At 41.2% G+C, this 61,337-nt stretch overlaps 4 protein-coding genes and 2 long non-coding RNA genes across 7 annotated transcripts; 4 read left to right on the top strand and 2 right to left on the bottom strand.

Annotated features, from left to right (window-relative positions):
- The first annotated feature begins 17,218 nt into the window (after positions 1-17,218).
- LOC115181882 (uncharacterized) lies at positions 17,219-24,982 on the top strand. The gene is made up of 8 exons (XM_029743824.1): positions 17,219-17,355; positions 17,433-17,575; positions 17,669-17,805; positions 17,891-17,984; positions 18,124-18,462; positions 18,553-18,736; positions 18,977-19,101; positions 24,830-24,982. The coding sequence occupies exons 3-8, from the start codon at positions 17,765-17,767 to the stop codon at positions 24,980-24,982; spliced, it is 936 nt and encodes a 311-aa protein (XP_029599684.1). The 5' UTR covers positions 17,219-17,355; positions 17,433-17,575; positions 17,669-17,764.
- An 8,938-nt stretch (positions 24,983-33,920) lies between these two features.
- LOC115191966 (adhesion G-protein coupled receptor F1-like) lies at positions 33,921-37,223 on the bottom strand. The gene is made up of 7 exons (XM_029750035.1): positions 37,020-37,223; positions 36,687-36,857; positions 35,160-36,515; positions 34,920-34,961; positions 34,761-34,811; positions 34,468-34,525; positions 33,921-34,362 (listed from the first exon to the last, which is right to left on the bottom strand). Exons 2-7 carry the CDS (start codon positions 36,690-36,692, stop codon positions 34,295-34,297), a joined length of 1,581 nt encoding a protein of 526 aa, XP_029605895.1. The 5' UTR covers positions 36,693-36,857; positions 37,020-37,223; the 3' UTR covers positions 33,921-34,294.
- A 1,858-nt stretch (positions 37,224-39,081) lies between these two features.
- Positions 39,082-50,067, bottom strand: LOC115191955 (uncharacterized). Of its 2 annotated transcripts, XM_029750025.1 has the most exons (13): positions 49,902-50,062; positions 49,151-49,254; positions 48,761-48,809; positions 48,278-48,445; positions 47,935-48,102; positions 47,764-47,799; positions 47,514-47,672; positions 47,211-47,363; positions 47,069-47,104; positions 40,720-40,776; positions 40,534-40,587; positions 40,359-40,453; positions 39,082-39,361 (listed from the first exon to the last, which is right to left on the bottom strand). In XM_029750025.1, exons 2-13 carry the CDS (start codon positions 49,250-49,252, stop codon positions 39,341-39,343), a joined length of 1,098 nt encoding a protein of 365 aa, XP_029605885.1. In that variant the 5' UTR covers positions 49,253-49,254; positions 49,902-50,062; the 3' UTR covers positions 39,082-39,340. The 2 variants fall into 2 exon arrangements, with proteins under 2 accessions (XP_029605885.1, XP_029605876.1); XM_029750016.1 differs by lacking the exon at positions 39,082-39,361 and having other exon boundaries at positions 39,867-40,453; positions 49,902-50,067.
- A 4,722-nt stretch (positions 50,068-54,789) lies between these two features.
- LOC115191946 (uncharacterized) lies at positions 54,790-55,634 on the top strand. The gene is made up of 4 exons (XR_003877804.1): positions 54,790-54,819; positions 54,908-54,957; positions 55,073-55,134; positions 55,532-55,634. It is a non-coding gene; the product is annotated as an uncharacterized LOC115191946 (long non-coding RNA).
- A 350-nt stretch (positions 55,635-55,984) lies between these two features.
- Positions 55,985-56,464, top strand: LOC115191949 (uncharacterized). The gene is made up of 2 exons (XR_003877808.1): positions 55,985-56,180; positions 56,343-56,464. It is a non-coding gene; the product is annotated as an uncharacterized LOC115191949 (long non-coding RNA).
- Positions 56,465-56,913: 449 nt separating this feature from the next.
- On the top strand, positions 56,914-59,289 carry LOC115180736 (adhesion G-protein coupled receptor F1-like; the record flags this gene model as incomplete). Its single annotated transcript, XM_029743169.1, is given in 5 exon segments — positions 56,914-57,770; positions 57,772-58,042; positions 58,240-58,440; positions 58,675-58,732; positions 58,849-59,289. Coding segments are annotated over 3 exon segments (1,182 nt in total), but the record flags the coding sequence as incomplete, so codon positions are not given.
- Positions 59,290-61,337: the final 2,048 nt, after the last annotated feature.

Here is a 61,337-nt window from a genome sequence, read left to right as displayed (position 1 = left end):
TGTCTTATCCAGTGTTCTAGAATTCTCACATCTCTCGCTCGCTGTCTCTCCTCTACTGGAGGACCTGTGCCCTAGGATTCTTCAGGGCTACCTGGCCTGACGACTCCTAGCTGTCCCTGTCCCCAGTCCACCTTGTCGTGCTGCGGATCCAGTTTCTGCTGTTCTGCCTGAGGCTATGGAACCCCGACCTGTTCAGCGGACGTGCTAACTTGTCCCAGACTTGCTGTTTCGAACCTCTGTCTCCCTCTCCCTCTCAACCACAACTGCTGTCTCGACCGCTGAATGCTCAGCTATGAAAAGCCAACTGACATTTAATCCTGAGGTGTTTCCCTGTTGCACCCTCTATAACCACTGTGATTGTTGGTTGACCATGCTGGTAATCTATGAATGTTTGAACATCTTGAAGAACGATCTGGTCTTAACGGCCATGTACTCTCCACCCAGCACAGCCAGAAGAGGACAGGCCACCCGTCAGAGCATGGTTCCTTTCTAGGTTTCTTCCTAGGTTTCTGCCTTTCTAGGGAGTTTTTCCTAGCCACTGTGCATCTATATCTGCATTGCTTTCTCTTTGGGGTTTTAGTCTGGTTTCTGTATAAGCACTCTGCTGATGTAAAATGGTCTTTAGAAAAATACATGTGATTGATTCATTGATTGATTAAAAAGTATGCTTTTGAGATGGCTATCAAGGTGATATTTCCAGTAGGGGCTAAATCATTTTGTTGAAAGTTACCTGAACTAAGATTCCAAACACAATATGGATTCCTAAACTCCAGACCACATTTACCCCACACACAGAGACACGTACAACGATCTCCCTCGCTCTCCATTTGGCAAATCTGACCATAACTCTATCCTCCTGATTCCTGCTTACAAGCAAAATCTAAAGCAGGAAGTACCAGTGACTCGCTCAATACGGAAGAGGTCAGATGACAGAGACGCTAAGCTACAGGACTGTTTTGCTAGCACAGACTAGAATGTGTTCCCGGGATACTTCCGTTGGCATTGAGGAGAACACCACATCAGTCACTGGCTTCATCAATAAGTGCATCGATGACGTTGTCCCCACAGTGACCGTACGTACATACCCCAACCAGAAGCCATGGATTACATGCAACATCCGCAGTGAGCTAAAGGGTAGAGCTGGCGCTTTCATGGAGCGGGACTCTAACCCAGAAGCTTATAAGAAATTCCGCTATGCCGACGAACCATCAAACAGGCAATGCGTCAATGCTGGACAAAGATTGAATTGTACTACACCGGCTCCGATGAGGGTCGGCTGTGGCAGGTCGTGCAAACTATTACGGACCACAAAGGGAACAAAGCCACAAGCTACTCAGTGACACAAGCCTACCAGATGAGCTAAATTACTTCCATGCTCGCTTCGAGGCAAGCAACACTGAAGCAGGCATGATAGCATCAGCTGTACCTGATGACTTTGTGATCACGGTCTCCGTAGCCGATGTGAGTAAGACCTTTAAATAGGTCAACATTCACAAGGCTGCGGAGCCAGAAGGATTACAAGGGCGTGTCATTAGAGCGTGCGCAGACCAACTGGCAAGTGTCTTCACTGACATTTTCAACCTCTCCCTGACCGAGTCTGTAATAATGACATGTTTCCAGTAGACCACCATAGTCTTTGTGCCCAAGAATGTGAAGGTAACCTGCCTAAATGACTACCACCCAGTAGCACTCACGTCTGTAGCCATGAAGTGCTTTGAAAGGCTGGTCATGGCTCACATCAACACCATCATCCCGGAAACCCTAGACCCACTCCAATTCGCATACCACCCCAACAGTTCCACAGATGACGCAATCTCAATCGCACTCCACACTGCCCTTTCCCAGATGGAGAAAAGGAACATCTATGTGAGAATGTTGTTAATTGACTACAGCTCAGTGTTCAACATCATAGTGCCCACAAAACGCATCACTAAACTAAGGACCCTGGGACTAAACAACTGCCTCTGCAACTGGATCCTGGATTCCTGACAGGCCACCCCCAGATGGTAAGGGTTGGCAACAATTCCTCTGCCACGCTGATCCTCAACACCGGGGCCCCTCAGGAGTGCGTGCTTAGTCACCTCCTGACCTCTCTGTTCACCTATGACTGCGTGGCCCAAACAACTCCAACACCATTGTTAATTTTGATGACGACACAACAGTGGTAGGCCTGATCACTGACAGTGATGAGACATCCCATAGGGAGGAGGTCAGAGACCTGGCATTGTGGTGCCAGGACAACAACCTCTCCCTCAATGTGAGCAAGACAAAGAAGATGATCGTGGACTACAGGAAAAGCAGGACAGACATGCCCCAGTTAACATTGGGCTGTAGTGGAGCGGGCTGATAGTTTGAAGTCCCTTGGTGTCACTAACAAACTATCATGGTCCAAACACACCAAGACAGGCGTGAAGAGGGCACAACAACACCTTATCCCCCTCAGGAGACTGAAAAGATTTGGCATGGGTCCCCAGATCATCAAAAGCTCTGGTATGGCAACTGCTCAGTATCCAACCATAAGGCGCTACAGAGAGTAGTGCGTATGGCCCAATACATCACTGGGGCCAAGCTTACTGCCAAACAGGACCTATATGCTAGGCGGTGTTGTCACTGACTCCAGTCACCCAAGTCATAGACTGTTCTCTCTGCTATCGCACAGCAAGCGGTGCTGGAGTGCCAAGTCTAGGTCCAAAAGGCTCCTTAACAGCTTCTGTTGGTGATTCTCTGATCCACCTCTATGCAGACGATACCATTCTGTATACTTCTGTCCCTTCTTTGGACACTGTGTTAACTAACCTCCAGACGAGCTTCAATGCCATACAACTCTCCTTCCGTGGCCTCCAACTGCTCTTAAATGCAAGTAAAACTAAATGCATGCTCTTCAACCAATCGCTGCCCACACCTGTCCACCCGTCCAGCATCACTACTCTGGACGGTTCTGACTTAGAATATGTGGACAACTACAAATACCTAGGTGTCTGGTTAGACTGTAAACTCTCCTTCCAGACTCACATTAAGCATCTCCAATACAAAATTAAATCTAGAATCGGCTTCCTATTTCTCAACAAAGCATCCTTCACTCATGCTGCCAAACACCCTCATAAAACTGACTATCCTACCGACCATTGACTACGGCGATGTCATTTACAAAATAGCCAACACTCTACTCAGCTAATTGGATGCAGTCTATCACATTGCCATCTGTTTTGTCACCAAAGCCCCATATACTACCCACCACTGTGACCTGTATGCTCTCGTTGGCTGGCCCTCGCATCATAATTGTTGCCAAACCCACTGGCTCCAGGTCATCTATAAGTCTTTGCTAGATAAAGCTCCGCCTTAACTCAGCTCATTTGTCACCATAGCAGCGCCCACCCGTAGCACGCGCTCCAGCAGGTATATTTCACTGGTCACCCCCAAAGCCAATTCCTCCATTGGCGGTCTTTCCTTCCATTTCTCTGCTGTCAATGACTGGAACGAACTGCAAAAATCACTGAAGCTGGAGATTCATATCTCCCTCACTAACTTTAAGCACCAGCTGTCAGAGCAGCTCACAGATCGCTGCACCTGTACATAGCCCATCTGTAAATAGCCCATCCAACTACCTCCTCCCCAAACTGTTATTTATTTTATTTGTTTTGCTCCTTTGCACCCCAGTATCTCTACTTGCACATTCACCTTCTGCACATCTATCACTCCAGTGTTTAATTTCTATATTGTAATTATTTCGCCACTGTGGCCTATTTATTGCCTTACCTCCGTTATCCTACCTCATTTGCACACACTGTATATAGATTCTATTGTATTATCGACTGTATGTTTGTTTATTTCATGTGTAACTCTGTGTTGTTGTTTGTGACGCACTACTTTGCTTTATCTTGGCCAGCTCGCAGTTGTAAATGAGAACTTGTTCTCAACTAGCCTACCTGGTTAAATAAAGGTGAAATAAAAATAAATAAAAATTCTACCCCCAAGCCATAAGACTGCTGAACAATTCATCAAATGGCCACCGGACTATTTACATTGACCCCCCTCCTGTTGCTACTGACTGTTTAATATCTATGCATAGTCACTTTACCCTTACCTACCTGTACAAATTACCTCGACTGACCTGTACCCCCGCACATTGACTTGGTACCGGTACCCCATGTACAGTGCCTTGCGAAAGTATTCGGCCCCCTTGAACTTTTCGACCTTTTGCCACATTTCTGGCTTCAAACATAAAGATATAAAACTGTAATTTTTTGTGAAGAATCAACAACAAGTGGGACACAATTATGAAGTGGAACGAAATTTATTGGATATTTCAAACTTTTTTAACAAATAAAAAACAGAAAAATTGGCCGTGCAAAATTATTCAGCCCCTTTACTTTCAGTGCAGCAAACTCTCTCCAGAAGTTTAGTGAGGATCTCTGAATGATCCAATGTTGACCTAAATGACTAATGACGATAAATAGAATCCACCTGTGTGTAATCAAGTCTCCGTATAAATGCACCTGCTCTGTGATAGTCTCAGAGGTCCGTTTAAAGCGCAGAGAGCATCATGAAGAACAAGGAACACACCAGGCAGGTCCGAGATACTGTTGTGGAGAAGTTTAAAGCCGGATTTGGATACAAAAAGATTTCCCAAGCTTTAAACATCCCAAGGAGCACTGTGCAAGCGATAATATTGAAATGGAAGGAGTATCAGACCACTGCAAATCTACGAAGACCCGGCCGTCCCTCTAAACTTTCAGCTCATACAAGGAGAAGACTGATCAGAGATGCAGCCAAGAGGCCCATGATCACTCTGAACTGCAGAGATCTACAGCTGAGGTGGGAGACTCTGTCCATAGGACAACAATCAGTCGTATACTGCACAAATCTGGCCTTTATGGAAGAGTGGCAAGAAGAAAGCCATTTCTTAAAGATATCCATAAAAAGTGTTGTTTAAAGTTTGCCACTAGCCACCTGGGAGACACACCAAACATGTGGAAGAAGTTGCTCTGGTCAGATGAAACCAAAATCGAACTTTTTGGCAACAATGCAAAACGTTATGTTTGGCGTAAAAGCAACACAGCTCATCCCCCTGAACACACAATAACACGTAGTACCAAAGCCGAAACAGAGCACAGGTACTCACAAGACCAACGGACATGGAACAATAACCGAGCAGACAATGGTGAACAGAGGGCACATATATACAATTACCAATCAGGGGAAATGGGAACCAGGTGTGTGTAATGAAACTGTTCAGTGATGCCTAGAGGCCGGTGATGTAGACCTCCGGAACTGGTGCAAGGAATGAGCAGCAGTACCGGGGGAATCCGTGACAATTTGCTTGATATTGTAACCTGCAGTAGGCTATCTATGTGAGTGCAGTATAATGAAAATACTGGCTTCTACTACCCTGACCAAGGGCTTTTGGTCTTGCTGGCAAAGGCTAATCTCCTGTCAGTTAGACCAAAAGGACTGAAGGCTCTTGTTCAAAGACTAGGAAACACTTACAAACACCAATTTTACAATTTATTATTTCATATATCATTGTTGTTGTTGTAGGACGACAACTCCTAACGGCTAACATCATGGGCACCCTTGTGTCATCATGAACGGGGTATGAAAAGGAAGTTCTCAGCCCTGGTGAAGGAGGCTTCTGCAGCTACATGACTTAATTTTTATGGTCACATATACTTATTTAGCAGATGTTATTGCTGGTGTTATTGCGGGTTTAGAGAAATTCTTGTGTTCCTAGCTCCAACAGTGTAGTAGTATTTAACAGTGCAGTAATATCGAAAAAAAGTTTCACAACAATACACACAAATCTAAAAGTAAAAGAATGAAATATATAAATATTAGCTTGAGCAATGTAGGAGTTGGATTTAATAAAATACAGTGGAATACAATACAGTATATACATATGAGATGAGTAAAGCAGTATGTTAACATTATTTAAACATTGTTAATGTGACATGACTGTCCTGTGAGGATCTGAATGGGTGAGATCAGCTAGGCAATGGATGACAGTAACCAGACCCTCTCTCACTCACAGAGGGGGGAGGAGAGAGCAGGTGGGGGGTTGACACATCATGCCCTGTTGTAAATCAAGGAGAGAGAACATCCCGTTCCAAATTTCACAAAGGAATGTGCTTTGTCTACACAGAGGTTTCCCGACGAAACTCTAACACGTTCTAAAGCGAATACTGGAAAACAATCCTAATAGAGAACGTGGGGAATGGTCAGCTGTGTTCTATAGAAAACTAATGTCATATGGATTTTAATTTGGTGATGTCATTAAAAGTGTTATAAGGGAAATACTGTAACTTGAAAAGTATTTACAATACATGTACGAAGTCTCCATCCTTAATGTTGTTTATGAAATATGAAAAATGGTGTAAGTATTGTTGTTAAGATAGGAATGTGATTTTAGGAGCCATAAGATAATTTGTCTCCTATAAACTTTGCACAGTAAGAAGCCATGCCCCGAGTGAGGTCAGAGAGTGTGTTAGCCTGACGGAACCGTCCCTTTCAACCAGAGTGCATAAAAGGATTGGTAAAGAAATGTACATTTAGAACAGAAAGGCGTTGTGCTGCAGCTCTGGTCCAAAGTGGTTTGAACCCTGAATACTAACACGAGGTGGAGAAGATAACTCCCCTCTCAGACAATCACTGTTACGGCTGATTAGCTGTCCTAAGTCAAGTATCTAGGAAACCGAATTTAAGTGGGACCATTCTACTACTCTTCAAACCATCCTATTCTACTACAGTACTCTTCTCAAATCATCACATTCTATTACTCTCATCACCAATGGGAATCGTCGACACAGCTGGCTAGCCTATCTTTCAAGAAGCCTCTTCCAGAGTGAACAACAGTAGAAGACGGAAAAGGGGGACCCCTTTTGGACAATCAGAGCCTTCCAAGCATGCCGCTGAAATGCCCACATCCTTCCTAAGAAGGCCTGGTTCCGACAAAGATAAACAGCAAACGATGGCATTCACGAGTAAATACATTCATGATTTCTTACACCAACCGGGCGGTGGTTCGTGTGCAAGTATATGATTACTGTGAGAGTAGTTTCTCAAATGTGTCAACAATAAGTGTCTCTTTCTCTCTCTCTCTCTCCCTCTCCATGTCGTTGTGTAAAAAGCCACTATATTGTGTCAGTCCGCTAAGGACCTTTTCCTAATGTATTAAGTGTTGATGTTTATTCTGTGTTATCAGTTAGTTATCTAGTAAATAAACAATTAAACCAATTTGTGTAGTACTGAATCGTAAGTAAGGCTGGGTTTTTGTAGATGCCGGAGGTTGCGACTGTTCAGAATGATGATATGATAAGAGGTTATGATTAATACGGTGACCGTTTTATGGATGTGATATGTAAAGTCCATTCAAGTTTCATTTGGAGATGGTAACTCTTTAACTTCTTTGGGATAGGGCGCGTATTTTGACATCCGGATGAAAAGCGGGCCCAAAGTAAACTGCCTGCTACTCAGGCCCAGAAGCTAGGATATGCATATAATGGTAGATTTGGATAGAAAACACTGTAAAGTTTCTAAAACTGTTAAAATGATGTCTGTGTGTATGACAGAATTGAAATGGCAGGCGAAACCCCGAGGACAAACCATAAAAAATAAAATAATAAATCAGCATACCACTGATTTCAATGCCTGGCACTTTTATAATAGGGCGAAATTGTCCACAATTGCATTTCCTAGGGCTTCCACTAGATGTCAACAGTCTTTAGAAAGAGTTTCAGGTTGTTTTTTGTAAAAATTAGGGAGAAGTTGTAGTTTTTCTAGTGGCTCCCATTTTGTCTCAAGTGTTTCCAAGCGCATGGCCGAGAGAGCACGTTCTTTTTGTTTATCTCCGGTAAAGACAATAACGATTCTCCGTCTTAAATTGTATTGTTTATTTGCGTATTAGGGTACCTAAGGATTGATTATAAACATTGATTGACTTGTTTGGATAAGTTTATTGGTAACGTTTGGGATTCATTTTGTATGCATTTTGAAGGAAGGAAACCGAGTGGATTATTGACTGAAGCGTGCCAGCTAAACTGAGTTTTTATGGATATAAAGAAGGAATTTATCAAACAAAAGGATAATTTGTAATGTAACTGGGACATTTTGGAGTGCCAACAGAAGAAGATCTTCAAAGGTAAGGCATATATTATATCGCTATTTCTGACTTTCGTGTCGCAACTCCCTGGTTGAATATGATTTGTTATGCATTTGTGTGCTGGACCCTGTCCTCAGATAATCGCATGGTTTGCTTTCGCCGTAAAGCCTTTTTGTAATCTGACAACTTGGCTGGATTAACAACAAGTTAAGCTGTATTTTGATATATTGCACTTGTGATTTCATGAAAGTTTAATATTTAAAGTAATTTAATTTGAATTTCACGCTCTGCAATTTCACCGGCTGTTGGCCAGGTGGGACGCTAATGTCCCATCTATCCCAAAGAAGTTTTAAACAACTGCTCTCGTGGTGTCCCAAACTCCTAATGAGTTAATTGTTACATTATTCATTTAATCAAGTAACAATTAAGCATAGCTTTTTGATTCAATAAATAACAGTCATGAGATTAATGAAAGTAAAGTCACGACACAAGTGTTACGTTATTAAAGTGGCCAGTAATTCTAAGTCTATGTATATAGGGCTGCAGCCTCTAAGGTGCAGGTTTGCATAACTGGGTGGAAGATGGCTAGTGATGGCTATTTAACACTCTGATGGCCTTGAGATAGAAGCTGTTTTTCAGTCTCTCGGTCCCAGCTTTGTTGCACCTGTGCTGATCTCGTCTTAAGGATGATAGCGGGGTGAACAGGCCATGCCTCGGGTAGTTTAATGTCCTTGATGATCTTTTTGGCCTTCCTGTGACATCGGGTGCTGTAGGTGTCCTAGAGGGCAGGTAGTTCGCCCCCGGTGTAGTTGCTGTACCAGGCAGTGATACAGTCCAACAGTATGCTCTCAATTGCGCATCTGTAAAAGTTTTGTGATGCTTTTAGGGGCCAAGACAAATTTCTTCAGCCTCCTGATGTTGAAGAGGCGATGTTGCGCCTTCTTCACCAAACTGTCTTTGTGGGTGGACCATTTCATATTGTCAGTGATGTGTACGCAGAGGAATTTGAAACTTTCCACCTTCTCCACTGCGGTCAAGTCAATGTGGATAGGGAAGTGCTCCCTCTGTTGTTTCCTGAAGTCCACGATCAGCTCCTTTGTTTTTTTTACATTGAGTGAGAGGTTATTTTCCTTGCACCACTTTCCCAGGGCCCTCGCCTCCTCCCTGTATGTTGTTTTGTCATTGTTGGTAATCAGGCCAACTACTGTTGTGTCGTCTGCAAACTTGATGATTGTGTCGGAGCCATGAGCGCCACGGAGTCATGGGTGAACAGGGAGTACAGGAGGGGGTTGAGCACGCACCCTTGTGGGGCCCCTGTGTTGAGGGTCAGCGAAGTGATGGGTTGTTTCCTACCTTCACCACCTGGGGGCTGCGCGTCAATAAGTCCAGGACCCAGTTGCACAGGGCGGGGTTCAGACCCAGGGCCCTGAGCTTAATAATGAGCTTGGGGGGTACTATGGTGTTGAATGCTGAGCTATAGTCAATGAACAGCGATCTTACAGAGGTATACCTCTTGTCTTGATGGGATAGGGCAGTGTGTAGTACGATGGTGATTGCATCGTCTGTGGATCTATTGGGGCGGTAAGCAAATTGAAAAGGGTCTAGGGTGTAAGGTAAGGTAGAGGTGATATGATCCTTAACTAGCCTCTCAAAGCACTTCATGATGACAGAAGTGAGTGCTACGGGGTGATAGACATTTAGTTCAGTTACCTTTACTTTCTTGGGTACAGGAACAATGGTGGACGTCTTGAATCAAGTGGGGACAGCAGACTGGGTTTGGGAGAGATTGAATGTGTCCGTAAACACTCCAGTCAGCTGGTCTACGCATGCTCTGAGGACGCAGCTAAGTATGCCGTCTGGGCCGGCAGCCTTGCAAGGGTTAACAGTCTTACGTCGGACACGGAGAAGGAGAGCCCACAGTCCTTGATAGCGGGTAACATAGGTGGCACTATGTTATCGTCAAAGCGGGCAAAGAAGGTGTTTAGCTTGTCCGGAAGCATAACGTTGGTGTTTGTGATGTGGCTAGTTTTCCCTTTGTAGTCTGTGATTGTCTGTAGTCCCTCCTGTCACATATGTCTCATGTCTGAGCTATTGAATTGCAACTCCACTTTGTCTGTGTACTGAGGTTTGCCTGTTTGATTGCCTTACGGAAGGAATAATTACACCGTTTGTATTCAGCCATATTCCCAGTCACATTGCCATGGTTAAATGCGGTGGTTCGTGCTTTCAGTTTTGGGCGAATCCTGCCATATATCCTCGGTTTCTTGTTTGGGTAGGTTTAAATAGTCATGGTGGTTACAACATCTCCTATACACTTCCTAATTAACTCAGGAAATGTATGAAATGGAGGGAAGGGGTGGTTGGGGGGTGAGGGGGAGATGGAATTAGGGACGTGACTACAGGATTGGTGCATTTTTAGGGGTTAGTGGCAAGAGAGGATTGCGGGGCCAAATTGATTTAGTGGAGAGTGGGGAAAGAAATCGGCTGCTTTTCGATACTCATCATCCAGAAGTGTTCACACTTTCATTTCACCTCATGCTTTTAAAAGCATTGGATTGATGCAAGCATAATGCGGAGACATTCCACCACAGCACACGATCACTGGACAACCCCAGGCCAAGTGTTTGCTTTTCTATCCCCCTGTATTGTTTGAATATTGTGAAACAAATAATCAACAATTCACCACCTAAAACACTGCAGATGAGGCAGAATCACACAACAGAGTAAAATCATGTTTAGTTAGAATACTGTAAATGACATTTAATCAACACAGAAGTTATACAGTGTTTTGCTTGAATGTTTTTAGTTTAATTACATCTAATGACAATGCTTTTCTTTCAAATTACATAACTGGATTGGTAAGTATGGGCATTCACGTAACGTCTCCTACAACACCCAGTGCCGCAAAGCTGCTGGTTATAAGCACAGTGTGTCTGCCTATAACTTGTTTTGCGCAGAGGTGCTGAAGGGGAAAGGTATTCTCAGATGATTATGAATTCCAACATAAAATGTTACATTTCGAGAATTGGTCTATCCCTTTCAGCTCTCCATTCCTTAATGCATCTTTCCACAGTAATCTGTCAGGCTTGTGCATACTGGTGCTGAAGTCAGGTGCAGGAGAGCAGAGAATTGTGAACAGGCGCACACTTTATTTCGGCAGGAGAGAATATACAGACGGACGCAGTTGCGTCCAAAAAACCTCCAACCAACAAGGCAAAGTGTAAAACGTGCATAATAGTCACAACCATCAAATGTATACAAACAGGCTTCGTGAATAAACACGAGAGAAAAACACACGCAAGCCTAGTGCGTACAAAAACACGTACCACACAAACAATCTTAAACAAAGACATGAGGGGGAACAGAGGAATAAATACATGTAGTGTGATTGGGGAATGAAAACCAGGTGTGCAGGAAACAAAACAAATGGATACGTGACAAATGGAGAGGCGATGGCTAGAAAGCCTGTGACGTCGACCGCCGAACGCCGCCTGAACAAGGAGAGGAGCCGACTTTGGCGGATGTTGTAACATAATCCTTTTTTAGTCAGAAAAATATGATATTTTCCTGCTTTCAAATAAGACTATTTCCTGTTGGAATATTTTTAAAGGGGTGTTTTAAAGCATGAGTATTCCTTAAAAAAAATATAACGTTATTTTTTGTGTGTTTTCCCCCGATACACTAATAATAATACATTTTAATTTAGAGGACAGCTTTTTAGGACACTCAAGAATGTTACATTAAATGTAGGCCTACATAAAATGAAGTGCGATACATAAAGTCATAAAATCAAGTGCATCAATCAACAGTTGTGAGAGCAAATTTTGAAGATTATGTTATAATACTGTAATTGCATCAAATGGTTGTTTTACGCAACAGAATAGAGAGTTCTTATAACTCTATTGTGTCTGTGTGAACTGAAAGTGGGCCTCTGGGAGATTTAACACGGACAGGAGATTTACAATGTTTTTGAGTGATATCGCATTCCAGAGCATGAGTTAATGTTTCTGTTCTGTAAGGTACCAGGGAGAGATGACTCGGTGCCAGACCCTGGTTTCTACACAATGAGAACAGTTTTTTTCAGAGACTGTGAGACAAGGAGACCAGCAGAGGAGGAGCGGAGGGAGCTGGAGGGGGCATAGACTGGGAGAAGATCAGAGAGGTAGGTGAGTGCCATGTTGTGGAGGGCTTTGTAGGTGAGGAGCAGTGTTTTAAAGTTAATACAGGATTGCACAGGGAGCCAGTATAGATCGAGGATTGGATTGATGTGTTCAGTTGATCTAGTGCGGGTGTGGATTCTGGCAGCAGAGTTCAGAATCAGTTGAAGTCTTTTGATGAGTTTGGTGGGGATCTGGTGAGGATAGTCCAGTCTGTAAGTAACAAAGGCATGGATGAGAGTTTCGGTGCCTGAGTGTGACAGTGAGATTTTGCGGAGGTGGAAGAATGCTGTCCGGGTGCTGGTTTTTATGTGGGGTTTGAAAGACAGGAAGCTGTCCAAGGAGACACAGAGACCTTTGACTTTTTTGGAGAGAGTGGATTTGGAGACGATGAGCATGACCTCTGTCTTGTGCTGTTGAGATATGAGGAGGATAAATGCTCATTCGGCTCTGGATGTCATGAAGGCAGCTGATGAGGGAGGTGAGAGGGAGTGGCCACTAGTGCAGCGCAACAGGTTGTCATGCCAACTGGAGTTGTCAGAGAATTTGGTCTTTCCATTGCAGGTAAAGTATTATTGTAAAACACATTAAAAGCAAGACTGTGGTTGCTTGGTTTCTTGTTTTCCTAAGCATATATTCCATAAATACCTATAATAATAATAATATCAATAATAATAATAATAATATTAATAATAATTTGATGGGTGCTTATACTTGTCCTATATTATGTCAACTGTTCATAGGTGTAAACACAACTGGACCACAGAAGGTTGGGAGGAGCCAAGCAGATCTAGTCCAGGCAGTTAAAGATGTCTTCAGTTCTAAATGTAGTATGTTTAAGTTTAAATCTAAGTCACTTCAACAAATGACTGATACATCAATATATTGCATATACATTTAGTAAAACAAATAGATTACAGATGCATTTAGTCACATCAATAGATTACAGATACATTTAGTCATGTCAATAGATTACAGATACATTTAGTCATGTCAATAGATTACAGATACATTTAGTCATATGAACAGATTGCAGATACATTTAGTCAATTCTATAGATTACAGACGAAATGTAATGTTGTTTAATTTTTCCTGTACTGTAGTATGTAACATTTGACGTTTGATATATACAGTATGTATGTACAGTGCATTCGGAAAGTTCAGACCCTTTGACTTTTCCACATTTTGTTACGTTACAGCCTTATTCTAAAATTGATTTTTTTTTAATCCCTCATCAGTCTACACACAATAGCCCATAATGACAAAGCAAAAACAGGATTTTAGAAATTTTAGCAAATCTATGCAAAAATTCCAAACAGAAATACCTTATTTACATGAATATTCAGACCCTTTGCTATGAGACTCGAAATTGAGCTCAGGTGCATCCTGTTTCCATGATCATCCTTGAGATGTTTCTACAACTTGATTGGAGTCCACTTGTGGTAAATTCAATTGATTGGACATGATTTAGAAAGGCACACACCTGTCTATATAAGGTCCCACAGTTGACAGTTCATGTCAGAGCAAAAACCAACCCATGAGGTCGAAGGAATTGTCCATAGAGCTCCGAGACAAGATTGTGTCGAGGCAAAGATCTGGGGACGGGTACCAAAAAATGTCTGCAGCATTGAAGGTTCCCAAGAACACAGTGGCCTCCATCATTCTTAAATGGAAGACATTTGGATCCACCAAGACTCTTCCTAGAGCTGGCCGCCTGGCCACACTGAGCAATCGGGGGAGTAGGGCCTTGGTCAGGGAGGTGACCTAGAACCTGATGGTCACTCTGACAGAGCACCGGAGTTCCTCTGTGGAGATGGGAGAACCTTCCAGAAGGACACACACACAAAAGCCACTCCTCAGTAAAAAGCACATGATCCCCCATTTGGAGTTTGCCAAAAGGCCCCTAAAAGACTTTCAGACTTGAATGCCAAACATCCCGTCTGGAGGAAACCTAGCACCACGCTACGGTGAACATGTTTGTGGCAGCATCAAGCTGTGTGGATGTTTTTCAGAGGCAGGAACTGGGAGACTCGTCAGGATCAAGGGAAAGAGATCTTTGATGAAAACCTGGTCCAGAGCACTCAGGACCTCAGACTGGGGCGAAGGTTCACCTTCCAACAGGACAACAACCCTAAGCACACAGCCAAGACAACGCAGGAGTGACTTTGGGACAAGTTTCTGAATGTCCTTGAGTGGCCCAGAGAGAGCCCGGACTTGAACCTGATCGAAAATCTCTGGAGAGACCTGAAAATAGCTGGGCAGCTGACAGAGCTTGAGAGGATCTGCAGAGAAGAATGGGAGAAACTCCGCAAATACAGGCGTGCCAAGCTTGTAGTGTCATACTCAAGGCTGTAATCGCTGCCTAAGGTGCTTCAACAAAGTACTGAGTAAAGGGTCTGAATCCTTATAAAAATGTGATATTTCAGTTACATTTTTAATAAATTAGCAAAAATGTCTAACAACCTGTTTTTGCATTTATGGGGTATTGTGTGTAGATTGAAGAGGGAAAAAAACTATTTAATACATTTTAGAATAAGGTTGTAACGTAACAAAATGTGGAAAAAGTCTAGGGGTCTGAATACTTTCCGAATGCCCTGTATGTTGTCCATGCCAAGCTCTCTTTGTCTTCCATGTTAGATGAATATGGTGAAAAGGTTGGTTCCCCTACTACTCTTTTGAGGAGGGGACCATCGTCATTAGATGTCTGGGGCATGAGTTAACCATCAACCAAACAATTTTTGGAAACAATCAGCTGGAAGACATACTGGCAAAGGTAGGGGACTTCATATTAATGGCAGTATTGAACTGTAACTTATAATTTTGCCTTGTTACTACTGTTACTGTTACTGTCTGAAGATGGCGCCGGAGGGGATGGCTACTGATTTATTGGCTCTTAACCAACCGTGCTATTTTGTTTGTGTTTTCGCGTTGTTCGTAACTTGTTTTGTACATAATGTTGCTGCTACCGTCTCTTATGACCGAAAAGAGCTTCTGGAAAACAGAATAGCGATTATTCAATTGGAGTCGGACGGGCAGGATATACACTAAACACCCTAACAGCCCCTCATCCCCTTTATTTGCTGGAGAAGGAAACTGAGATTTTGCAGAAAGAGATCAGGGTGCCTTGTGAGGATCAGGCGATGAGTGGCTAATCTGCCTTTGCCCTCCGTACTCCGAGCTAACGTTCAATCGTTGGAAAATAATTGGGACATACTGAAAGCACGTATATCCTACCAACGGGACATTAAAAACTGTAATATCCTTTGTTTCACCGAGTCGTGGCTGAACAAAGACATTAATGACATACAGCTGGCGGGTTATACACTCTATCGGCAGGATGGAACAGCAGCCACTGGTAAGACACGGGGCGGGGGCCTATGCATATTTGTAAACAACAGCTGGTGCACGATATCTAAGGAAGTCTCAAGGTTTTGCTCGCCTGACTTAGAGTATCTCATGATAAGCTATAGACCACACTATCTACCGAGAGAGTTTTCATCTGTATTTTTCGTAGCTGTCTACATACCACCACAGAGATGCTGGCACTAAAACCACACTCAATGAGCTCTATATCACCATAAGCAAACAGGAAAATGCTCATCTAGAGGCGACGCTCCTAGTGGCCGGGGACTTTAATGCAGGGAAACTTAATGTTAAATGTGCAACCAGAGGGGAAAATAACTGTAGACCACCTTTACTCCACACACACAGAGACGTGTACAAAGCTCTCCTTCACCCTCCATTTGGCAAATCTGACCATAATTCTATCCTCCTGATTCCTGCTTACAGGCAAAAATTAAAGCAGGAAGCAAAAGCGATTCTTCCGATGGCATTGAGGAGTACACCAAATCAGTCACTGGCTTCATCAATAAGATGCATCGATGAAGTCGTCCCCACAGTGACCGTATGTACATACCCCAACCAGAAGCCATGGATTACAGGCAACATTCGCACTGAGCTGAAGGGTAGAGCTGCCGTTTTCAAGGAGCGGGACTCTAACACGGAAGCTTACTAGAAATCCCGTATTGCCCTCCAACGAACCATGAAACATAAAAAAACATCAATACAGGACGAAGATTGAATTGTACAACAACGGCTCCGATGGTTGTTGCAGGGCTTGCAAACTATTACAGACTACAAAGGGAAGCACAGCCAAGAGCTGCCCAGTGACATGAGCCTAACAGATGAGCTGAATAATTTCTATGCTCGCGTGGAAGCAAGTAACACTGAAACGTGCATGATAGCATCAGCTGTTCCGGACGACTGTGTGATCACGCTCTCCGCAGCCGATGGGAGTAGGACCTTTAAACAGGTCAACATTCACAAGGCCCCAGGGCCAGATGGATTACCAGGACGTGTACTCTGAGCATGCGCTGACCAACTGGCAAGTGACTTCACTGACATTTTCAACCTCTCCCTGTCTGATTCTGTAATACCAACATGTTTCAACATGTTGCCCAAGAACACAAAGGTAACCTGACTAAATCACTACCGACCTGTAGCGCTCACGTCTGTAGCCATGAAATGCTTCGAAAGGATGGTCATGGCTCACATCAACGCCATTATCCCAGAAACCCTAGACCCACTCCAATTTGCATGTGGCAACAACAGATCCGCAGATGATGCAATTTATAAAACACTCCACAATGCCCTTTCACACCTGAAAAAAAGGAACACCTATGTGAGAATGCTGTTCATTAACTACAGTTCACCGTTCAACACCATAGTGCCCTCAAAGCTCTTCACTAAGCTAAGGACCCTGAGACTAAACAGCTCCCTCTGCAACTGGATCCTGGACTTCCTGTGCGTCCGCCCCCAGGTGATAAGGGTCGGTAACAACACATCTGCCACGCTGATACTCAACACCGGGGCCCCTGAGGGGTGCATACTCAGTCCCCTCTTGTACTCCCTGCTCACTCATGACTGCACGGCCAGGCACATTCAGTTTGACCTTACTATATTTTCCAGTCATCGAGAGATTTTGCCTGCCACCTGATGCAAAAGTTATATACAAGGATGCAACAGGGACAGAAGTTGATGCAGAAATATTCAGCGACCTCGTTGGACAAGGCAATGTGGTGCTGACACTATTCTCAGATCAGGGTGAGATATCAAGGCAGGTATAATAAAGCACTTTACTTTACATAATATAATTATTAGCATTTTTTCTATTCCTTTAGAATTCTCTGATTTCTCCTTGTCTTCTGCTTCTGAGACGTCTGACTCAAGCTTCAGCTCAAGTGCATCAACTATAATCCTAGATGATGTCCCTAGCAAGAGACAAAGAATTGAGGATACACATGATGCTGTGTCTGCTGAACAGGTTTCTTAATGCTTTCACATTTTTTCACTCTGAGTCTCTAGAAAAGCTATTTATCACCATGTTTTGTATTGTAATGTTTTTGTTTTTTATTAGTTGATTGAAGCTGTGCTAAGAGGCAAGTCTGGGGGTGAAGAAGTACTACAGGAGTACCAAACAACAGAAACCCTAACAGATGCTGCAAGAAGAAAAATGGTTAACATCCTGGTGGCTCACATGATTGACAATCATGGGTATGTTTGTTTTACATTGTTTTTATTTGTACCAGATAACTGCATGGCCATTGCATAAATGTACTAATTTAATATCTCCTCTCAGGCACCGCCCCACTAAAGCAATCAGAGAAGATTATACGCGTGGGATAGTGATGTTGTTCCCTTCCCTCACGGATCCATACTCCAAGAAGGGCTATGTAATAGGCATTATTATTGTTAACTCTTTCATGTCATGTTGTGACACAAAACTGTGTGGATGACATTGATATTTGAATTCCGCGAGATTTCTCATGAGCCTGGTATGACAACGCATTTATTTTATTTTTTTCATTTCAGGAACACTTCTATGATGCTGCAAGCAGCACAGGATACATTTCTTGGCGTCTGAAAACAGTCCAGAGGAAGATTCGTCGAGGATCTGCACTGCCACCAAATAGCCCAATTGACTTTTCTCCAGGGGGCCCAAATTTCCAAAGGACTGTTAATGTTGAAAGGCAGCTTGATGGTGATGCTTGCCAAGAGGCCATGTCTTTGCTCAACCATACCACAGACAATTCCCTGATTTTACAGAAGATGAGAGAGACCTTTCAGCACCGTCAGAAGCTCGTTGATGACCCAGGCAGAAGTGTTGATATCCTCTCCAGCTTCCCAAGATTCCTGGATACAAAAGGATTGGTAAGTTTGGGATGAGATGTTTAGAATGGCTTGAAATTTGAAAGTATTTCCTGAAGTAGTAGTAGTAGTTTAATATCTTCTTTCTTAAAGGTGGACCAAGACTTCCCTCTCCTATTTGATGGCGCCACATCCTCCAGGCTTCTTCAGAAATGGGATTTGTTCTTCAAGCCAAATGTCATAAAAGAGGCTAAGCGGCTCACCTCAACACCAGAGTTGCGTCGCTTGGTGCAGTCAGCAGAAAGTCCCCCAGGAAGTGATCTTGATGAGCCAACAAGTGAGTTTTTTTTTTATTTTAATAAATTTGCTATAATTGCAGTTAAATTATAACTGCAATAATATTTCATTTGTTTATTCTGTGTATCTCTGAACGTTGATCTAATTTTTGGGATAAATGTGACTAATAGATGGATGACGGTTTAAAACGTTCTCATAATGCCTCCCGGTTCTCATTCAAACTTTAAAAGTATTACATTTGAAGAGTTTTCAGTTAATTCTTGTGACTCTTTGTCCTCAGCCTACGACCAAGAAATGGCTTCCCTGTTGTTGCTGTTACATCTCCTTCCACCACCTCCAGGGGGACTGAAGTCTCCAAAAATTAGTGCATGTGACGCAGTTGAGAGACTTGTTGTCTTTCATAAGGTAATTATATTATTAACGTGATTATAATAATTTGTCACGTCACCTTCTTAGCCACATATGTAAATGAGGGTTGTTAAAAAGTGGATGGAATTGTAATTAAGTCTTCATTCCCATCTTGCACTAGCCAATGAAAAGCTGTTTGAATAATCACTTCTGTAAGTGTTGTTACATAGATGCTGTGTTCACGATGCATGATTAATACATAATTCAATGTTTATTTGATGTAGTAAATAAATAAATGATTTATTGATGTATAGATAAGAATTTAAATGTGATGTAACATGTAAATTAACGTTAGGCCATTGTCTGTGTTTTTATGTTCCATCCCGGAACTAACGTTCTCTGTTGTGTTACTGCTACGGAATTTGTTAATTGACTGTGTGCAATCTAACTTAAGCAGATCTTAGTCTGAGTCATAATTGTTGATGACAGAGGCTAAGAAAGACAGTAAAGGGACTTTCAAGGGACTTTAAGGATTCAAGAACCTCTTTTCAGGACAAGCAACCAACGAGGTATTTTGTTCAACCTATAGAACTTTGTTTATAGTCGCGCCAAGTTCCATTTGTATTGTCGCGCCAAGCGCCATTTGTATTGTTGCGCCGAGCGCCATTTGTATTTCTTTGTTTCAGTACTGTATAATTTATCAACGTTACTGTGTTCATTCAAACATATAGTTCTCACGGCGTGACGTGGATGCATCGGAGAAAAATACCTGCAATGCAATAAACGCCCGTTTCAAGGAACCAACCTGTGTCTGTTGTCGTGAAGAGAGCTACAGTGAGAACTCGCCTGCTCAACACTGGTAGGAGAGACAACAAGGCCGGCGCGGGTAACGACACAACGAAGATCCAGCAGATCAGATAAGCAAAGCCCATGACATTGTCGGCTTAGCGACAGCAAGCAACGACTGTGTTGAAAGCGCAACTTTTCAGGCCAAAAGCACTCTACCACAACATTCAAGTTAAGGTGGGATGAGAAGTGGTTCTACTTGGAAATTGCAACTAAGGACTCAGCTCTATGAATCGTACATACTGTGCTTAGCCTACATGTTTTGGGGATAAATCGAATGAGATTTAAAGGGAAACTTAACTCCACAAGCAAGTGAATACGTTTTGAGTAAAGATAAAAGATAATCATACATTGAAATTAAGATTAGTGTTTTATGAAAAGTGGTGTTAGCCAAGCTTAAAGAGCAATTTAAGCAAAGTTTAAAAGGTACCTCCACTGATGTGAAATTATTTTATTATGTGAAGTGATATGTGATTTAATGCATTATATGCATATTCATTCTGTGATTAAGGTTTATACTAAGTTTATTTGTACCAAAGTAATTTTCAATCTTATTTTGAAATTGAAGTCAACTTGAAGTCTAGCTAAGTGCTGATAGTTATCTTGATGCAATACTGAAGTTTATATTTAGAAGTTAGGCTACCCACCTAGTCTTCACACAGTTAAGGAATTCATACAGTTTTTAACCTTCCTGGCTAATCAAATTTAGGCCTACTGTAGCCTACATTCACCCATAGCCTAATATAAATCCAATTCAAGCTCAATAGTTGAGACACACATACCACATCCATCTCAAAATGTCAGACACAAAGACTGAGACATGCCGTGAAATTACCAAATCACCTGCTCAACCCGACGCGACAGACACAGAGTCTGCAGAAGAAGTGGAAAGGCTACGAAGAAGTGAAAGAACACGATCTCTAACAGAGAAAGGAAAAGAACTTCAAGAAGAAAGGCTGAAGAGTGTACAACGTCGGTACAGGATCATCCATGAGAAGTGGAAGTATCATGCAAGAATAGACAAGGAAATATTGACTGATTTGGCCTCCGAGGACGAATTAAATGAGCTGATTGAGAACATGAAAAGCACCTGTTCTGATGTACAGGTCATTTATGAAGAGTTACGTAGAATGCAAACTCCTGAACCAAACCTGCGACGCAAAGTTGACACGTGCATTTCGCTTTCAGGATTTATCGTTCAAAAGGCAGAAAGGCAACTTAAAGGGCATACATCAGATGAGGAGGAAGAACCTTGGCCCGATGTTGGCTCGATCCTAGACTCAACAGGTTCTCTATCAAGGCCACCGTCTCGTCGATCAAAATGTGTTTCTATCCACTCTAGCATCCACTCAGTTAACAGAAATGAGGCTGCAGCTGAAGCTGCCGCATCCAAGGAGATTTTGGCAGTGTTGGATGAACAAGAAAGGGAAGCGATAGAACTTCAAAGGCTAGAGGCTGAAGGAAAACAGCGGCTGACACAATTTGAATCTGAGAACCTAGCCAGACAACAGGCAATGCAAGACAAGCGTAGAAAGCTTGAACGTCTAGAGGAAGTGAAGAAGTTGAATGCTGCAAGAGCTCGAGTAAAGGTCTACGATCAAGTCGAAGACAATTTTGAGCCCACTGACTTTCTGCATGATGTTGAACCAGAAGGAGAACTTCAAGTTCTTAACCTCACAGTTCCTCCAGACCGCCCTCAATCTCTACCAGTCACAACGCAAGCCCTATATGCCTCAAGTCCCTCATTCATTCCTCAACCTCTACCAGTTACAAGTCAAGCTCTTAGTTCCCAAAGTCCACAATTGGTACCTCAAGCTCCACCAACTTCAGTGTCCATGCATCAAGTGCAGAACAGCTCTGATCTGGTCAACATGCTAGCAGAAGCTATAAGTGCCAATCGTCTCCCAACACCAGAGCCTGCATTATTGACTGGAGATCCTTTGAAATTCAAAGACTGGCAGCTATCTTTCGAAACATTAATAGACAGGAAAAACATTCCAAAGAATGAAAAACTGTATTACCTAAGAAAGTACTTAGGTGGTGCCGCAAAGAAAGCTGTTGAAGGATTTTTCATACTAGGCACTGAAGCAGCATACGACTCAGCCTGGCAGCTGTTGCAAAAACGTTTCGGAGACCCATTCATAATTGGGAAGTCCTTCAGAGACAAGCTGCATGGATGGCCAAAGATAAGCTCTAAGGATGGTTGTGAACTAAGAGACTTTGCAGACTTCCTCAAGAGCTGTGAGGCTGCAATGCCCCACATTAAGACATTGGAAGTTCTCAATGACAGCAATGAGAGTCAAAAGATTCTGCTGAAGTTGCCAGATTGGCTGGTATCCAGTTGGAACCGCAAAACGATGGAAGTCAGACAAGCAAACGCTGGGTACCCACCATTCAAGGTGTTTGTAGACTTTCTATCAAAGGAAGCAGATCTCGCTTGCAATCCTATATCCTCAATACAAGCGCTCAAGAGTGTGGAAAGCGAGAAACCAAAGCATCCACGAAGTCAAACCATTCAAGCAAAGACACTGTCCACAAACACAACACAGAGCAACATCCCATCATGCATTTTTTGCAAAAGAACAGGACATGTCCTCGTCAAGTGCAGAAAGTTCAGTGAACAGACAGTTCAAGATCGTGTCAAGTTTGTGCAAGCAGAAAAGCTTTGCTTTGGATGTTTGAAGACCGGTCATCACTCAAGAACGTGTGATAACAAGAGTACGTGTGAAAGATGTCAGAAGAGACACCCGACATGTTTGCATTATGACAAGTTCAAGGAACATCAAAAGTTCACACCTCCAAAGGTAGACGACTACTCAAAGCACAGGGCAGACACCAAGGAAATAGCTGCAGCAGCAATTACCAACAGAGTCATACAAGAAGGCCTAAGCACACAAACATCCTCAATCATACCAGTCTGGGTCTCGTCCACAAAACAGCCAGATCAAGAAGTTCTCGTCTACGCTCTCTTAGACACGCAAAGCGATACGACTTTCATCCTAGATGAAGTAGCCCAAGACCTCAACACAAACAAAGAGAATGTCAGTTTGCGACTGTCCACAATGTCTACAAGGTCAACAGTCATACCCTGCCAGAAACTGACAAGTCTACAAGTGAGAGGGTACAACTTAAAGAAAAGGATCCCATTGCCACCACTTTTCACACGAGAATTCATTCCAGCAGACAGGTCGCACATTCCAACTGCTAAAACGGCTCTAAAATGGCCTTATCTGGAACAATTGGCAGACAAGATTCCACCACCACTGGATTGCGAAGTAGGCCTTCTGATCGGCTATAACTGTCAACAAGCCCTTCTTCCAAGGGAGATCCTGTCCGGTGAAGAAAATCATCCATATGCACAACGAACTGATCTCGGCTGGAGCATTGTTGGCTGCTCGACTCAAGCAAGTGACTACGGTGATGCAATAGGAACCAGTTACAGAATCATAGTGCGACAAGTGACACCTGCCGTGCAGCCATCAGTTGAGCTGAAGAGAGACGTACACTTTGTGCAAAACTCAAGTCAAAGAGATCAATCCAACAGACATAATCAAGGTCCTCGAATCTGATTTCGCAGATCACACTGCAGATGACAACCCAGTTTCTCAGGAAGACCTTCTCTTTTTGTTTAAAGTGAAAGAAAGTATAAGGCAGAAGGAAGACGGCCACTATGAACTCCCACTTCCTTTCAAGACGGACAAACCTAATCTCCCAGACAATAAACGAAGTGCAGTTCAGCTGAAAGAGTCTAACTGGCTGAAAGGACCCAACTTTCTTTGGCAGCGGAGTCTTCCACGTGAAGAGGAAATGGTGGGAGAAGTAGAAACAACCGACCCTGAGCTTCGCAAGGCCCATGTCCATGCAGTCAAGATGAAAGAAGGGAATTCAATAGTGAATCGCTTCATTAAGTTTTCTGACTGGTCCAGAGCAGTGAGAGCCATCGCCAGGCTCCAGAAATTTGTCAGGGAATTCAAAGGACTCACCAAGAAACTAGTGGAAGCTTTCCAGGGTTGTAGAAGCTCATCCTAGTGCAGACGGCATGGTGTGAAAGCTGAAGCTACAAGTCAGTGACACTACACTTGGTAAAGAAAAACCACACACTAGATCAGTCCACCTTGAAAGGCCTATTCACAAGGTAGTTACCTTACTAGAGGCTAACTAAATCACATACGTTCATTCAGACTTAAAACATTTTATTAATTATTTTCATAATTTTGTTTAAAAGAAAATCCCACATTCCAAGTTAATGAGTGATTTGGTGGGAGTGAAAGTGTTGTTACATAGATGCTGTGTTCACGATGCATGATTAATACATAATTCAAGGTTTATTTGATGTAGTAAATAAATAAATGATTTATTGATGTATAGATAAGAATTTAAATATGATGTAACATGTAAATTAACGTTAGGCCATTGTCTGTGTTTTTATGTTCCATCCCGGAACTAACGTTCTCTGTTGTGTTACTGCTACGGAATTTGTTAATTGACTGTGTGCAATCTAACTTAAGCAGATCTTAGTCTGAGTCATAATTGTTGATGACAGAGGCTAAGAAAGACAGTAAAGGGACTTTCAAGGGACTTTAAGGATTCAAGAACCTCTTTTCAGGACAAGCAACCAACGAGGTATTTTGTTCAACCTATAGAACTTTGTTTATAGTCCTGCCAAGCGCCATTTGTATTATTGCGCCGAGCGCCATTTGTATTTCTTTGTTTCAGTACTGTATAATTTATCAACGTTACTGTGTTCATTCAAACATATAGTTCTCACGGCGTGACGTGGATGCATCGGAGAAAAATACCTGCAATGCAATAAACGCCCGTTTCAAGGAACCAACCTGTGTCTGTTGTCGTGAAGAGAGCTACAACTTCTATAATGTAGTTTTCTCTGGCTGCACATTATTCTTGTGTCTAATTTTCAGTTTTCTGACCTCAACCCTAGTCATGCTGCAGTTTGGAGGAGCATCTCCGCAACCAGCAGGGTCGGCAGCTGTACCTCCTCACTGTTGGGCGTCAGAAGAGCAAGATTGAGAGCTTCTACATCACAATGGATAAGCATCTCATCCCATGCAAGGCAAACCGCTTAATTCATTGAAGTATTTCCATGTTTGTAATAACAATTCATTTGATATCATGCATGATCTTCTTGAGGGTGTGGTTCAGTATGAGATCAAATTGCTTTTTGGATATCTCACGCAACACTTTGTCAGAACAGGACTTGCTTTCCAGGATTTATTGTTTTGATTATGGATTTTTAGAACGAAAAAATCGTCCTACAGAGATTATTTTGGAGAGTGTTGGCAATGGCATTGGTTTGAATTCTATTCAGACATTGTGTCTTGGAAAAACATCCCACTGTTGTTTGGTGACATTATTCCTGCAGGAAACAAAAACTGGAATTTGTTACGGTTGTTACTTCAAATAATGAACATAGTTTTTTCACCTTCTCTCACTCTAGGTATGACAATATATTTAAAGCATTTGATTGTTGACCACCACAAACTATTTAAGCACTTGTATCCACATAGAAACTTGATACCTAAGCATTATTTTATGATCCATTACCCATCTTCTATAAGGAAAATTGGCCCCTTATTATATACGTGGTGTATGAGGTTTGAGGCCAAACACAAGCTGTTTAAAGATTGTTTTAAAAATTTAAAAAACATAACCAAATCGCTTGCTAAAAAGCATCAGATGGCCATTGCTTATCACTGGGAAACCTTCACCCTCAAACAAAATGAGTATGGGCCAATTAAATCTTTTCTCTTCAGAGATGAGAATGTCGTCAACAATGAAATGCTTGAAACGATCTTGTCAAAAGATATTTTCTCAACTAGTTGGGTTAAAGTTGATGGTGTAGAATATAAAGCTGGACTAGTTATTTGCAGTGCAATGGAAGAAGACATGCCAGTCTTTTGTCAAATAAGTGATGTACTTTTGCTTGAAGATCACTTTTTTTTTTGACAAACAAGCTATTTACAGAGAATTTTGATGACCATCATCATGCATTCAGAGTATTACGAAGTGTGGAAAGATGTGTACTAAAAATGTCTGAGCTTAAATTTCATAAACCGTTTGATATTCAAAGCTCATACAATGTTTCAGATGAAAGTATGTACATTATACCTTCATTCACAATGTTTTAATTCAACTGACTGCAAGGGAGAAAAGGCACAAAATGTTTTTGACAATGATTGTTTATTGTGATTAATTCTTATTAATATAAGTATATATTTAATTAAATAATATTGAATAAATTAACAATTCATTTTAACATTTTTTCAGTGTAGATAATTGACACTTTAGGGAGTGAAATTAACACTACCCAAATAGTTAATAAAAATTAACTCGGAGCAGTGTTAGTTGTCTAATCCCTTAGTGTTACTTTAACTCTGTTTTGCGAGTTAAAGAAGGAACTCTGGCAGAGTGTTAAATGTTTAACTATTTTGAAAGTGTTTATTTAACTCTGGAGAGTGTGGACCTATATAAACCCTCAAACTGTTGAAATCAACTCTGTGGGAGTTAATTCAACACTGGACTTTTTGCTGTGTACAAACTGAGGCAGCAGACTTTGTGAAAATGTATATTTGTGTCATTCTCAAAACTTTTGGCTACGACTGTACATATTGCCTCAATTACCTCGACTCCGGTGCCCCCGCACATTGACTGTGTACCGGCACCCCCTGTATATAGCCCCGCTATTGTTATTTACTGCTGCTCTTTAATAATTTGTTATTCTTATCTCTTTTAGGGGGGCATTTTATTTTAAACTGCATTGTTGGTTAAGGACATTTTTTTAATGCATTGTTGGTTAAGGGCTTGTAAGTAATCATTTCACTTTAAAGTCTACAGCTGTTGTATTCGGGCGCATGTGACAAATAACATATGATACGCTTTTCAAAATTCACCTTTTATATTTATCTTTCAGATCTTTCTTGATAGCCTGTTGGACGTGGCGAGGATCAGTCTGGCCTCAGCGGACCTCCGGGGCCCGCCAGACCCCTAGTTCAATCTACAGTTGATCCAAAATATGCTTCTGCAACCACATTGCAACCAGCTAAGAACCTGAAGCATCAACAAAAACAGAGTTGTTGACACAAATGTTCAGTTGATGCCAATCACATTACCGTAGGATAGGTATTGAGGGGGCTGAGTTACAAAGTAGTAGTGCCTAGCTGTCTGTGAATGCAGGGGAAGGATATGTGCCATATAAATGCTATGATGTATAATTAGCAATTTCACATTCTTTGTTTCAGACCTTTGTGGTTTCTTCTGGGTATCCTGCCTTAATGACTTCTGGTGGGTCCACTTCTCTTCACTCCACTGATAAACAAAAAAGGCCATATATTTCCTCATCATCCTTGCTGGTTCAGCTAGTAGTCCACTACACCTGTCACTCATATAAACAACCCTGAATCCTTTACAAATCTTTGTATTCAAGACCAAACCTTGACTGGAGTAGCCCACGGCGTCCAAATCTCCAAGTGGAATGCAATTTGCACTTGAAGTCCATTTGCATGTGAATAATTTGCTAATGTCGAACTGAACGCATTCCTACTGTCACGGGTGTTGTAGGGTAGAGACCAAGACGCAGCGGGAAAATGTACACTCATCTTTTTTTATTGGTGAAGAAGGAAAACACAAACGTATACAAAACAAACTTGACAGTCTTGTCAGGCAAACAGCTAAATAAGAACAATCTCCCACAAAATCCCATGAAAAACAAACTCCTAATTATAGGACCCTCAATCAGAGGCAACAATAACCAGCTGCCTCCAATTGAAGGTCCAACCCCAATTAACTAAACATAGAACTACAAAAGACTAGATAGAAATATACTAAGATAGAACAATGACTAACAAACCCCGGACTAATAAATCAAATACCCCTCTACCTAACACATACACAAAACACACCCTGAACCACATAAAACAAACACACCCTGCCACGTCCTGACCAAACTACAATAACAAATAATCCCTATACTGGTCAGGACGTGACACCTACAGTAGATGTATTTTGTCTAACCTAGGAGTTTATATGTTCCTTTTTAGCTACTTTGTTCTTTATAACATCTTTCATCAGTTTATATTTATTTTACCATTCATCTTAACTTAGAACACAAACTGTATTACAACAACAAACTGGGGACCATTTGCATGCATGGGAAAGTTAGGGGTAGAATGGGCCAAAATGAAGTGTAAGAAAATCAAGATGCCTTCTTTTGTGTTTTGTTTATTGTGGGGTAGGGGTTCCCTGTCTAGCCTAGAACTCCCTGGCTCCCAGGTTCAGCAGTTTCTGGGTCAGTGGGACCCATAAATGACACTCTTGCCCAGGTCATGCTGGTGTCAGATGTGAGTCCAAAAAATGTGGTTGTTTTCATTATTTTTAATGGTGGGAATTAAGTCACAAAACATATGTTGAAATCAAGTGTCCAGTATAATGAAATGAAATGCTTCCATCTCATGAGAATAAGTTATCTACCTGCTGTTTAAGTGAGACAGAAATATGAATGAAAGTACAGTTAATTGCTTTCTGTATGTGTTCTGCATGTGATAGTATTTAACTGCATGGCAGTACACGTTAGTATTTTTGTCAATTTCATAACTATATATTAAATATGAAGTTGTTTATAATGAGTCCTAATACATACATTTGTGTTGCAGATATCCCCAGACCCCCTGGTGTCATTGGACATCTCCCAACTTTATGAACATTTAAAAAAACAATCTTCCTATTTATGTTTTGGTCGTTAATATGGGGTGGCAGGTAGCCTAGTGGTTAGAGAGTTAGACTTGCAACCGAAAGTTTGCAAGATTGAATCCCTGAACTGACAAGGTAAAAATCTGTCGTTCTGTCCCTGAGCAAGGCAATTAACCCACTGTTCCAAAGCCGTCATTGAAAATAAAAATTTGTTCTCGACTGATATAGGGCAGACTGACAAGTTCTTTTCACTTGCTTCCTCCTTTTTTACAGTAATGATTCAATCAGTTGGTTGCATGTATTTATACATCATATTCATAATATTGTTAATAAATATAACATAATTTTTAAAGTATCTGCCCATTATTTTGTTTTTGTTGGCATATAAGTATTCAAATTGCTCATACCAACTGAGCCATATGCTTAAATCTGTCAGCCCTGTCATCCATGGTCCAGATAGAATGAAATGTACTGTAAACGTTTGTTGTAATCATCTTTGCTGACTAAATTCTGGAAGCAGTAGGCATTGCACACATGCATACTAACTTTAATCCGGACACTGTCCTTATTATCATTACTTAAAGGGCTGTGAAAACAATGAAAATGTCAAAATATATTTAGGGATGCAAAATCATGATACGTTTAATTTGTTAATCTATTGATATGGATTTAGCATCTTCTGGGCCTTTCCCAATCCATTGGCAAATGACTTTAAACTGCATGTTTCTCACATGAGGATTTAGGATGTTAACTTATGGGCTGTAGATGTGCTTCAGGGTTCCAATGCCTCTATGTAGGTAAGTAAGAAGAAGCCTTGCAGGAGCCTTGGCTTGTGCTAGGCAGAACGGCTCATAGGAACAGCAGGTAAAATGCCTCTCACTAAGTAGTAGAAGCTGATCATCAGTCAACTTTCCTTCCGGTCGTAGACTATGGACTACATCATCCACATAAGCAAAAGTGTATGAATTATTTTGTTCCAATAAAAAGTGTTGGTGCAACATGTTGTATGTATAAGCCATTTCTGCCCATTGCAACATTGTACAATAACACCTTTCTAAAATGTGACTTGCAAAATCCAACACTAGTAAGGCCTATCCAACAGTTTCACTCCTATTGAGTGTAATGTTACTCAACATATACATTTAAGCAGTGCATTGTAGGCACACTTCACCACAATTTCGAATGGAGCTGGTCCCCCCTTTGCTGCTATAACAACCTCCACTCTTCTGGGAAGGCTTTCCAATAGATGTTGGAAAGCTAATGCCACAAGAGCATTAGTGAGGTCGGGCACTGATGTTGGGTGATTAGGCCTGGCTCGCAGTCGGCAATCCAATTCATCCCAAATGTGTTTGATGGGGTTGAAGTCAGGGCTCTGTGCAGACCTGTCAAGTTCTTCCACACCGATCTCGACAAACTATTTCTGTATGGTTCTCGCTTTGTGCATGGGGGCATTGTCATGCTGAAACAAGAAAGGGCCTTCCCCAAACTGTTGGCAAAAAGTTGGGAGCACAAAATCATCTAGAATGTCATTGTATGCTGTAGAGTTAAGATTTCCCTTCACTGGAACCAAGTGGCCTAGCCCGATCCATAAAAAACTGCCCCAGACCACTATTCCTCCTCCACCAAACTTTAAAGTTTTCACTATGCATTGGGGAATGTTCTCCTGGCATACGCCAAACCCAGATTCGTACATCGGACTGCAAGATGGCGAAACGTGATTCATCACTCTAGAGATCGTGTTTCCATTGCTCCAGAGTGCAATGGCAGCGAGCTTTACACCACTCAAGCTGATGCTTGGCATTGCACATGGTGATCTTAGGCTTGTGTGTGGCCGGTTGGCCATGGAAACCCATTTCATGAAGCTCCCGTCGAACAGTTCTTGTGCTGACGTTGCTTCCAGAGGCAGTTTGGAACTCTGTAGTGAGGGTTGCACCGGAGGACAGACGATTGTTACGCGCTTCAGCACTCGACGGTCCCATTCTGTGAGCTTGTGTGGCCTACCACTTCACGGCTGAGTCTTTGTTGCTCTTAGACGTTTCCACTTCACATTAACAGCACTTAAAGTTGTCCAGTGCAGCTCCAGCAAGGCAGACATTTGACAAACTGACTTGTTGGAAAGGTGGCATCTTATGACGGTGCCAAGTTCGAAGTCACTGAGCTCTTCAGTAGGCCATTCTACTGCCAATGTTTCCATATGGAGATTGCATGGCTATGTGCTCTATTTTATTTACCTGTTTGCAATGGGTGTGGCTTTAATAGGCAAATACACTAATTTGAAGGGGTGTCCACATACTTTTGTATATATAGTGTATTTTAAATGTAAAGTCAATTGAAATGAATAGAAAATGGACAAAGTAAAAAAACTAAATACAACATTAATTGCCATGGCTTGGAGAGATAAGGTCTCTGTACCAATAACAGCTGGTTGTATTCGTGCAGGTGATATGGGTTGGAAGCTACATCAAATTATTATGGTTATAAATAAAAGGCAGTTGCTCCATGATGAAATGGTACAAGAGTATACTCTACTGGACAGATGTCAGATGTAAAGTTAAAAAAGAATCTGAAGATAAGCACATAAAATGGAATGTTCCACTTTCAATATTCTACCTTGGCAGTTACATGCCTCTTGATCAACACCTATTTATTAATTTCTTCATGTCACAAACCTGGACAGTTGTTTTAGGTCTGCTTAGTGTAAACAGTTTGATATGTAAATGGTTGCTTTATATTTTCTTAAAATGGCACTCGTCTCTTTTTTACAATCATTTAACACCTGATTTACGTAACAAAAGGCACATCTCAATAGGTGGTCCAGGTATGTCATGACATAGCACTTGTGTAGCTTTTGTTCTCTGTTGCTCCTCTATTGTTCAAATAAAATATAATTTTATTTGTCACATGCGTCAGAATACAACAGTTGTAGACCTTACAGTGAAATGCTTACTTACAAGCCTTTAAACAACAATGCAGTTTTAAGAAAAAAAATCCTGTTAAGTAAAAAAATAGATAAGTAAAAATTAAGAAATAAAAGTAACAAATAATTGAAGAGCAGCAGTAAAATAACAATACCAAGGCTATATACAGGGCGTACCGGTACAGAGTCAATGTACCAGTACAGAGACAATGTGCGGGTGCACCAGTTAGTTGAGGTAATTGAGGTAATATGTACATGTACAGTGCCTTGTATTCACCCCCCTTGGTGTTTATCCTATTTTGTTGTGTTACAACCTGTAATTTAAATTGATTTATATTTGGATTTCATGTAATGGACATACACAAAATAGTCCAAATTGGTGAAGTGAAATTTTAAAAAATGACTTATTTAAAAAAATTCAACAACAAAAAAAACCCTGAAAAGTGGTGCGTACATATATGTTCACCCCCTTTTCTATGAAGCCCCTAAATAAGATCTGGTGCAACCAATTACCTTCAGAAGTCACATAATTAGTTAAATAAAGTCCACCTGTGTGCAATCTAAGTGTCACATGATCTGTCACATGATCTCACTATCAAGACCAAGGAGCTCTCTAAACAGGTCAGAGCCAAAGTTGTGGAGAAGTACAGATCAGAGTTGGGTTATAAAAAAATATTAGAAACTTAGAAAATCCCACGGAGCACCATTAAATCCATCATTAAAAAATTTAAAGAATATGGCACCACAACAAACCTGCCAAGAGAGGGCCGCCCACCAAAACTCACGGGCATTAATCAGGGAGGCAACAAAGAGACCAAAGAGAACCCTGAAGGAGCTGCAAAGCTCCACAGCGGAGATTGGAGTATCTGTCCATAGGACCCCTATAACCATACACTCCACAGAGCTGGGCTTTACGGAAGAGTGGCCAGAAAAAAATAAGCAAACTTGTTTGGTGTTCGCCAAAAGGCATGTGGGATACTCCCCAAACATATGGAAGATGGTACTCTGGTCAGATGAGATTACAATTGAGCTTTTTGGCCATCAAGGAAAACGCTATGTCTGGCGCAAACCCAAAACCTCTCATCACCCCGAGAACATCATCCCGGTGGTGGAAGCACGGTGGTGGCAGCAAAATGCTGTGGCAATGTTTTTCATCGGTAGGGACTGGGAAACTGGTCAGAATTGAAGGAACGATGGATGGCATTAAATACAGGGAAATTCTTGAGGGAAAACTGTTTCAGTCTTCCAGAGATTTGAGACTGGGATGGAGGTTCACCTTCCAGCAGGACAATGACCCTAAGCATACTGCTAAAGCAACACTCAAGTGGTTTAAATGGAAACATTTAAATGTCTTGGAATGGCCTAGTCAAAGCCCAGGCCTCAATCCATTTGAGAATCTGTGTGTATGACAAAGATTGCTGTACACCAGCGGAACCCATCCAACTTAAAGGAGCTGGAGCAGATCCCAGTGGCTAGATATGCCAAGCTTCTAGAGACATACCCTAAGAGACTTGCAGCTATAATTGCTGCAAAAGGTAGCTCTACAAAGTATTGATTTTGGGAGGGGGGGTGATGAATTGTTATGCATGGTCAAGTTCTCTGTGTTTTTGTCTTATTTCTTGTTTGTTTCACAAATAATTTTTTTTGCATCTTTAAAGTGGTAAGCATGTTGTGTAAATCAAATGGTACAAATCCACAACAAATCCATTTTAATTCCAGGTTGTAAGGTAACAAAATAGGAAAATGCCAAGGGGGTTAATACTTTCGCAAGCCACTGTAGGTAGAGTTAAAGCGACTATGCATAGGTAATAAACAGAGAGTAGCAGCAGCGTAAAAGCGTAGAAGAGGGCGGGGGGGGGGCAAAGCAAATAGTCTGGGTAGCCATTTGATTAGCTGTTCAGGAGTCTTATGGTTTGTGGGTAGAAGCTGTTTAGAAGCCTCTTGGACCTAGACTTGGCGCTCCGGTACCGCTTGCCGTGCGGTAGCAGAGAGAACAGTCTATGACTAGGGTGGCTGGAGTCTTTGACAATTTTTAGGGCCTTCCTCTGACACCGCCTGGTATAGAGGTCTTGAATGGCAGGAAGCTTGGCCCCAGTGATATACTGGGCCGTGCGCACTACCCTCTGTAGGGTCTTGAGGTCGGAGGCCCGAGCAGTTGCCATACCAGGCAGCGATGCAACCAGTCAGGATGCTCTCAATGGTGCAGCTGTAGAACCTTTTGATGATTTGAGGACCCATGCCAAATCTCTTCAGTCTCCTGAGGGGGAATAGGTTTTGTCTTGCCCTCTTTACGACTGTCTTGGTCGTATTTGTTCTTAATTGTCACCACCACTGGTCTTAGACTCCACAATATATTACTTTTTACATGTAAATTAAACTTAATATAAATTGTGACAAAATGAACAGTAAATTATTCAAAGAGAGAATGTAATGTGTTATTTCAGAAACAATCTCCATTCTTCATGTTAGCTGATTAATCCATTTACACAGTAATAGTCTTATTTAAACACTCCCACACCCAAAAAACAATAATCATGTTTTTCAATATAATACTCAACAATCCCGATAAAAAGTTCAAATACCATATAGTTCAGAATGAATCGCTTTGTGTTAGACATAACCGCTAATGACGTCACTGAGAGTTGGGGTCAGATCTTAGTGGCAGTCACTTCAAGGTCACACTCAAGGTGTTAGCTACTGTAACCTAGTGCGTCAGCTGATGATGTGCGACAACGCCTTTTGATTGTCAGATAATTTCATAATAATCACATTTGTTGCATTGAGTTAAGTGTTGAAAGTCTCTGATGCACCAGTAGTGCTGGATGTTGGAGCTGCTGAAACGTTGAAAAAGTCTGGAACAGTAGGAACAATAGGTCAAACAATGGCACTACATACAGTAGTAGAAGGGCAACTTGTGCCCAATTACCTAAGAGTATTGCTTTATACTATAGACTTACTTCTCCTCCGTATCCGGAAAAATCCCAAACCACTTGACGATGTTGCGGCACTTGTGGTCTGAAACGAGAATATAATACAACACTTTCAATACTAGCTTAAAGGTAGTAAACTTCCTGACATGTTCAACACAGTGATAAATACAATAAAATGGTCATATGAGTAAGCATAGACAATAGTGTAATAAACCTGTTGTGGCCAGCAACAAATAATTTAGATTTATAACATGTTATACTTAATTATAAACATGATCATGCTATATTATGCAGCCATGTGGTTTGAAAAAAGCCCTTACCCTTGTGCGGTTGGAGGACACTTGTGACCTTCCTGTCAGAGCTTCCCGGATCTGAAAGCACAGACAAGGAGTTCATCAAATATATGAATTGTCAGAACACAGCACATTCCAATACATACAGTAATATGAGGGGTATCAGTAAGTGTGGCAGGAACATACCTTTTTGTCCAAAAGTGTTCCAAATACCAAGATGAACAAACCCTTTGAATGATAACATGGCGAAGGATGGAATTACTACACCAAAGTCCAGAATATTTAATTGTAAACATTCATCCAAATCTTAACTTAGTATAACAAGCCATTGGGAATTGAATGCATTAAAAAATATATATATTTCAAGTCAATTGTATTTCACTGAGGAACAGTTATTTACTCGTGTTATTTAACTGAGTTAAATACCTGTAGTGAATTGAAGATTGCAAACACAATATGGATTCCTAGATTGTTTGGTGTAGTCATGGTTCCTACTCCTAGTCCCCAGGTAGTACCAAAGAAGGGAGTCAGAATGGCCAGACACCTGGCGATGACCACCACAGCATTTTTCTCATCTGGCTGGGTAACATCCCCCACACCTCTCCTCAGCATTTTGAACAGAACCACAATCAGGATCAAAAGGTTGATGACCACTATGGTCAGGGCAGGGATCACAAAAGCCAGAAGGGCCATTGACTCTGTCCAGTTGAGCCAGCAAACCCCGTCATTCCCTCTAATGTATTGTTTCCCTGGAGCGGTCACTGCAATAGTTATGACAGCAATGATGAGGGGAGCTCCATAGCCCAAAGAAAAACTGATGGCCAACATTGCTGGTTTAGACATGTGAGAGAAAACCATGACAGTCCGGTAGAGCAGCAAAAGGCCTGAGACCAGCATCCAGAAAAACAGAGCCAGGTAGAAAAAGTGGATGAAAAATGTTGCTGTGGAACACGCAGGTAGATCTTTGTTTTCATTATCGGAAATTGCTGCACCAATAATGAACCAAATGTCAGCAATCAGAAGGGAAAAGGCGATGTTCACTATAGAGACATGACGCATGTAAGATGTATTGTTTCCAGTCACAGCATTCCATACCAACATCTCAATGATGAGACACACGACCAAGCAACCCATTGATATGCCAACTCCAATGTAAGTGATAAAATCCAAAGCGACTCGTAACACAGCTGGAATGAAAGGCGACATCAAAATGGAGAAGGAGGTCAGATGATTACAGTGACAGGTGACAGTGCCATTCTTATCAGACTGCAGTTCACATCCTTCACCATCCCATCCTCCAAGGCCGCCAAAAAGGTTGAAGTTCCAGAAAACACACTGAGGATTGGCCAGTGTCTTGTTCAGTACGTCAAATCTGAAAGTCACATTCTTGATTGTGCCATTCACCTTCACTAGAACCACTTTTCCATTGATAGTGTTGACCCTGTTGTTCGGACTGCTGCTGTTTCTTGCAGGTAAAACATTATCCAAGGATTCAAATGTTATTATGGTGATTGAACTGAAGGAAGCTTCAGATGCCGGTATGTCTATCAGAACAGATGAGTTTAAATTGAATAAGTTGTTGACTGAGTTGTTGACTGTGGTTTTGTTTAAAAAAATGCTAGGCGTTGCTATGTCAACAAAGTCATCGGTAAGGAAATTGGAAATTGTTTCAACGGTGCCCAGTAATCCTGAGCTATCGTTTTTGGTGAGGTTGGTGTTTAGAACACCCCAGGAGGCTTTTGCTGCATTGGAAGTAAGTACACCTGCCGTGTCCAGGAAATTCTAGAGATCAAGATAGAAATCAGAATTAGTACAGGATTATTGAAATCCTAATAAAAATGATGCTGTATGTGCTCTAATTCAACTTTTAAGGGTGTAATACTAAATTAATATTATAATATCTTTGAATGGAGTGTTTAAAAATTTCAAGTGATGCTGTTGATGTCAACATACCTTCATCAATGGTTTGTTTATTGGGGTACTTCGGGACACATTTGCAACATTTTTTAGAATATTTACAATAGTAGAAATAGTTGCAGGTGATTCAACTATTCTACCTAGGCGGTTAAAAGTGCTGTTGCGGAGTCTTTCCAAAAAGACTGGAAGACCAGTCCCCACTAAAGCCTGTGTGGATTTAAAGTGATGAAAGAAAGATAAAATACAAATTAATTTCAGGGTTGATGCTATACACAGTACTGTAACAAAGAAATACCATCATTACTAAACAATTTTTATGTAGAGTATATTTTATATCCAGTGAAAATTGTTAATATGTTAAGATATTACCTGAGATAAAGAAAAAAGGTTATCAATTTCTTTTAGGACACAGTTGTCCACCCGATCTGAAAAAGTTCCATTTTTGTTACAAATGGCAGTCTTTTCACCCACTTCATCCGGTTTGCAGTAAACTACAACTTTCTCATCAACTTGTCCATTGCCATAGATCGTATCATTCAAGCAGGTTAACTCTGGAGAGAAATGGAATAGGATTTGTGAAATCATGACGTGAAAACATTACTCCACATATACAGCGGGCGAAAAAAGTATTTGATCCCCTGCTGATTTTGTACGCTTGCCCACCGACAAAGAAAGGATCAGTCTATAATTTTAATGGTAGGTTTATTTGAACAGTGAGAGTGTCACGTCCTGGCCAGTATAAGAGTTAATTGTTATTGTAGTTTGGTCAGGACGTGGCAGAGGGTATTTGTTTTATGTGGTTCAGGGTGGTGTGTTAGTTAGGAGGGCGTTTGATTTATTATTTCAGGGTTTTGAGTTGTGGTCTATGTTTATGTATTTCTATGTGTAGTCTAGTGAGTGTGTTTCTATGTTGGGTTAATTGGGGTGGACTTCCAATTGAAGGCAGCTGTTTGGTGTTGCCTTTGATTGGAAGTCCTATTTTAGTTGGGTGTGTTTGTCTGTGCATTTGTGGGAGATTGTTTCTTGTTTTGCTGAGTGAGCCTTTCAAGACTGTTTCGTCGTTCGTTTCGTTTTGTTATTTTTGTATGTTCATTTTGAGTAAATAAATGTCAAGATGAGCGTACACATACCTGCTGCGTTTTGGTCCTCCATTTCCAACGACAAGCGTGACAGAGAGACAGAATAACAACAAAAAAATCCAGAAAAACGTATGTCAAAAATGTTATAAATTGATTTGCATTTTCATGGGGGAAATAAGTATTTTACCCCCTCTCAATCAGAAAGATTTCTGGCTCCCAGGTGTCTTTTATACAGGTAACGAGCTGAGATTAGGAGCACACTCTTAAAGGGAGTGCTCCTAACCTCAGCTTGTTACCTGTAAAAAAGACACCTGTCCACAGAAGCAATCAATCAATCAGATTCCAAACTCTCCACCATGGCCAAGACCAAAGAGCTCTCCAAGGATGTCAGGGACAAGATTGTAGACCTACACAAGGCTGGAATGGGCTACAAGACCATCGCCAAGCAGCTTGGTGAGAAGGTGACAACATTTGGTGCGATTATTCGCAAATGGAAGAAACACAAAAGAACTGTCAATATCCCTCGGCCTGGGGCTCCATGCAAGATTTCACCTCGTGGAGTTGCAATGATCATGAGAACGGTGAGGAATCAGCCCAGAACTACACGGGAGTATCTTGTCAATGATCTAAAGGCAGCTGGGACCATAGTCACCAAGAAAACAATTGGTAACACACTATGCCGTGAAGGACTGAAATCCTGCAGCGCCCGCAAGGTCCCCCTGCTCAAGAATACATATACATGCCCGTCTGAAGTTTGCCAATGAACATCTGAATGACTCGGACAACTGGAATATATTAATAATGGATTATTGATTCATTTACCTTTATTAGATAATTCTCTTATCAGTACCTACGTTTGCTAGCTAGCTAGCCAGCCAGCCCACAGAGAGTACATTGCATTGTGGATTTTGTAGTCGACTTGAGCTGCAACAGATTTCTGCAATGATTTTCCATGTTGCTACCAACCTTATTATATCGCCAAAATGAATCACTTGTTCACAAATATATTGTTGTCATATATTAGTGTTATTTAACACTGTCACTTCATTTAACACTCTTAATGATTTAACCTTTTTTTCAATTTTCTCCTAAAATGACATACCCAAATCTAACTCTCTTGCTCAGGACCTGAAGCAAGGATATGCATATTCTTGATACCATTTAAAAGGAAACACTTTGAAGTTTATGGAAATGTGAAATGAATGTATGAGAATATGATAGAGATCTGATAAAAGATAATACAAACTAAAAAAAACATGCGTTTTGATTTTTGTTCCATCATCTTTGAAATGCAAGAGAAAATATTTTTTTTCAATTTCTGCCACCCTATGGCAGCAGTGTGTGTGCAAAGTTTCAGACTGATCCAGTGACGAATTACATTACTGCACAATATTTTGTATCAAGTCTGCCAGAAGTGTGACAAATTGGTCAATTGATACATTTTTAAGTACGTAACTATAGATAACATACAAAAAAGCTATGGTCATAAAAACATTTACGTTTACACATTCCCAGGAATGTCATACATGATGGATCATTAGCTTTTACACTAACTTTCACACATCTAGATGGCCAGGTGGAGTTGGTTTGGAGTCAGAGACAGCAGTGGGGTCAAACTGTGGACCCCAGTTCCTACATTTGAATATGAAAAATGGACTTTATCAAACAAACTATGCTACATTTTATCTCTGGGACCCTCAAGATGACAAATCAGAGCAAGAATATTGGATGTAAGTACATTATTTACCTTCAGAGGAGAATATATCAAACCAGTTGCCGTGATAAAGGTTTTTGTTGTTTTACACTCTCCTCAAACAATAGCATTGTATTTTTTCACTATAATAATTAATGTTAATTGGACACTGCAGTTAGATTAACAAGAATGTATGTTTTCTGCCCATATAAGACATGTCTATGTCTTGGAAAATTGGCTGTTGTAATGCACGTCATTCTAGCTCACATTAGCAACAAATGTCCCAGTTTAGGGACACCCATCCCATAGAGGTTTTAAAGGAATGAGTGGTTTTAGGTAAATTTTTCCTTTAAGATAGAGGGGTTAGGTTAAATGCGGGAGACACATTTCAGTTGAAAGCATTCAGTTGTACAGATGACTAGGTATCCCCCTTTCCCTTTTCCATTCCCTTTGGTCGGGTCATATTCGGAGGTTGGTCGGGTCAGGAGGTTGGTCGGGTCATATTCGAATCACATCATCGACAACTTTTGCATTTTAGCAACTGTGCGCCTACTTAATAGTTTTTTAGCTACTTTGCAACTACTTGGCATGTTAGATAACCCTTCTCCTAACCCTAACCTTAACGTGAACATGAACGTTAACCTAAAACCTAACATTAACCTTAGCTTCGCAAATATTTGCCAACTAGCCACCTAGCTAATGTTAGCCACAACAAATTGTAATTTGACACATATCATACGAATTGTCATATGTCACATATCATGCAAAATGAAGGATGGACATTCACAAATTAATACATACCATATGAAATGTAACTTATTATACTAAATGGAGTGAGACCAATTTACGTTTATATCTACCCCTGAGTCCAGGTTGACACTTTACATTACAGCACATGGACATTGTGATAAGGATGAGGGAATATAGTATACTCACAGTTTGATCAATATCTTTGAACATTGCATTATTTTCATCATTGAAGTTAGAGTCAAAGGTGATAGCCATAGTAAATTGTAGGTTCAGTGTGTTTTCTAAAACAAAAACAGAACAAAATATAAGAATGCGAAAGTTAAAATTGTAATTACACATTTGTATAATTGAGGTCTCATACCGGAGGGTGTCGTTGGAGTTGCTGAACTTGCTGTTGACTGTTTTGTTGTTGGTACTAGGGCACAGTGGAACAGAAAAACAATATATTGAACACATTGGTGTAACTGGAATATTGGTTATGTCAAACTTCTTTCAACCATGTAACAAGGAAATATGTCAAATTAAATGAATTTAAAGATTTGTATACTTGATGTAGTACTGGATGGTGTCATTGTAGTTGTTGATCTTTCTGTGGATTTTTTTGCTGTTGGCACAGAGGTACAGTGGAACAGAAAAACATTATATTTAACTCAATGGTGTAACTGGAATATTGGTGATGCCCGACTCAATAATATAACAAGGAAATACCGTAGGTCCAATGAAATGACATTACTGATTTGTTCCTTTGATGTTATACTGGAGGGAGTTGTTGGAGTTGTTGAACTTGCTGTGGACTGTTTTGTTGTTGGCACGAATGCGTAAAAGTATTTACTTTACTGACATTGCTGTGTATCACTGAATGATTGCATTTTGATTAACAGAGTAGTTATGTACAGTAACTACTGTGAGAGAAAACTTCGTATTTACCTGATTTGTTTGATATTAATACTTAACAAATAGTAAGACATTTTTGTTCTACTAATGATGTGTTTATATGGTCTCCACTCTAGCTCCCTGCAGCTAATCTGGGTGTCAGGAATCCCGCTTCCTGAGTCTGTTTCTGCCTGAGATGACTGTTTTTGTTTAAGTGTTGTCTAAGGTTCCTGAACGCACCCTGTCTGGTTGCCAGGCAACGAGGTTAGGCGGGAGATCTATTTCTTACTCGCACCTGCATCTCATCAACCTTCTGCACACCTGGTCCTGATCTTCACCTCTTCTTAAACCCTGAGCTGACATCCATTCCCTGCCGGATCGTTAGCAACGAACAGTATGTTGTGCCAGCGTATCAGCCTCATGTTTCCTGAGATAGTTTTGTTGTTTTGTGCTTGTTACTGGTTACTCACTCCCGTTTACTCTGACTACAGTCATTCTCCCGGAACATTCAACTCCCTTGCCTGGCCGTCGGTGGATACAGTGACTGCATTGGATCAACCCATTTACTCTCATCAACTCACCTCCGCTGCCGCTCCGTCTGCTGGATCACTCAAATTACACATCAAGACTACCAATAAATACTCACCTTCATTTTACTCACCTTGTCCTGGTCTGCTTCTGTCTTAGAGAATCGTGACAGAACGATCCGGCCAAAAATGAACCCAGCGGACCTGGACTCCGTTCGCCATGCCATTACCCATCAGGGTCAGATGTTGGGACAACACAACACGGCGCTACAGGAGATCGCGCTTTCAGTTCAGAATTGTTCTAATATTCTGACGAATATCCAGGCTCAGTTCAGTTTGCCTGCGGATCATCCACCACCTGCTTCACCCCTCTCACCTGTCGCTTCTGGAGGGGTTTCCTTCCGTGAGCCCAAGGTTCCGACACCAGATAAGTACGAAGGGGATTTGGGAAAGTGCCGTTAGTTTCTTATGCAGTGTGGATTCGTTTTTGATCTACAGCCCTACTCTTACGCCACAGACAAGGCTAGGATAGCCTTTGTTATTGAACTGCTGCGTGGAAGAGCTCTGGAGTGGGCATCAGCCATATGGGAACAACAGGACACCTGCATGGGGTCATACCAGGAGTTCACGGCAGAGATGAGGAAACTCTTTGACCACCCTGTCCGAGGTAAGGACGCAGCTAAGCGGTTGTTCTCCCTTTGCCAAGGAGCTCGCAGTGTGGCCGATTTTTGTTATTGAATTCAGGACATTGGCTGTGGAGAGTGGGTGGCTCAAGGATGAGTTGATCTCCTATCCTGAGTCTAGGGACCTGGACAGTCTGGTAGCATTAGCTATTCGGGTGGATAATAGAGTCCGAGAGAGACGGAGGGAGAAGCAATGGGGCACGTCCAATCCTCAGCACCCGTTAAATGGCTCGGCTCGCTAAAGGTGGGAAGTCTTTTAGCGAGCCAGTTTCAACCTCTCAATAGTCCTGTTAGACCTCTTTTTCCTGCTACCCTCATGAACAAGACTCAGAGTTTAGCGATTAACACATTTATCGACTCAGGTGCAGATGGCAGCTTTATAGATGCCGACTTAGTGGAACAGCTGGGGCTTTCTAAGGAGAAGCTACCGGAAGCCATTGAAGCTACAACTCTGAACGGCAGTAGTCTGGCACGTATCACTATGAGGACTGAACCGGTTAAGATGTTGGTGTCAGGGAATCATTCAGAGGTTATATCCTTCTTCATTTTGCCTTCTTCCCATGTTCCTCTGGTTCTTGGATACCCCTGGCTGAGAAAACACAATCCCACATTCGATTGGGTGACCGGCAAGGTAACTAGTTGGAGCACTGAATTCCTTGCTATCTGTCTGAGGACAGCCTGTTCCCATTCGGTTCCCGGTAAGGTCAGTGATTCTAACTCCCCTGAATTGCCCCTGGTTCCTGAAACATATCACGAATTGGGTGAGGTGTTCAGTAAGCAGAAGGCACTGTCACTTTCTCCCCACCGACCGTATGATTGTGCCATTAACTTGTTTCCTGGAGCTGTCTATCAGAAGGGACGATTATACAGCATCTCTCGACCTGAACGTGAGGCTTTGGAGACCTACATAAAGGAGTCTCTAGCTGCTGGTCTCATTCGTCCCTCGTCTTCACCACTGGGGGCAGGAATCTTTTTTGTGAGTAAGAAGGATGGTTCTCTTCGACCGTGTATTGATTACCGGGGGTTGAATGATATTACGGTTAAGAACAAGTATCCCCTGCCTTTGATGAACTCTGCTTTCGATTCTTTACAGGGTGCTACGGTGTTTACTAAACTTGACCTACGCAATGCGTATCATCTGGTCCGGATCAGAGAGGGGGACGAGTGGTTGACTGGTTTCAATACACCGATGGGTCATTTCGAATATCTGGTGATGCCGTTTGGATTGACCAATGCTCCTGCAGTGTTCCAGAGCATGGTTAATGACGTATTGAGAGATATGATCGGTCTGTTCGTGTTCGTTTACCTGGATGACATTTTGATTTTTTCCAAGGAGCATTCCAGCCACGTCCAGCATGTCAGGCAGGTTCTGCAGCGATTGCTGGAGAACCGCCTGTTTGTGAAGGCCGAGAAGTGTGACTTTCACGCCCACACTACATCCTTCCTCGGGTACATCATCTCCCAGGGAGAGATAAAGATGGACCAGGAGAAGGTTAGGGCAGTTCTGGATTGGGCCCAGCCTGATACGAGATTGCAGCTCCAGAGGTTTCTGGGGTTTGCGAATTTCTATTGTTGGTTTATCCGAGACTACAGCCGTGTGGCCGCTCCATTAACTGCTCTGACTTCTAGCACCAGGACCTTCAGTTGGAATCCGGAGGCAGATCGTGCGTTTCTGAAACTGAAGAGTCGATTCACCAATGCCCCGATTCTCTCTCAACCTGACGCTGCCCGACAGTTTGTCGTGGAAGTGGACGCGTCTGATGTGGGGGTTGGCGCCATTCTGTCCCAGCGAAGATCCACTGACGGCAAACTCCATCCCTGCGCTTTCTACTCTCGTCTTCTGTCGTCGGCGAAGAGGTATTACGATGTGGGTAACCGGGAGCTTCTTGCAGTGAAACTGGCATTGGAGGAGTGGCGCCACTGGTTGGAGGGAGCGGAGCAACCGTTTATTGTCTGGACTGACCACAAGAATCTAGCGTACGTGCAATCGGCTAGACGTCTCAACTCGCGTCAGGCCAGGTGGGCTTTGTTTTTTGGACATTTTAATTTTTCCCTGACATTCCGACCTGGATCTAAGAACGGCAAGGCGGACGCCTTGTCCCAGAGATTCTCCAAGACTGAGGAGAGTGGGGCCAAGACCGAGACGATTCTTCCCCAGAACTTCGTCGTGGGAGCTGTCACTTGGAGGATTGAGGAGGAGGTTCTGGCAGCCCTTCGGACGCAGCCCGGTCCCGGTAACGGTCCACCCGGTCGGTTGTTTGTGCCTGAGTCTGTCCGGTTTGCTGTCCTCCAATGGTCCCATGCCAGTAAGACGGCTTCTCACCCTGGTGTGGCTCGGACGATGGCGTTACTACGCAGACAACTTTGGTGGCCTGCCATGGGAGAAGATACCCGGGGGTTTGTTGCTGCATGCCCAGTATGTGCACAAAATAAGAGTGCCAATCGGGCCAGTTCTGGACTTCTTCACCCCCTACCTATTCCCCGGCGACCATGGTCGCATCTGGCTCTAGACTTTGTTACGGGATTGCCCTCTTCTGAAGGGAACACGGTCATTCTGACTATTGTGGACAGATTCAGCAAGTTCGCCCACTTTGTACCCATCTCCAAGCTTCCCTCTGCCTCCGAGACGTCCGAGATCCTGGTTAGGGAGGTTTTCAGGGTCCACGGGTTGCCCAGTGACATTGTTTCCGACCGTGGTCCTCAGTTTACCTCTGCTGTCTGGAAATCCTTCTGTTTGGCCATTGGAGCTACAGTCAGCCTAACATCTGGATTTCACCCCCAATCTAATGGTCAGGCAGAGAGAGCCAACCAGAAGATGGAATCCACGCTGCGCTGCCTTGTCTCCTCCAACCCCGCCTCTTGGGCCTCTCAGTTGCCGTGGGTCGAGTAATGCCCAGAATACTCTCCCTACATCTGCTACTGGGATCTCTCCCTTCCAGTGCCTGTACGGTTACCAACCTCCCTTGTTTCCTTCTCAGGAGAAGGATCTCGCGGTGCCCTCGGTCCAGGCCCACATTCGTCGTTGCCACCGGACCTGGCATAGGGCCAGAAAGGCTCTCCTTAGAGTTTCTGACCGTTATCAGCTCCAGGCGAATCGTCACCGGATTCCAGCTCCAGTTTATGCTATTGGAGATAAGGTATGGTTGTCTACACGGGATCTTCCTCTGCGGACGGAATCAAGGTAACTGTCACCTAAGTTCATTGGTCCGTTTGTGGTGGAGAGGGTGATTAATCCCGTTGTGGTTCGACTTAAGTTGCCTAGAACTCTCAGAGTCCACCCCACCTTTCATGTCTCCTGCCTCAAGCCTGTGCACCTCAGTCCTCTGCTACCCCCTCCGCCTCCTCCTCCTCCACCTCGGATGATCGGAGGTGGTCCAGTCTACACTGTGCGCCGCATTATGGATGCCAGACGGCGGGGTCGGGGTTTTCAGTATCTCGTGGACTGGGAGGGGTATGGTCCTGAGGAGAGGAGTTGGATTCCTCGGCGTCAAATCCTGGACAATACCCTCCTTACTGACTTCTACCGCCTCCATCCTGGCGCTCCGGGTTGTCCACCGGTGGCGTTCGTCGGAGGGGGGGTACTGTCAGGAATCCCGCTTCCTGAGCCTGTTTCTGCCTGAGATGACTGTTTTTGTTTAAGTGTTGTCTAAGGTTCATGAACGCACCCTGTCTGGTTGACAGGCAACGAGGTTAGGAGGGAGATCTATTTATTACTCGCACCTGCATCTCATCAACCTTCTGCACACCCGGTCCTGATCTTCACCTCTTCTTAAACCCTGAGCTGACATCCATTCCCTGCCGGATCGTTAGCAACGAACAGTATGTTGTGCCAGTGTATCAGCCTCATGTTTCCTGAGATAGTTTTGTGCTTGTTACTGGTTACTCACTCCCGTTTACTCTGTCTACAGTCATTCTCCCGGAACATTCAACTCCCTTGCCTGGTCGTCGGTGGATACAGTGACTGCATTGGATCAACCCATTTACTCTCATCAACTCACCTCCGCTGCCGCTCCGTCTCCTGGATCACTCAAATTACACATCAAGACTACCAATAGATACTCACCTTCATTTTACTCACCTTGTCCTGGTCTGCTTCTGGGTTCTGTCTTAGAGAATCGTGACACTGGGCGTATGATCACTAGAGATAGCTTGAGCTGACAATTGATCTACAGCTCGCATTCCATAGACAACATGTGGTGGGTGTAACCGAGATAGAGAGAGCCTGGAGCAGTAGAACCAAACCCTATTTATTCCTTATCTTCCTGGCATCTGTGAAACTAATCCGGGCTCGGGGTTAAAACAACACCAGGTGCAGATAACCACTAGATAAACCCAAGGTGGCTTACCATGCCCCCAATCTGCCTGGGAGGGGGGAACCAGCCATGACTAAGCATTTTTAGTGTCAGCTATATAAGAACCAGCAGTTTCTGTAAAGGTTAAGCTCTCTGCAACACACTCAAGAGTGTGGGGTCTACAGTTTCATTATTGCAATAATTAATCAATGTTAAATAAAGATTGTTAGAATTATTGTAATTGTCCATTTTCGACACTGTTACATATATTTGAAATACATAGATTATTGTGTAAAACCAGTACTTGCTTCCTCTTCTGCTGGAAAAGGTGTGGTAGCAGAGAAATGTGAGATGATTATGATGGCTTGTTCTCTAACCTGTTTTACAGCTTTTTGTCTTACAGCTGTAGGTCTCAAGTAAATATGCAACCATGGATAACACCATGGCAAGTTCATCTTACTAAGACTCTAATTAGTACAATAACACTGTTAATTAAATAGTCATTAGTAACTGTCTCATACCTGGTGTTGGAGATGGTGTTGTACAAGCCGTCAGATCTATGTGGTAAAGGAGATAAGGGTAATCTTCAAGTTTAAATGTTGCTGAACGAATACATAAACATTGATTAAACTAGCACAGTGGAGGTGGTAAGGAAACAGTTACTTGTGATTGGCTGACAAAATGGTCCATAAGGAGGAATGGCTTTGATACATCCACAGGAGTCATCAGTAATGTCACAGGACCCATAAGAGAGACACTGGTCACATGACCAACCATACTGATCCTCACATCTGCATGTGCTGTTTGGGTAGCATGCTGTGAATGAAAGGAGAGTGGATGGAACATCATCATATCAATGTTTTCTGTGAAACCAACTATTTGAAAATATCTGAACCAGTTCTTGAATATATTACAAAGCACAAGGAATTAAAACTCAAATGAGCATCAGCAACAGAAACCTCTTACCAGTAGTGAAGTTCACGTCCGTTACATTTAACAATTTGGAGATCAGGACAGGGTAGGTCAGGCCATTCACACTGGCCCTAAGTACATCTATCAATGTAGCTGAAATATCTGTCATGTCCAACTCAATTTCAATAATTTCCCCATAAGTGGTTGATGACTCTATGGAAAATTAAAATTAAATAAATCATGACAAGCGTGTCTATTATTTTCAGTAAATGGAATCTATTGCTTGAGTAACTTCTTGGAATACCTGCTGTAGTAGTTGGACTTGGACAAGCAGTAAGATCTGTTGGGATTAGGTAAAAGACGTGTTATCAAGAAGAACTATGCAGCTGGGAGAAATTGCCAAAAACAATTACATACAACTACAACAACAGGTGCAATGTCAAACACCAAGTGGATGTGAGAATCAAATAGTTACTTGTGATTGGCTGACAGAACTTTCCATCAGAAGGATAGTCATTGAGACATCTACATATTTTGCCATCAACGATCTCATCACAGGACCCATTGGAGGAACACTGGTCACATGACCAACTATACTGGTCCTCACATCTGCAGCTGAATCCAGTGGAGCCTGAGAAGCATTCTGTGAATGGAGGGGAAGTGGATTGAACATCCTCAACATGGAGATACAACGTTTTCTTCTGATACCAACAACGTCCAGGTTAGTTTTTTAAATACACTATTTACTAACACATGAGCCCTGTAGGTCTTGAACCTTTTATAAAATGAAGGAAAAAAGAACAATTAAAAACTCTTACCGGTAGTAATGTTTATGTCTGTTACACTTAACACACTGGAGATCAGAATGGGGTAGGCTACATTTTTCACCTGGGACTTTAGGTAATGTATGGTTTCAAGTGGAATATTGTAGACGTCCAACTGAACTTCACCAACTTTCTCAACTTTCTCATAGATGGTTGCTGTCACTGTGGAAACAATTCAACTCAAGAGATCTTTATGGTCCCCGAAGGACAATTCTTGTGGACCATAAAAATCAATGTACAAACATAAAAACATGCACACAGCAAATATTCCGCACACAGCAAATATCCAATGGCAAAGAGCAGTGAGATAAATAATGACGTTAGTTGCTAAGCAAATTGTTATATTTGTTTTGGATTTGTGTGAACATAAACAATATTATATTTTTTTCAATTTTCTAGGGTGCCTTCAAGCACATTGTGGGCGGCAACGTAAGTTTGAGCAGACCAAGTGAAAACGAAACAAAACAGCTCACTCACCCTCTCGCTTTTCTCTAGAAGGAACTTGTGATCCATCAGTGGGTGATTCCTAATCAGAATAACATTGATTTGTATCATTGCGTCAAATGAAGTAGGTGTTTTAACACTCAAAGTCCCCTTATGTATTGGCATGGTAGATACACAGGGATGTGCAGTGTTATTACAATGTGGAAACAGTTACACAAATGTGCTGTTTTTGTAATTATAATGTATACATGCTGTAATTGCACCAATGGAACGAACAAACAAATCTGTTTTGAAACATATTATATTAATAGTGATACACCTAAAGATATGTAGCTCAAACAATATTATATTTCTCTGACATTGCTAAATATCACCTTGTGAACAATTTGTGAAGTTTGTGAAGTTTATTTACTGGCCTCTTACCTCTGATGTTACATTTGGAGTTTCCAAGCAATCTTGTTTTTCCAGACTACAGCAAAATACCAAGAGGACACTAAAGTACCACACTGTCTTTGGTGAGGCCATAGCTGTATGAATATAGCATAAGATAAACAAAACAAAACATCATACTGTCAATATTACACATTTGAGATTTTTCCCCCAATGGAATACCATATGGTGTGCAGATTGTGAGATAGCATTGTGCAAAAACATTCTACAATAAAACACAACTAAACAAGCATCAATTATGGTGACAGCTGAGGTATTTGTGTGTTGTTTTCTTGATATTTTTACTTATTAACCTAATTGGAATGCTAAGAAGAAAACATATGACTGACAAAATGGTTGGTCATGTCTCTGCTGCATTTCAGTGAATATATTAACCTAACTTTTCTGTACATACTGATCCAATCGCATTAAATGCAATTTAATCTGAAATTCATGCTCAAAATGACACACATAGCATGCACTCCTGGATCTGTATACTACATATGTACATATATATGAGATGAGAATGATTACTTATTATAATAATTGTGACAGTATCACAAGCACCATATGTTGTCTAAGAGTCCTTCATTTACTCTTCTGTATTCACATTGTTAAACCTTTAACAAATATTACATTTCTATTTATAACTAAACCCTGTGAAAGGTCATACTTAAAAATGAACTCAATCAAATTCTTTACATCATTTCAATATAAAATGTGGAAAGTACAATTATAATCTTACCCCTCCGACTCTCTCAATTGACTTCTCAAGGAAGGGCAAAAAGGTTTTTGTGTGTCTCTTGCCAATTTGCTACTGTACTCTGATTCAGAGGGGTTGGGTTAAATGCGGAAGACACATTTCAGTTGAATGCATTCAGTTGTACATCTGACTAGGTATCTCCCCTATCCCTTTCGCTATCCACATTCCACATTCCACATCAAAACATTCTATTAAATATAATAAGGGCACTCACTGTGTAAGACACCTGCTTGACAGGTTTAGGTTTCTCCTCTTTGTCCTTGAACTGTGAGAACATAGTTGAGTTGAGTCAGAATCTTGATTAGAATCCAAAAATGTGATCATATTACTCCAGTGCTAGCCTTATGAACTCAGGAAGTGTATGAAATGGATGGAAGGGGTGGTTGGGGGGTGAAAGGGAGGTGGAATTAGGGACGTGACTACAGGTTTGGTGGATTTTGAGGTGTTAATGGCAAGAGGGGACTGGGGGGACAAATTGATATATGGGAGAGTGGGGAAAGAAATAGGCTGCATTCCAATACCCTTCATCCAGAAGTGTTCACAATTTATACATTTTTTTACGTTTATTTAATTAGGCAAATCAGTTAAGAACAAATTCTTATTTACAATGACGATGGCCTACGAAAAGGCAAAAAGGCTTGTTTAAAAGCATTGGATTGGTGCAAGCATAATAGGGAGACATTCCACCACAGCACAAGACCACTGAACAACCCCAGGCCAAGTGTTTGCTTTCCTAACACCCTGTATTATTTGAATATTGTGAAAAAAATAATCAACAATTAACCACCTAAAACAATGCAGATGAGGCAGAATCACACAACAGAGTAAAATCATGTTTAGTTAGAGTACTGTAAATGGCATTTTATCAGCACAGAAGTAATACTGTGTTATGCTCGAATGTTTTCAGTTGAATTACACTACCTATCCAGGGTTTTTCTTTATTTTTTATATTTTTTACATTGTAGAATAATAGTGAAGACATCAAAACCATGAAATAACACATATGGAACCATGTAGTAACAAAAAAAGTGTTACACAAATAAAAATATATTTTATATGTGAGATTCTTCAAATAGCCACCCTTTGCCTTGATGACAGCTTTGCACACTCTTGGCATTCTCTCAACCAGCTTCACCTGGAATGCTTTTCCAACAGTCTTGAAGGAGTTCCCACATATGCAGAATACTAATTGGCTGCTTTTCCTTCACTCTGCAGTCCGACAAACCATCTCAATTTGGTTAAGATGGGGGGATTGTGGAGGCCATGTCATCTGATGCAGCACTCCATCACTCTCCTTCTTAGTAAAATAGACCTTACACAGCCTGGAGGTGTGTTGGGTCATTGTCCTGTTGAAAAAGAAATGATAGTGCCACTAAGTACAAACCAGATGGGATGGCATATCGCTGCAGAATGCCGTGGTAGCCATGCTGGTTAAGCGTGCCTTGAATTCTTAATAAATCACAAACAGTGTCACCAGCAAAGCACCCCCACATCATAACACCTCCTCCTCCATGCTTTACAGTGGGAAATACACAAGCAGAGATCTTCCATTCACCGACACCGCATCTAACAAAGACACAGCAGTTGTAACCAAAAATCTACAATTTGGACTCCAGCCCAAAGGACAAATGTTGCTCGTGTTTCTTGGCCAAAGCAAGTCTCTTCTTATTATTAGTATCCTTTAGTAGTGGTTTCTTTGCAGCAATTCGACCATGAAGGCCTGATACACACAGTCTCCTCTGAACAGTTGATGTTGAGATGTGTCTGTTACTTGAACTCTGTGAAGCATTTATTTGGGCTGCAATTTCAGAGGTTGGTAACTCTAATGAAATTATCCTCTGCAGCAGTGTTCCATTCCCGTGGTGGTCCTCATGAGAGACAGTTTCATCATAGCGCACTTGAAGAAACTTTCAAAGTTCTTGAAATGTTCCATATTGACTGACCTTTATGTCTTAAAATAAATCTTCTTAGGGCTAGGGTCCAGTTTCCTGAATTTCCGCTAGACTGACGTGCCCAAAAAAAACTGCCTGTTACTCAGGCCCAGAAGCAAGGATATGCATATAATTGGTAGCATTGGATAGGAAACACTTTGAAGTTTCTTAAACTGTTAACCTCTACGGGATGGGTGTCCCTAAACTGGGACATTTGTTGCTAATGTGAGCTAGAATGACGTGCATTACAACAGCCAATTATCCAAGACATAGACAGGTCTTATATGGGCAGAAAGCATACATTCTTGTTAATCTAACTGCAGTGTCCAATTAACATTAATTATTATAGTGAAAAAATACAATGCTATTGTTTGAGGAGAATGTAAAACAACAAAAACCTTTATCACGGCAACTGGTTTGATATATTCTCCTCTGAAGGTAAATAATGTACTTACATCCAGTATTCTTGCTCTGATTTGTCATCTTGAGGGTCCAGAGATAAAATGTAGCATAGTTTGTTTGATAAAGTCCATTTTTCATATTCAAATGTAGGAACTGGGGTCCACAGTTTGACACCACTGCTGTCTCTGGCTCCAAACCAACTCCGCCCGGCCATCTAGATGTGTAAAAGTTTGTGTAAAAGCTAATGATCCATCATGTATGACATTCCTGGGAATGTGTAAACTTACATTTTGTATGACCATAGATTTTTTGTATGTTATCTATAGTTATGTACTTACAAATGTATCAACTGACCATTTCGGAACCTTTGGGCAAACTTCTGGCAGACTTGATACAAAATACTGTGCAGTAATGTAATTTTTCACTGGATCAATCTGAAACTTTGCACACGCACTGCTGCCATCGGGTGGCAGAAATCCAAAAAATATTTCTATTGCATTTCAAAGATGATGGAACAAAAATCAAAAAACAAAACACATGTTTTTTTAGTTTGTATTATCTTTTATCAGATCTGTGTTATATTCTCATACATTCATTTCACATTTTCATAAACTTCAAAGTGTTTCCTTTTAAATGGTATTAAGAATATGCGTATCCTTGCTTCAGGAGCAAGAGACAGTTAGATTTGGGTATGTAATTTTAGGAGAAAATTGAAAAAAAGGTTAAATCATTTAGAATGTTAAATAAAGTGACAGTGTTAAATAACACTAATATATGACAACAATATATTTGTGAACAAGTGGTTCATTTTGGCGATATAATAAGGTTGGTAGCAACATGTCAAATCGTTACAGCTCTGAAGTTCACAAACAATGTTATTCCATTCAAAATGGATTGGCTAAATATTTTTACTCTGTATGGCAAACATGAATGTCTGACTGAAAACGGTCATGAGGCTGTTTTGAGCCACAGCTCGTCCTAACAACGTTAACAATCCAATCACATCATCACATCATTGTTTTGGCGAGACAGTGTGATATACTCACAACCAAGTGAAGAATCTTGTAGTGTATGACCATCTGTGCCACATTGTTTAGTGTGCGCAACACTACTTTGTCAAGACACAAAACTACAGGAAAGACTGTCGTTTAATGTGAGAGGCTGTGGCGAATGAATCAGAATTAGTTGGGTAACATAGATAATTAAGATGTTTTATTTGCATAATATGCTTATGTGAGATAATTGTCATTGGAATGTATCCCTTTGGACTCTGGTGTCTTTCAGTTGCAATTTTCCCTCAGCTGGGGCTCAGTCACTTGGGGCCCAGAGAGGGGAGAGGTCAGGCTTGTCTTTTACATGTCCCTGGTGCTATGCAGAATATCAGAAAGGGAAGAGGACAGAATGGAACATTGTCTACATATGTGTGTGTGTGTATGTGTGTGTGTTTTGCTGAGGATGGGCCTCTATGAGATAGCACTGACAGAGGAGATATACGATGTCTTTTGATAACAACGCCTAAAGAGCATTCCAGAGGACAAGAGCTAATGGTTCTGTTCTATACCGTACCAGGGAGGGACGGTTCCAGTTTGGAGTAGGAGGACCAGACACTGGTCTATACAATGAACACTGTTGATACAGCAGTTGCTGTCTGCTATGTTTTATAGATATCTTTCATACAAAACTTAACCTTTGTGAACTGTTCCTGAGATCTGTGGTTCGTCATGTACGTTGAAGGGGTGCATCTTGGCTATAAAAGCTCTTTGTACTTTTGTGTAGTCACTTTTCAATGGTTCATTAGAGATAGTGCATCATTGAAAGTCAAGGGCTTTTGCAAAACTCTTAATTATTAAAAATGTAGTTTAAGTATAACTCTGAAGTTTGTAACTCTCCTCATTTGGTAATGCAGAAATTAGCCACCACAAGGCTCAGAGATGTTGGGATTTTGAAAGTCATGTCGTGTACGCCCGGCATTATGTAACCATACCAAACATAACATATCATACTAATTTTATTGTCACAGATTTACATGTACTACATAAGTAGGATCTTATTTTGATCACCCTGTAGCAGGAGAACTTGTAGAATATTTGTGGTTTGAAAAGGCTTCTGATGTTTTTACTTTCCACTTTGAAATTTCAGACTTGTATAAACCCCTACAAAAATGTCCATTAATGATAATCCACATAAAAATTCACATTTCCTGTTGAAACAGGAAATGTGAATTTTTCCTGCTGTAGCAAACTGGCTCAAATTAAGATCCTACATCTATATGTTACGTCTAGTCCTTGAAACCAGTTTGGAAGTGTTACCATAATTTAATTTGATAAATCCATTCACCAACTGTCACGACTCCTGCCGAGGGTGACTCCTCTCCCTGTTCGGGTGGCGCTCGGCGGTCGTCGTCACCGGCCTACTAGCTGCCACCGATCCCTTTTTCCTTTTCTGTTGGTTTTGTCTTTATTGGTTTCACCTGTGTCTCATTAGTGTTTAGTTGGGTATTTAAGCCCGTTTCCCCACCTGTTCTGTGTGTGGGCTTATTCCTGTTGGTCACTGTGTTTCGAGTAGTGGTACGTGTGTTTGGTTCTTGTGTTTTTGGATTGCACCCTGTTGTGGTTTCTTGGGTGTATATTCTTTTGACGGTGCATTTCATTATAGCCCGATAGCAAACACTCCTGTTTCCTGCGCCTGACTCCACACCCACTACAGTAAGCGATACACCAACACGTTTCTGGTTTACTTCAGAGAGCTTTCATTTCATGTCCTTTTTAAGTCTTTATTTTAAATCACTCTTGATCAATAATAATTCACTGTCTCACACAGATCAAAGTCATATATAAGAGAAACATGAAAGGCTTCATATCAGCAAAGTTAAATAGCTTAAAGTAAGTTTTGCCCCGGTACTTTTACCTCTATTCAAAATCTTTTACATGTGATGTTATTTCAAGCCTTCATTTCATGTGCTAGTAATTTGAATATGCAAATAGTAAATGTCTCCTTTTAATTTAGCCGTTTTCTCAACTTTCAGTATAATGTACAATGTAATGAATTGAAGGCTGCTAAGCAATGCTGAAATACTAACCATTTAAATTGTGGCCCACAATGTCCAATATAATAAATACATTTTCAGTATACGCCCCAGAGACAAGTGTATCCCTTCGAAATGAAAAGGACTTGGGGTTGATGTTATACAATGTATGTATGGGCTATTTTTGCTAATGTACACATGCATGGAATTCATTTGTGGATATGTTTGCTAATATTTTTTTCTCAAATTAATAGGAGTGGAAGTGTTATTGCAGATTTTGCTGTTATGACAACAATTGTCGATAATGGGGAAATTGCCAAAGCAAAAGAGGATATTGTCTCAACACTTGGAGAAAAATATAAAATAAGTAAGTACTTGATTCGGTTAGTATTTGGTGGACCAAGTTAGTTATTACTTGTCCTGAAATACATTCAAAAAAGTATTTAGATCAGTTTTAACTGTGGCAGCAGTACATGTCAGTTGATTTTAGATTAATTGTTCCCTTTCTTGAATTTCTGGTGTGCTTCAAGAATATTGTCTCAAGAATTTCGCTTAAATTCGCCTTCATGTTATCACATAATTCATGACATGTAATCTACAGTTGTAATATCTATAAAATTACAATTCTAAATATTGTATAAAATATTGTTTATTTATATATTTAAGGTATATGTGGAGTAATGTTTTCACGTCATGATTTCACAAATCCTATTGTTCTCAGGGGTTTACCTGCTTGAATAATACGATCTTTGGCAATGGACAAGTTGATGAGAAAGTTGTAGTTTACTGCAAACCGGATGAAGTGGGTGAAAAGACTGCCATTTGTAAAGAAAATAGCTTTTTTCAGATCGGGTGGACAACTGTGTCCTAAAAGAAATTGGTACCCTGTTTTCTTTATCTCAGGTAATATGTTAACATATTAACAATTTTCACTGGATATAAAATATACTCTATATAAAAATTGTTTAGTAACGATGGTATTTCTTTGTTACAGTACTGTGTATAGCGTCAATCCTGAAATTCATTTGTATTTTATTTTTCTTTCATCACTTTAAATCCACACAGGCTTTAGTGGGGACTGGTCTTCCAGTCTTTTTGGAAAGACTCCGCAACAGCACTTTTAACCGCCTAGGTAGAATAGTTGAATCACCTGCAACTATTTCTACTATTGTAAATATTCAAAAAAATGTTGTAAATGTGTCCCGAAGTAACCCGATAAACAAACCATTGATGAAGGTATGTTGACATCAACAGCATCACTTTAAATCATTTTTAAACACTCCATTCAAAGATATTATAATACTAATTTAGTATTACACCCTTAAAAGTTGAATTAGAGCACATACAGCATCATTTTTATTAGGATTTCAATAATCCTGTACGAATTCTGACTTCTATTTTGATCTCTAGAATTTCCTGGACACGGCATGTGTACTTACTTCCAATGCAGCAAAAGCCTCCTGGGGTGTTCTAAACACCAACCCCAACAAAAACGAAAGCTCACCCTTTCTGGGCACCGTTGAAACAATTTCCAATTTCCTTACCGATTTACTTTTTTGACCTAGAAACATCAAGGATTATTTTAAACAAAACCACACTCAACAACTCAGTCAACAACTTATTCAATTGAAACTCATCTGTTCTGATAGACATACCGGCATCTGAAGCTTCCTACAGTTCAATCACCATAATAACATTTGAATCCTTGGATAATGTTTTACCTGCAAGAAACAGCAGCAGTCTGAACAACAGTGTCAACACCATCAACAGAAAAGTGGTTCTATTGAAGGTGAATGGCACAATCAAGAATGTGACTTTTAGTTTTGACGTACTGAACAAGACACTGGCCAATCCTCAGTGTGTTTTCTGGAACTTCAACCTTTTTGACGGCCTTGGATGATGGGATGGTGAAGGATGTGAACTGCAGTCTGATAAGAATGGCACTGTCACCTGTCACTGTAATCATCTGACCTCCTTCTCCATTTTGATGTCGCCTTCCTTTCCAGCTGTGTTACGAGTCGCTTTGGATTTTATCAATTACATTGGAGTTGGCATATCAATGTGTTGCTTGGTCGTGTGTCTCATCATTGAGATGTTGGTATGGAATGCTGTGACTGGAAACAACACATCTTACATGCGTCATGTCTCTATAGTGAACATCGCCTTTTCCCTTCTGATTGCTGACATTTGGTTCATTATTGGTGCAGCAATTTCCGATAATGAAAAAAAAGATCTACCTGCGTGTTCCACAGCAACATTTTTCATCCACTTTTTCTACCTGGCTCTGTTTTTCTGGATGCTGGTCTCAGGCCTTTTGCTGCTCTACTGGACTGTCATGGTTTTCTCTCACATGTCTAAACCAGCAATGTTGGCCATCAGTTTTTCTTTGGGCTATGGAGCTCCCCTCATCATTGCTGTCATAACTATTGCAGTGACAGCTCCAGGGAAACAATACATTAGAGGGAATGACAGGGTTTGCTGGCTCAACTGGACAGTCAATGGCCCTTCTGGCTTTTGTGATCCCTGCCCTGACCATAGAGGTCATCAACCTTTTGATCCTGATTGTGGTTCTGTTCAAAATGCTGAGGAGAGTTGTGGGGGATGTTACCCAGCCAGATGAGAGAAATGCTGTGGTGGTCATCGCCAGGTGTCTGGCCATTCTGACTCCCTTCTTTGGTACTACCTGGGGACTAGGAGTAGGAACCATGACTATACCAAACAATCTAGGAATCCATATTGTGTTTGCAATCTTCAATTCATTACAGGTATTTAGCTCAGTTAAATAACACTAGTAATTAACTGTTCCTCAGTGAAATCCAATTGACTTGAAAGATTTTTTTTTTTAATGCATTCAATTCCCAAAGGCATGTTATACTAAGTTAGGATTTGGATGAATATTTACAATTAACTATACTGGACTTTGGTGTAGTAATTCCATCCATCACCATGTTAACATTCAAAGGGTTTGTTCATCTTGGTATTTGGAACAGTTTTGGACAAAAAGGTATGTTCCTAACACACTTACTGATACCCCTCATATTACTGTATGTATTGGAATGTGCTGTGTTCTGACAATTCATATATTTGATGAACTTCTTGTCTGTGCTTTCAGATCCGGGAAGCTCTAACAGGAAGGTCACATGTGTCCTCCAACCGCACAAGGGTAAGGTTTTTTGTCAAAACCACACGGCTGCATAATATAGCATGATCATGTTTATAATTAAGTATAACATGTTATAAATCTAAATTATTTGTTGCTGACGACAACAGGTTTATTACACTATTGTCTATGCTTACTCATATGACCATTTTATTGTATTTATCACTGTGTTGAACATGTCAGGAAGTTTACTACCTTTAAGCTAGTATTGAAAGTGTTATTATATTCTCGTTTCAGACCACAAGTGCTGCAACATCGTCAAGTGGTTTGGGATTTTTCCGGATACGGAGGAGAAGTAAGTCTATAGTATAAAGCAATACTCTTAGGCAATTGGGCAGAACTTCACATTAACTTGCCCTTCTACTACTGTATGTAGTGCCATTGTTTGACCTATTGTTCCTACTGTTCCAGACGTTTTCAACGTTTCAGCAGCTCCAACATCCAGCACTACTGGTGCATCAGACTTTCAACACTTAACTCTATGCAACAAATGTGATTATTATGAAATAATCTGACAATCAAAAGGCATTGTCGCACATCATCAGCTGACGCACTAGGTTACAGTAGCTAACACCTTGAGTGTGACCTTGAAGTGACTGCCACTAAGATCTGACCCCAACTCTCAGTGACGTCATTAGCGGTTATGTCTAACACAAAGCGATTCATTCTGAACTATATGGTATTTGAACTTTTTATCGGGATTGTTGAGTATTATATTGAAAAACATGATTATTGTTTTTTTGGGTGTGGGAGTGTTTAAATAAGAGTATTACTGTGTAAATGGATTAATCAGCTAACATGAAGAATGGAGATTGTTTCTGAAATAACACATTACATTCTCTCTTTGAAAAATTAGCTGTTCATTTTGTCACAATTTAATATTACATCTAGGGGTTCCGCTAGCGGAACGCCTCGCCAATATCCAATGGAAGAGCGTGGCGCGAAATACAAAACCTCAAATGCAATCATTTCAATTTTTCAAACGTATGACTATTTTACACCATTTTAAAGATAAGACTCTCGTTAATCTAACCACATTGTCCGATTTCAAAAAGGCTTTACAGCGAAAGCAAAACATTAGATTAAGTTAGGAGAGTACATAGCCAAAAATAATCACACAGCCATTTTCCAAGCAAGCATATATGTCACAAAAACCCAAAACACAGCTAAATGAAGCACTAACCTTTGATGATCTTCATCAGATGACACTCCTAGGACATTATGTTATACAATACATGCATGTTTTGTTCAATCAAGTTCATATTTATATCAAAAAACAGCTTTTTACATGGGCGTGTGATGTTCAGAAAATGTATTCCCACCAAAAACTTCCAGTGAATTTACTAAATTACTCAAACGTTGACAAAATACATAACAATTATTTTAAGAATTATAGATACAGAACTCCTTTATGCAATCGCTATGTCAGATTTTAAAATAGCTTTTCGGCGAAAGCACATTTTGCAATATTCTGAGTACATAGCTCAGCCATCAGGGCTAGCTATTCTGTCTCAGAGCTCTACGGGCAATTCCTGCATTTTTTAAAATGTAAAGACAGCCAGGGGTATACTCCAACACTAAGACATCAATTACAAACAATGCAGTGTTGGTGGTTCCAAACTTCTTCCATTGAAGAATGATGGAAGCCACTGTGTTCTTAGGGACCTTCAATGAAGCAGAATTTTTCACAGTGGCTTCCATCATTCTTCAATGGAAGAAGTTTGGAACCACCAAGACTTTTCTTCAGCTGGCTGTCCGGCCAAACCAAGCAAACGGGGGAGAAGAGTGTTGGTCAGGGAGGTGACCAAGTACCATATGGTCACTCAAAAGCTCCAGAGTTCCTGTGTGGAGATGGGACAAAGTTCCAGAAGGTCAACCATTTCTGCAGCACTCCACCAATCAGGCCTTTATGGTAGAGGGGCCAGACTAAAGCAACTCCTCAGTAAAAGGCACATGACATCCCTCTTGGAGTTTGCCAAAAGGCACCTAAAGGACTCTCAGACCATGAGAAACAAGATTCTCTGGTCTGATGAAACCAAGATTGAACTCTTTGGCCAGAATGCCAAGCCTCACATTTGGAGGAAACCTGGTACCATCCCTACGGTGAAACATGGTGGTGGCAGCAGTATATATTATTGTTCATTGCTATTTTGTGTAAATGTTTGCACAAAGACCAAAATTGTATTCCAATCACGGTGAATACATTTTGTATTATAAACCAATTGCTGTAGTTAGTGTGTGAATATGTTTGTTGTACAAAGGATTGTGCTCCAAAACTATCATACATATGGCTTTGATTTCATTAAAGTAAACCTCAACGTAAAGCAATCTTTACTTTGTGTTTATTCATACTGTCTTTATATGCATTAAAGGCATTTCACTGTACTTGTGCATGTGACATTAAAACTTGAAACTAAAATTGCAAATGCAAGACGTCCTCCAGCAATTTCTGAACTTTTACTTTTGAAAAGCTATTTCCCAAGTATAAATAATGTAAAGTACACACACTCAAAGTACTTTAGTAAAATACTTTAAAGTACTACTTAAGGATTTTTTTTTTTGTGGTGTCTGTACTTTCCTTTAATATTTATATTTTTGTCAACATTTACTTCACTACATTCCTAAAGAACATAATGTACTTTTTTCTCCATACATTTTCCCTGACACCCAAAGTTACATTTTGAACGCTTATCAGGACCGGAAAATGGTCCAATTCACACACTTATCAAGAGAACAACCCTGATCATCCATACTGCCTCTTATCTGGAGGACTAACTAAACAGAAATGCTTAATTTGTTAATTACGTCTGTGTGTTGGAGTGTCCCTCTGGCTATCAATAAGAACATTATTTATACTTTCCTTTTGATAATTAAGTATTTTTGAGCAATTACATTTACTT

The sequence above is a fragment of the Salmo trutta genome, chromosome 1 (genome assembly GCF_901001165.1).
Source record: "Salmo trutta chromosome 1, fSalTru1.1, whole genome shotgun sequence".
In the NCBI taxonomy this organism is placed as follows: domain Eukaryota; kingdom Metazoa; phylum Chordata; class Actinopteri; order Salmoniformes; family Salmonidae; genus Salmo; species Salmo trutta.
This window is presented reverse-complemented; position numbering and strand designations above follow the sequence as displayed.

Coding starts and splice junctions, on each gene's coding strand:
- LOC115191955 (XM_029750016.1), bottom strand. CDS start 49,252: ATGGCCTCACCAAAGACAGTGTGGTACTTTAGTGTCCTCTTGGTATTT. Junction 48,103..48,277: donor AGACATAAACATTACTACCG/GTAAGAGTTTTT, acceptor CTCCATTCACAG/AATGCTTCTCAGGCTCCACT. Junction 47,364..47,513: donor GGACGTGAACTTCACTACTG/GTAAGAGGTTTC, acceptor TTTCATTCACAG/CATGCTACCCAAACAGCACA.
- LOC115181882 (XM_029743824.1), top strand. CDS start 17,765: ATGGTTAACATCCTGGTGGCTCACATGATTGACAATCATGG. Junction 17,806..17,890: donor CACATGATTGACAATCATGG/GTATGTTTGTTT, acceptor ATCTCCTCTCAG/GCACCGCCCCACTAAAGCAA. Junction 18,463..18,552: donor TCCTGGATACAAAAGGATTG/GTAAGTTTGGGA, acceptor TCTTTCTTAAAG/GTGGACCAAGACTTCCCTCT.
- LOC115191966 (XM_029750035.1), bottom strand. Junction 34,812..34,919: donor GAACACTTTTGGACAAAAAG/GTATGTTCCTGC, acceptor CTGTGCTTTCAG/ATCCGGGAAGCTCTGACAGG. Junction 34,363..34,467: donor TTTCCGGATACGGAGGAGAA/GTAAGTCTATAG, acceptor CTACTGTTCCAG/ACTTTTTCAACGTTTCAGCA.